Source organism: Convolutriloba macropyga, chromosome 6 (genome assembly GCF_964194025.1).
Source record: "Convolutriloba macropyga chromosome 6, txConMacr16.3, whole genome shotgun sequence".
NCBI lineage: Eukaryota > Metazoa > Xenacoelomorpha > Acoela > Convolutidae > Convolutriloba > Convolutriloba macropyga.
In genome coordinates this window covers 1,592,548-1,664,636 of record NC_134473.1, presented here as the reverse complement: position 1 = coordinate 1,664,636, position 72,089 = coordinate 1,592,548, and positions in this window count along the sequence as shown.

Here is a 72,089-nt window from a genome sequence, read left to right as displayed (position 1 = left end):
CTTTATCTTTATCTTTATCTTTATATTTATCTTTATCTTTATCTTTATCTTTATCTTTATCTTTATCTTTATCTTTATCTTTATCTTTATCTTTATCTTTATCTCTATCTTTATCTTTATCTTTATCTTTATATTTATCTTTATCTTTATCTTTATCTTTATCTTTATATTTATCTTTATCTTTGTATTTATTTTTCTCTTTATCTTTATTTTTATCGTTATCTTTATCTTTATCTTTATCTTTATCTATTTATATATCTTTATCTTTACCTTTATATTCAAATTATCTTTAGCTTTATCTTTATCTTTATCTTTATCTTTATCTTCATCTTTATCTTTATCTCTATCTTTATCTTTATCTTTATCTTTATCTTTATCTTTCTCTTTATCTTTATCTTTATCTTTATCTTTATCTTTATCTTTATCTTTATCTTTATCTTTATCTTTATTCTTATCTCTATCTTTATCTTTATCTTTATCTTTATGTTTATCTTTATCTTTATTTGTACCTTTGTCTTTATCTTTATCTTTATCATTTTCCTTAACTTTATCTTTATCTTTATCTTTATCTTTATCTTTATCTTTATCTTTATCTTTATCTTTATCTTTATCTTTATCTTTATCTTTATCTTTATCTTTATCTTTATCATTATCTTTATCTTTATCTTTATCTTTATCTTTATCTTTATCTTTATCTTTATCTTTATCTTTATCTTTATCTTTATCTTTATCTTTATCTTCATCTTTATCTTTATCTTTATCTTTATCTTTATCTTTTTCTTTATCTTTCTCTTTATATATATCTTTATCTTTATCTTTATCTTTATCTTTATCTTTATCTTTATCTTTATCTTTATCTTTTTCTTTATCTTTATCTTTATCTTTATCTTTATCTTTATCTTTATCTTTATCTTTATCTTCATCTTTATCGTTATCTTTATCTTTATCTTTATCTTTATCTTTGTCTTTATCTTTCTCTTTATCTTTATCTTTATCTTTATCTATTTATTTATCTTTATCTTTATCTTTATCTTTATCTTCATCTTTATCTTTATCTTTATCTTTATCTTTATCTTTATCTTTATCTTTATCTTTATCTTTATCTTTATCTTTATCTTTATCTTTTTCTTTATCTTTCTCTTTATATATATCTTTATCTTTATCTTTATCTTTATCTTTATCTTTATCTTTATCTTTATCTTTATCTTTATCTTTATCTTTATCTTTATCTTTATCTTTATCTTTATCTTTATCTTTATTTTTATCTTTATCTTTATCTTTATCTTTATCTTTATCTTTATCTTCACCTTTATCGTTATCTTTATCTTTATCTTTATCTTTATCTTTATCTTTTTCTTTATCTTTCTCTTTATATATATCTTTATCTTTATCTTTATCTTTATCTTTATTTTTATCTTTATCTTTATCTTTATCTTTATCTTTATCTTTATCTTTATCTTTATCTTCATCTTTATCTTTATCTTTATCTTTATCTTCATCTTTATCGTTATCGTTATCTTTATCTTTATCTTTATCTTCATCTTTATCGTTATCTTTATCTTTATCTTTATCTTTATCTTTTTCTTTATCTTTCTCTTTATATATATATATCTTTATCTTTATCTTTATCTTTATCTTTATCTTTATCTTTATCTTTATCTTTATCTTTATCTTTATCTTTATCTTTATCTTTATCTTTATCTTTATCTTTATCTTCATCTTTATCTTTATCTTTATCTTTATCTTTATCTTTATCTTTATCTTTATCTTTATCTTTCTCTTTATCTTTATCTTTACCTTTATCTTTATCTTTATCTTTATCTTTATCTTTATCTTTATCTTTATCTTTATCTTTATCTTTTTCTTTATCTTTCTCTTTATATATATCTTTATCTTTATCTTTATCTTTATCTTTATCTTTATCTTTATCTTTATCTTTATCTTTATCTTTATCTTTATCTTTATCTTTATCTTTATCTTTATCTTTATCTTTATCTTTATCTTTATCTTTATCTTTATCTTTATCTTTATCTTTATCTTTATCTTTATCTTTATCTTTATCTTTATCTTTATCTTTATCTTTATCTTTATCTTTATCTTTATCTTTATCTTCATCTTTATCGTTATCTTTATCTTTATCTTTATCTTCATCTTTATCGTTATCTTTATCTTTATCTTTATCTTTATCTTTATCTTTATCTTTTTCTTTATCTTTCTCTTTATATATATCTTTATCTTTATCTTTATCTTTATCTTTATCTTTATCTTTATCTTTATCTTTATCTTTATCTTTATCTTTATCTTTATCTTTATCTTTATCTTTATCTTTATCTTCATCTTTATCTTTATCTTTATCTTTATCTTTATCTTTATCTTTATCTTTATCTTCATCTTTATCTTTTTCTTTATCTTTCTCTTTAAATATATCTTTATCTTTATCTTTATCTTTATCTTTATCTTTATCTTTATCTTTATCTTTATCTTTATCTTTATCTTTATCTTTATCTTTATCTTTATCTTTATCGTTATCTTTATCTTTATCTTTATCTTTTTCTTTATCTTTCTCTTTATCTTTATCTTTATCTTTATCTATTTATTTATCTTTATCTTTATCTTTATCATTATCTTTAACTTTATCTTTATCTTTATCTTTATCTTTATCTTTATCTTTATCTTTATCTTTATCTTCATCTTTATCGTTATCTTTATCTTTATCTTTATCTTCATCTTTATCGTTATCTTTATCTTTATCTTTATCTTTATCTTTATCTTTATCTTTATCTTTTTCTTTATCTTTCTCTTTATATATATCTTTATCTTTATCTTTATCTTTATCTTTATCTTTATCTTTATCTTTATCTTTATCTTTATCTTTATCTTTATCTTCATCTTTATCTTTATCTTTATCTTTATCTTTATCTTTATCTTTATCTTTATCTTTATCTTCATCTTTATCTTTTTCTTTATCTTTCTCTTTATATATATCTTTATCTTTATCTTTATCTTTATCTTTATCTTTATCTTTATCTTTATCTTTATCTTTATCTTTATCTTTATCTTTATCGTTATCTTTATCTTTATCTTTATCTTTTTCTTTATCTTTCTCTTTATCTTTATCTTTATCTTTATCTATTTATTTATCTTTATCTTTATCTTTATCATTATCTTTAACTTTATCTTTATCTTTATCTTTATCTTTATCTTTATCTTTATCTTTATCTTTATCTTTTTCTTTATCTTTCTCTTTATATATATCTTTATCTTTATCTTTATCTTTATCTTTATCTTTATCTTTATCTTTATCTTTATCTTTATCTTTATCTTTATCTTTATCTTTATCTTTATCTTTATCTTTATCTTTATCTTTATCTTTATCTTTATCTTTTTCTTTATCTTTCTCTTTATATATATATCTTTATCTTTATCTTTATCTTTATCTTTATCTTTATCTTTATCTTTATCTTTATCTTTATCTTTATCTTTATCTTTATCTTTATCTTTATCTTTATCTTTATCTTTATCTTTATCTTTATCTTTATCTTTATCTTTATCTTTATCTTTCTCTTTATATATATATATATCTTTATCTTTATCTTTATCTTTATCTTTATCTTTATCTTTATCTTTATCTTTATCTTTATCTTTATCTTTATCTTTATCTTTATCTTTATCTTTATCTTTATCTTCATCTTTATCTTTATCTTTATCTTTATCTTTATCTTTATCTTTATCTTTATCTTTATCTTTTTCTTTATCTTTCTCTATATATATATCTTTATCTTTATCTTTATCTTTATCTTTATCTTTATCTTTATCTTTATCTTTATCTTTATCTTTATCTTTATCTTTATCTTTATCTTTATCTTTATCTTTATCTTTATCTTTATCTTTATCTTTATCTTTATCTTTATCTTTCTCTTTATATATATCTTTATCTTTATCTTTATCTTTATCTTTATCTTTATCTTTATCTTTATCTTTATCTTTATCTTTATCTTTATCTTTATCTTTATCTTTATCTTCATCTGTATCGTTATCTTTATCTTTATCTTTATCTTTTTCTTTATCTTTCTCTTTATCTTTATCTTTATCTTTATCTATTTATTTATCTTTATCTTTATCATTATCTTTAACTTTATCTTTATCTTTATCTTTATCTTTATCTTTATCTTTATCTTTTTCTTTATCTTTCTCTTTATATATATCTTTATCTTTATCTTTATCTTTATCTTTATCTTTATCTTTATCTTTATCTTTATCTTTATCTTTATCTTTATCTTTATCTTTATCTTTTTCTTTATCTTTATCTTTATCTTTATCTTTATCTTTATCTTTATCTTTATCTTTATCTTTATCTTTATCTTTATCTTTATCTTTATCTTTCTCTTTATATATATCTTTATCTTTATCTTTATCTTTATCTTTATCTTTATCTTTATCTTTATCTTTATCTTTATCTTTATCTTTATCTTTATCTTTATCTTTATCTTTATCTTTATCTTTATCTTCATCTTTATCTTTATCTTTATCTTTATCTTTATCTTTATCTTTATCTTTATCTTTATCTTTATCTTTATCTTTTTCTTTATCTTTCTCTTTATATATATCTTTATCTTTATCTTTATCTTTATCTTTATCTTTATCTTTATCTTTATCTTTATCTTTATCTTTATCTTTATCTTTATCTTTATCTTTATCTTTATCTTTATCTTTATCTTTATCTTTATCTTTATCTTTATCTTTATATTTATCTTTATCTTTATCTTTATCTTTATCTTTATCTTCATCTTTATCGTTATCTTTATCTTTATCTTTATCTTTTTCTTTATCTTTCTCTTTATCTCTATCTTTATCTTTATCTATTTATTTATCTTTATCTTTATCTTTATCTTTATCATTATCTTTAACTTTATCTTTATCTTTATCTTTATCTTTATCTTTATCTTTATCTTTATCTTTTTCTTTATCTTTCTCTTTATATATATCTTTATCATTATCTTTAACTTTATCTTTATCTTTATCTTTATCTTTATCTTTATCTTTATCTTTTTCTTTATCTTTCTCTTTATATATATCTTTATCTTTATCTTTATCTTTATCTTTATCTTTATCTTTATCTTTATCTTTATCTTTATCTTTATCTTTATCTTTATCTTTATCTTTTTCTTTATCTTTATCTTTATCTTTATCTTTATCTTTATCTTTATCTTTATCTTTATCTTTATCTTTATCTTTATCTTTATCTTTATCTTTATCTTTATCTTTATCTTTCTCTTTATATATATCTTTATCTTTATCTTTATCTTTATCTTTATCTTTATCTTTATCTTTATCTTTATCTTTATCTTTATCTTTATCTTTATCTTTATCTTTATCTTTATCTTTATCTTTATCTTCATCTTTATCTTTATCTTTATCTTTATCTTTATCTTTATCTTTATCTTTATCTTTATCTTTATCTTTATCTTTTTCTTTATCTTTCTCTTTATATATATCTTTATCTTTATCTTTATCTTTATCTTTATCTTTATCTTTATCTTTATCTTTATCTTTATCTTTATCTTTATTTTTATCTTTATCTTTATCTTTATCTTTATCTTTATCTTTATCTTTATCTTTATCTTTATATTTATCTTTATCTTTATCTTTATCTTTATCTTTATCTTCATCTTTATCGTTATCTTTATCTTTATCTTTATCTTTTTCTATATCTTTCTCTTTATCTCTATCTTTATCTTTATCTATTTATTTATCTTTATCTTTATCTTTATCATTATCTTTAACTTTATCTTTATCTTTATCTTTATCTTTATCTTTATCTTTATCTTTTTCTTTATCTTTCTCTTTATATATATCTTTATCTTTATCTTTATCTTTATCTTTATCTTTATCTTTATCTTTATCTTTATCTTTATCTTTATCTTTATCTTTATCTTTATCTTTATCTTTATCTTTATCTTTATCTTTATCTTTATCTTTATCTTTTTCTTTATCTTTCTCTTTATATATATCTTTATCTTTATCTTTATCTTTATCTTTATCTTTATCTTTATCTTTATCTTTATCTTTATCTTTATCTTTATCTTTATCTTTATCTTTATCTTTATCTTTATCTTTATCTTTATCTTTATCTTTATCTTTATCTTTATCTTTATCTTTATCTTTATCTTTATCTTTATCTTTATCTTTATCTTTATCTTTATCTTCATTTTTATCGTTATCTTTATCTTTATCTTTATCTTCATCTTTATCGTTATCTTTATCTTTATCTTTATCTTTATCTTTATCTTTATCTTTTTCTTTATCTTTCTCTTTATATATATCTTTATCTTTATCTTTATCTTTATCTTTATCTTTATCTTTATCTTTATCTTTATCTTTATCTTTATCTTTATCTTTATCTTTATCTTTATCTTCATCTTTATCTTTATCTTTATCTTTATCTTTATCTTTATCTTTATCTTTATCTTTATCTTTATCTTTTTCTTTATCTTTATCTTTATCTTTATCTTTATCTTCATCTTTATCGTTATCTTTATCTTTATCTTTATATTTTTCTTTATCTTTCTCTTTATCTTTATCTTTATCTTTATCTATTTATTTATCTTTATCTTTATCTTTATCATTATCTTTAACTTTATCTTTATCTTTATCTTTATCTTTATCTTTATCTTTATCTTTTTCTTTAACTTTATCCCGATCTTTGTCTTAATGCTTATCTTTATCTTTATCTTCATCTTTATCTGCAACTTTATCTTTATCTTTATCTTTATCTTTATCTTTATCTTTATTTGTACCTTTATCTTTATCTTTATCTTTATCGTTATCTTTATCTTTATCTTTTTCTTTATCTTTATTTGTACCTTTGTCTTTATCTTTATCTTTATCGTTATCTTTTTCTTTATCTTTATCTTTTTCTTTATCTTTCTCTTTATCTTTATCGTTATCTCTATCTTTATCTTTATCCTTATCTTTATTTGTACCTTTAACTTTATCTTTATCTTTATCTTTATCATTATCTTTAACTTTATGTTTATCTTTACCTTTATCTTTATCCTTATCTTTATTTGTACCTTTATCTTTATCTTTATCTTTATCTTTATCTTTATCTTTGTCTTTATCTTTATCTTTATCTTTATCTTTATCTTTATCTTTATCTTTATCTTTATCTTTATCTTTATCTTTATCTTTATCTTTATCTTTATCTTTATCTTTATTTTTATCTTTATCTTTATCTTTATCTTTATCTTTATCTTTATCTTTATCTTTATCTTTATCTTTATCTTTATCTTTATCTTTATCTTTATCTTTATCTTTATCTTTATCTTTATCTTCATCTTTATCGTTATCTTTATCTTTATCTTTATCTTCATCTTTATCGTTATCTTTATCTTTATCTTTATCTTTATCTTTATCTTTATCTTTTTCTTTATCTTTCTCTTTATATATATCTTTATCTTTATCTTTATCTTTATCTTTATCTTTATCTTTATCTTTATCTTTATCTTTATCGTTATCTTTATCTTTATCTTTATCTTTATCTTTATCTTCATCTTTATCTTTATCTTTATCTTTATCTTTATCTTTATCTTTATCTTTTTCTTTATCTTTATCTTTATCTTTATCTTTATCTTCATCTTTATCGTTATCTTTATCTTTATCTTTATCTTTTTCTTTATCTTTCTCTTTATCTTTATCTTTATCTTTATCTATTTATTTATCTTTATCTTTATCTTTATCATTATCTTTAACTTTATCTTTATCTTTATCTTTATCTTTATCTTTATCTTTATCTTTTTCTTTAACTTTATCCCGATCTTTGTCATAATGCTTATCTTTATCTTTATCTTCATCTTTATCTGCAACTTTATCTTTATCTTTATCTTTATCTTTATCTTTATCTTTATTTGTACCTTTATCTTTATCTTTATCTTTATCGTTATCTTTATCTTTATCTTTTTCTTTATCTTTATTTGTACCTTTGTCTTTATCTTTATCTTTATCGTTATCTTTTTCTTTATCTTTATCTTTTTCTTTATCTTTCTCTTTATCTTTATCGTTATCTCTATCTTTATCTTTATCCTTATCTTTATTTGTACCTTTAACTTTATCTTTATCTTTATCTTTATCATTATCTTTAACTTTATGTTTATCTTTACCTTTATCTTTATCCTTATCTTTATTTGTACCTTTATCTTTATCTTTATCTTTATCTTTATCTTTATCTTTATCTTTGTCTTTATCTTTATCTTTATCTTTATCTTTATCTTTATCTTTATCTTTATCTTTATCTTTATCTTTATCTTTATCTTTATCTTTATCTTTATTTTTATCTTTATCTTTATCTTTATCTTTATCTTTATCTTTATCTTTATCTTTATCTTTATCTTTATCTCTATCTTTATATTTATCTTTATCTTTATCTTTTTCTTTATCTTTATCTTTATCGTTATCTTTATCTTTATCTTTCTCTTTTTCTTTATCTTTCTGTTTATCTTTATCTTTATCTTTATCTTTATCTATTGATTTATCTTTATTTTCAAATTATCTTGAGCTTTATCTTTATCTTTATCTTTATCTTTATCTTTATCCTAATCTTTATCTTTATCTCTATCTTTATCTTTATCTTTTTCTTTATCTGTTTCTTTAACTTTATCCCGATCTTTGTCTTTATGTTTATCTTTATCTTTATCTTCATCTTTATCTGCAACTTTATCTTTATCTTTATCTTTATCTTTGTCTTTATCTTTATCTTGATCTTTATCTTTCTCTTTATCTTTATCTTTATCTTTATCTTTATTCTTATCTCTATCTTTATCTTTATCTTTATCTTTATCGTTATCTCTATCTTTTTCTTTATCTTTATCTTTATTTGTACCTTTATCTTTATCTTTATCTTTATCATTATCTTTAACTTTATCTTTATCTTTATCTTTATCTTTATCTTTATCTTTATCTTTATCTTTATCTTTATCTTTATCTTTATCTTTATCTTTATCTTTATCTTTATCTTTATCTTTATCTTTACCTTTATCTTTATCTTTATCTTTGTCTTTATCTTTATCTTTATCTTTGTCTTTATCTTTACCTTTATCATTATCTTTAACTTTATCTTTATCTTTATCTTTATCTTTATCTTTATCTTTATCTTTATCTTTATCTTTATCTTTATCTTTATCTTTATCTTTATCCTTATCTTTATCTTTATCTTTATCTTTATCTTTATCTTTATCTTTATCTTTATCTTTATCTTTATCTTTGTCTTTATCTTTATCTTTATCTTTGTCTTTATCTTTATCTTTATCTTTAGCTTTATCTTCTTCTCTATCTTTATCTTTATCTTTATCTTTATCTTTATCTTTATCTTTATCTTTATCTTTATCTTTATCTTTATCTTTATCTTTATCTTTATCTTTATCTTTATCTTTATCTTTATCTTTATCTTTATCTTTATCTTTATCTTTACCTTTATCTTTATCTTTATCTTTATCTTTATCTTTATCTTTATCTTTATCTTTATCTTTATCTTTATATTTATCTTTATCTTTATCTTTATCTTTATCTTTATCTTTATCTTTATCTTTATCTTTATCTTTGTCTTTATCGTTAGCTTTATCTTTATCTTTATCGTTTTCTTTATCTTTCTCTTTATCTTTATCTTTATCTTTATCTATATATTTATCTTTATCTTTATCTTTACCTTTATCTTTATCTTTATCTTTATCTTTATCTTTATCTTTATCTTTATCTTTATCTTTATCTTAAGCTTTATCTTTATCTTTATCTTTATCTTTATCTTTATCTTTGTCTTTATCGTTATCTTTATCTTTATCTTTATCGTTTTCTTTATCTTTCTCTTTATCTTTATCTTTATCTTTATCCATATATTTATCTTTATCTTTATCTTTATTTTCAAATTTTCTTTAGCTTTATCTTTATCTTGATCTTTATCTTTATATTTTTCTTTAACTTTATCCCGATCTTTGTCTGTATGTTTATCTTTATCTTTATCGTCATCTTTATCTGCAACTTTATTTTTAGCTTTATCTTTACCGTTATCTTTATCTTCATCTTTATCTTTCTTTTTATCTTTATCTTTATTTTTATCTTTATCTTTATCTTTATTTTATCTTTATCTTTATCTTTATCTTTATCTTTATCTTTATCTTTATCTTTATCTCTATCTTTTTCTTTATCTTTATCTTTATTTGTACCTTTATCTTTATCTTTATCTTTATCATTATCTTTCACTTTATCTTTATCTTTATCTTTATCTTTATCTTTATCTTTATCTTTATCTTTATCTTTATCTTTATCTTTATCTTTATCTTTATCTTTATCTTTATCTTTATCTTTATCTTTATCTTTATCTTTATCTTTATCTTTATCTTTATCTTTATCTTTATCTTTATCTTTATCTTTGTCTTTATCTTTATCTTTATCTTTAGCTTTATCTTCTTCTCTATCTTTATCTTTATCTTTATCTTCATCTTTATCTGCAACTTTATCTTTATCTTTATCTTTATCTTTATCTTTGTCTTTATCTTTATCTTGATCTTTATCTTTCTCTTTATCTTTATCTTTATCTTTATCTTTATCTTTATCTTTATTCTTATCTCTATCTTTATCTTTATCTTTATCTTTATCGTTGACTCTATCTTTTTCTTTATCTTTATCTTTATTTGTACCTTTATCTTTATCTTTATCTTTATCATTATCTTTAACTTTATCTTTATCTTTATCTTTATCTTTATCTTTATCTTTATCTTTATCTTTATCTTTATCTTTATCTTTATCTTTATCTTTATCTTTATCTTTATCTTTATCTTTATCTTTATTATAGCTTTATCTTCTTCTCTATCTTTATCTTTATCTTTACCTTTATCTTTATCTTTATCTTTATCTTTATCTTTATCTTTATCTTTATCTTTATCTTTACCTTTATCTTTATCTTTATCTTTATCTTTATCTTTATCTTTATCTTTATCTTTATCTTTATCTTTATCTTTATCTTTATCTTTATCTTTATCTTTATCTTTATCTTTATCTTTATCTTTGTCTTTATCGTTATCTTTATCTTTACCTTTATCGTTTTCTTTATCTTTCTCTTTATCTTTATCTTTATCTTTATCTATATATTTATCTTTATCTTTATCTTTATTTTCAAATTTTCTTTAGCTTTATCTTTATCTTGATCTTTATCTTTATCTTCATCCTTATCGTTATCTCTATCTTTATCTTTATCTTTTTCTTTATATTTTTCTTTAACTTTATCCCGATCTTTGTCTGTATGTTTATCTTTATCTTTATCGTCATCTTTATCTGCAACTTTATTTTTAGCTTTATCTTTACCGTTATCTTTATCTTCATCTTTATCTTTCTTTTTATCTTTATCTTTATTTTTATCTTTATCTTTATCTTTATCTTTATCTTTATCTTTATCTTTATCTTTATCTTTATCTTTATCTTTATCTTTATCTTTATCTTTATCTTTATCTTTATCTTTATCTTTATCTTTATCTTTATCTTTATCTTTATCTTTATCTTTATCTTTATCTTTATCTTTATCTTTATCTTTATCTTTATCTTTATCTTTATCTTTATCTTTATCTTTATCTTTATCTTTATCTTTATCTTTATCTTTATCTTTATCTTTATCTTTATCTTTATCTTTATTCTTATCTCTATCTTTATCTTTATCTTTATGTTTATCTTTATCGTTATCTCTATCTTTATCTTTATCTTTATCTTTATCTTTATCTTTATCTTTATCTTTATCTTTATCTTTATCTTTATCTTTATCTTTATTTGTACCTTTATCTTTATCTTTATCTTTATCCTTATCTTTATCTTTATCTTTAACTTTATCTTTATCTTTATCTTTATCTTTATCTTTATCTTTATCTTTATCTTTATCTTTATCTTTATCTTTATCTTTATCTTTATCTTTATCTTTATCTTTGTCTCTATCTTTATCTTTATCTTTATCTTTATCTTTATCTTTATCTTTATCTTTATCTTTATCTTTATCTTTATCTTTATCTTTATCTTTATCTTTATCTTTATCTTTATCTTTATCTTTATCTTTATCTTTATCTTTATCTTTATCTTTATCTTTATCTTTATCTTCATCTTTATCTTTATCTTTATCTTTATCTTTATCTTTATCTTTATCTTTATCTTTATCTTTATCTTTATCTTTATCTTTATCTTTATCTTTATCTTTATCTTTATCTTTATATTTATCTTTATCTTTATCTTTGTCTTTATCTTTATCTTTATCTTTATCTTTATCTTTATCTTTATCTTTATCTTTATCTTTATCTTTATCTTTATATTTATCTTTATCTTTATCTTTATCTTTATCTTTATCTTTATCTTTATCTTTATCTTTATCTTTATCTTTATCTTTATGTTTATCTTTATCGTTATCTCTATCTTTATCTTTATCTTTATCTTTATCTTTATCTTTATCTTTATCTTTATCTTTATTTGTACCTTTATCTTTATCTTTATCTTTATCCTTATCTTTATCTTTATCTTTATCTTTAACTTTATCTTTATCTTTATCTTTATCTTTATCTTTATCTTTATCTCTATCTTTATCTTTATCTTTATCTTTATCTTTATCTTTATCTTTATCTTTATCTTTATCTTTATCTTTATCTTTATCTTTATTTTTATCTTTATCTTTATCTTTATCTTTATCTTTATCTTTATCTTTATCTTTATCTTTATCTTTATCTTTATCTTTATCTTTATCTTTATCTTTATCTTTATCTTTATCTTTATCTTTATCTTTATCTTTATCTTTATCTTTATCTTTATCTTTATCTTTATCTTTATCTTTATCTTTATCTTTATCTTTATCTTTATCTTTATCTTTATCTTTATCTTTATCTTTATCTTTATCTTTATCTTTATCTTTATCTTTATCTTTATCTTTATCTTTATATTTATCTTTATCTTTATATTTATCTTTATCTTTATCTTTATCTTCATCTTTATCTTTATCTTTATCTTTATCTTTATCTTTATCTTTATCTTTATCTTTATCTTTATCTTTATCTTTATCTTTATCTTTATCTTTATCTTTATCTTTATCTTTATCTTTATCTTTATATTTATCTTTATCTTTATCTTTATCTTTATCTTTATCTTTATCTTTATCTTTATCTTTATCTTTATCTTTATCTTTATCTTTATCTTTATCTTTATCTTTATCTTTATCTTTATCTTTATCTTTATCTTTATCTTTATCTTTATCTTTATCTTTATCTTTATCTTTATCTTTATCTTTATCTTTATCTTTATCTTTATCTTTATCTTTATCTTTATCTTTATCTTTATCTTTATCTTTATATTTATCTTTATCTTTATCTTTATCTTTATCTTTATCTTTATCTTCATCTTTATCTTTATCTTTATCTTTATCTTTATCTTTATCTTTATCTTTATCTTTATCTTTATCTTTATCTTTATCTTTATCTTTATCTTTATCTTTATCTTTATCTTTATCTTTATCTTTATCTTTATCTTTATCTTTATCTTTATCTTTATCTTTATCTTTATCTTTATCTTTATCTTTGTCTTTATCTTTATCTTTATCTTTATCTTTATCTTTATCTTTATCTTTATCTTTGTCTTTATCTTTATCTTTATCTTTATCTTTATCTTTATCTTTATCTTTATCTTTATCTTTATCTTTATCTTTATCCTTATCTTTACCTTTATCTTTATCTTTATCTTTATCTTTATCTTTATCTTTATCTTTATCTTTATCTTTATCTTTATCTTTATCTTTATCTTTATCTTTATCTTTATCTTTATCTTTATCTTTATCTTTATCTTTATCTTTATCTTTATCTTTTTCATTATCTTAAATCTTTATCTTTATCTTTATCTTTATCTGTATCTTTATCTTTGTCTTTATCTTTATCTTTATCTTTATATTTATCTTTATCTTTATCTTTATCTTTATCTTTATCTTTATTTTTATCTTTATCTTTATCTTTATCTTTATCTTTATCTTTATCTTTATCTTTATCTTCATCTTTATCTTTATCTTTATCTTTATCTTCATCTTTATCTTTATCTTTCTCTTTATCTTTATCTTTATCTTTATCTATATATTTATCTTTATCTTTATCTTTATATTCAAATTATCTTTAGCTTTATCTTTATCTTGATCTTTATCTTTATCTTAATCCTTATCGTTATCTCTATCTTTATCTTTTTCTTTTTCTTTATATTTTTCTTTAACTTTATCCCGATCTTTGTCTTTATCTTTATCTTTATCTTTATCTTTATCTTTATCTTTATCTTTATCTTTATCTTTATCTTTATCTTTATCTTTATCTTTATCTTTATCTTTATCTTTATCTTTATCTTTATCTTTATCTTTATCTTTATCTTTTTCATTATCTTAAATCTTTATCTTTATCTTTATCTTTATCTGTATCTTTATCTTTGTCTTTATCTTTATCTTTATCTTTATATTTATCTTTATCTTTATCTTTATCTTTATCTTTATCTTTATTTTTATCTTTATCTTTATCTTTATCTTTATCTTTATCTTTATCTTTATCTTTATCTTCATCTTTATCTTTATCTTTATCTTTATCTTCATCTTTATCTTTATCTTTCTCTTTATCTTTATCTTTATCTTTATCTATATATTTATCTTTATCTTTATCTTTATATTCAAATTATCTTTAGCTTTATCTTTATCTTGATCTTTATCTTTATCTTAATCCTTATCGTTATCTCTATCTTTATCTTTTTCTTTTTCTTTATATTTTTCTTTAACTTTATCCCGATCTTTGTCTTTATCTTTATCTTTATCTTTATCTTTATCTTTATCTTTATCTTTATCTTTATCTTTATCTTTATCTTTATCTTTATCTTTATCTTTATCTTTATCTTTATCTTTATCTTTATCTTTATCTTTATCATAATCTTTATCTTTATCTTTATCTTTATCTTTATCTTTATCTTTATCTTTATCTTTATCTTTATCTTTATCTTTATCTTTATCTTTATCTTTATCTTTATCTTTATCTTTATCTTTATCTTTATCTTTATCTGTATCTTTATCTTTGTCTTTATCTTTATCTTTATCTTTATATTTATCTTTATCTTTATCTTTATCTTTATCTTTATCTTTATTTTTATCTTTATCTTTATCTTTATCTTTATCTTTATCTTTATCTTTATCTTTATCTTTATCTTTATCTTTATCTTTATCTTTATCTTTATCTTTATCTTTATCTTTATCTTTATCTTTATCTTTATCTTTATCTTTATCTTTATCTTTATCTTTATCTTTATCTTTATCTTTATCTTTATCTTTATCTTTATCTTTATCTTTATCTTTATCTTTATCTTTATCTTTATCTTTATCTTTATCTTTATCTGTATCTTTATCTTTGTCTTTATCTTTATCTTTATCTTTATATTTATCTTTATCTTTATCTTTATCTTTATCTTTATCTTTATTTTTATCTTTATCTTTATCTTTATCTTTATCTTTATCTTTATCTTTATCTTTATCTTTATCTTTATCTTTATCTTTATCTTTATCTTTATCTTCATCTTTATCTTTATCTTTCTCTTTATCTTTATCTTTATCTTTATCTATATATTTATCTTTATCTTTATCTTTATATTCAAATTATCTTTAGCTTTATCTTTATCTTGATCTTTATCTTTATCTTAATCCTTATCGTTATCTCTATCTTTATCTTTTTCTTTTTCTTTATATTTTTCTTTAACTTTATCCCGATCTTTGTCTTTATCTTTATCTTTATCTTTATCTTTATCTTTATCTTTATCTTTATCTTTATCTTTATCTTTATCTTTATCTTTATCTTTATCTTTATCTTTATCTTTATCTTTATCTTTATCTTTATCTTTATCTTTATCTTTATCTTTATCTTTATCTTTATCTTTATCTTTAACTTTATCTTTATCTTTATCTTTATATTTATTTTTATCTTTATCTTTATCTTTATCTTTATCTTTATCTTTATCTTTATCTTTATCTTTATCTTTATCTTTATCTTTATCTTTATCTTTATCTTTATCTTTATCTTTATCTTTATCTTTATCTTTATCTTTATCTTTATCTTTATCTTTATCTTTATCTTTATCTTTATCTTTATCTTTATCTTTATCTTTATCTTTATCTTTATCTTTATCTTTATCTTTATCTTTATCTTTATCTTTATCTTTATCTTTATCTTTATCTTTATCTTTGTCTTTATCTTTATCTTTATCTTTATCTTTATCTTTATCTTTATCTTTATCTTTGTCTTTATCTTTATCTTTATCGTTATCTTTATCTTTATCTTTATCTTTATCTTTATCTTTATCTTTATCTTTATCTTTATCTTTATCTTTATCTTTATCTTTATCTTTATCTTTATCTTTATCTTTATCTTTATCTTTATCTTTATCTTTATCTTTATCTTTATCTTTATCTTTATCTTTATCTTTATCTTTATCTTTATCTTTATCTTTATCTTTATCTTTATCTTTATCTTTATCTTTATCTTTATCTTTATCTTTATCTTTATCTTTATCTTTATCTTTATCTTTATCTTTATCTTTATCTTTATCTTTATCTTTATCTTTTTCTTTATCTTTATCTTTATCTTTATCTTCATCTTTATCTTTATCTTTATCTTTATCTTAATCTTTATCTTTATCTTTATCTTTATCTTTATCTTTATCTTTATCTTTATCTTTATCCTTATCTTTATCTTTATCTTTATCTTTATCTTTATCTTTATCTTTATCTTTATCTTTATCTTTATCTTTATCTTTATCTTTATCTTTATCTTTATCTTTATCTTTATCTTTTTCATTATATTAAATCTTTATCTTTATCTTTATCTTTATCTGTATCTTTATCTTTGTCTTTATCTTTATCTTTATCTTTATATTTATCTTTATCTTTATCTTTATCTTTATCTTTATCTTTATCTTTATCTTTATTTTTATCTTTATCTTTATCTTTATCTTTATCTTTATCTTTATCTTTATCTTTATCTTTATCTTTATCTTTATCTTTATCTTTATCTTTATCTTTATCTTTATCTTCATTTTATCTTTATCTTTCTCTTTATCTTTATCTTTATCTTTATCTTTATCTATATATTTATCTTTATCTATATCTTTATATTCAAATTATCTTTAGCTTTATCTTTATCTTGATCTTGATCTTTATCTTAATCCTTATCGTTATCTCTATCTTTATCTTTTTCTTTTTCTTTATATGTTTCTTTAACTTTATCCCGATCTTTGTCTTTATCTTTATCTTTATCTTTATCTTTATCTTTATCTTTATCTTTATCTTTATCTTTATCTTTATCTTTATCTTTATCTTTATCTTTATCTTTATCTTTATCTTTATCTTTATCTTTATCTTTATCTTTATCTTTATCTTTATCTTTATCTTTATCTTTATCTTTATCTTTATCTTTATCTTTATCTTTATCTTTATCTTTATCTTTATCTTTATCTTTATCTTTATCTTTATCTTTATCTTTATCTTTATCTTTATCTTTATCTTTTTCTTTATCTTTATCTTTATCTTTATCTTCATCTTTATCTTTATCTTTATCTTTATCTTAATCTTTATCTTTATCTTTATCTTTATCTTTATCTTTATCTTTATCTTTATCTTTATCTTTATCTTTATCTTTATCTTTATCTTTATCTTTATCTTTATCTTTATCTTTATCTTTGTCTTTATCTTTATCTTTATCTTTATCTTTATCTTTTTCATTATCTTAAATCTTTATCTTTATCTTTATCTTTATCTGTATCTTTATCTTTGTCTTTATCTTTATCTTTATCTTTATATTTATCTTTATCTTTATCTTTATCTTTATCTTTATCTTTATCTTTATTTTTATCTTTATCTTTATCTTTATCTTTATCTTTATCTTTATCTTTATCTTTATCTTTATCTTTATCTTTATCTTTATCTTTATCTTCATCTTTATCTTTATCTTTCTCTTTATCTTTATCTTTATCTTTATCTATATATTTATCTTTATCTATATCTTTATATTCAAATTATCTTTAGCTTTATCTTTATCTTGATCTTGATCTTTATCTTAATCCTTATCGTTATCTCTATCTTTATCTTTTTCTTTTTCTTTATATGTTTCTTTAACTTTATCCCGATCTTTGTCTTTATCTTTATCTTTATCTTTATCTTTATCTTTATCTTTATCTTTATCTTTATCTTTATCTTTATCTTTATCTTTATCTTTATCTTTATCTTTATCTTTATCTTTATCTTTATCTTTATCTTTATTTTTATCTTTATCTTTATCTTTATCTTTATCTTTATCTTTATCTTTATCTTTATCTTTATCTTTATCTTTATCTTTATCTTTATCTTTATCTTTATCTTTATCTTTATCTTTATCTTTATCTTTATCTTTATCTTTATCTTTATCTTTATCTTTATCTTTATCTTTATCTTTATCTTTATCTTTATCTTTATCTTTATCTTTATCTTTATCTTTATCTTTATCTTTATCTTTATCTTTGTCTTTATCTTTATCTTTATCTTTATCTTTATCTTTATCTTTATCTTTTTCTTTATCTTTATCTTTATCTTTATCTTTATCTTTATCTTTATCTTTATTTTTATCTTTATCTTTATCTTTATCTTTATCTTTATCTTTATCTTTATCTTTATCTTTATCTTTATCTTTATCTTTATCTTTATCTTTATCTTTATCTTTATCTTTATCTTTATCTTTATCTTTATCTTTATCTTTATCTTTATCTTTATCTTTATCTTTATCTTTATCTTTATCTTTATCTTTATCTTTATCTTCATCTTTATCTTTATCTTTATCTTTATCTTTATCTTTATCTTTATCTTTATCTTTATCTTTATCTTCATCTTTATCTTTATCTTTCTCTTTATCTTTATCTTTATCTATATCTTTATATTCAAATTATCTTTAGCTTTATCTTTATCTTGATCTTGATCTTTATCTTAATCCTTATCGTTATCTCTATCTTTATCTTTTTCTTTTTCTTTATATGTTTCTTTAACTTTATCCCGATCTTTGTCTTTATCTTTATCTTTATCTTTATCTTTATCTTTATCTTTATCTTTATCTTTATCTTTATCTTTATCTTTATCTTTATGTTTATCTTTATCTTTATCTTTTTCATTATCTTAAATCTTTATCTTTATCTTTATCTTTATCTGTATCTTTATCTTTGTCTTTATCTTTATCTTTATCTTTATATTTATCTTTATCTTTATCTTTATCTTTATCTTTATCTTTATCTTTATTTTTATCTTTATCTTTATCTTTATCTTTATCTTTATCTTTATCTTTATCTTTATCTTTATCTTTATCTTTATCTTTATCTTTATCTTTATCTTTATCTTTATCTTTATCTTTATCTTTATCTTTATCTTCATCTTTATCTTTATCTTTCTCTTTATCTTTATCTTTATCTTTATCTATATATTTATCTTTATCTATATCTTTATATTCAAATTATCTTTAGCTTTATCTTTATCTTGATCTTGATCTTTATCTTAATCCTTATCGTTATCTCTATCTTTATCTTTTTCTTTTTCTTTATATGTTTCTTTAACTTTATCCCGATCTTTGTCTTTATCTTTATCTTTATCTTTATCTTTATCTTTATCTTTATCTTTATCTTTATCTTTATCTTTATCTTTATCTTTATCTTTATCTTTATCTTTATCTTTATCTTTATCTTTATCTTTATCTTTATCTTTATCTTTATCTTTATCTTTATCTTTATCTTTATCTTTATCTTTATCTTTATCTTTATCTTTATCTTTATCTTTATCTTTATCTTTATCTTTATCTTTATCTTTATCTTTATCTTTATCTTTATCTTTATCTTTATCTTTATCTTTATCTTTATCTTTATCTTTATCTTTATCTTTATCTTTATCTTTATCTTTATCTTTATCTTTATCTTTATCTTTATCTTTATCTTTATCTTTATCTTTATCTTTATCTTTATCTTTATCTTTGTCTTTATCTTTATCTTTATCTTTATCTTTATCTTTATCTTTATCTTCGTCTTTATCTTTATCTTTATCTTTATCTTTATCTTTATCTTTATCTTTATCTTTATCTTTATCTTTATCTTTATCTTTATCTTTATCTTTTTCTTTATCTTTATCTTTATCTTTATCTTTATCTTTATCTTTATCTTTATCTTTATCTTCATCTTTATCTTTATCTTTATCTTTATCTTTATCTTTATCTTTATCTTTATCTTTATCTTTATCTTTATCTTTATCGTTGTCTTTATCTTTATCTTTATCTTTATCTTTATCTTTATCTTTATCTTTATCTTTATCTTCATCTTTATCTTTATCTTTATCTTTATCTTTATCTTTATCTTTATCTTTATCTTTATCTTTATCTTTATCTTTATCTTATTCTTTATCTTTATCTTTATCTTTATCTTTATCTTTATCTTTATCTTTATCTTTATCTGTATCTTTATCTTTATCTTTGTCTTTATCTTTATCTTTATCTTTATATTTATCTTTATCTTTATCTTTATCTTTATCTTTATCTTTATCTTTATCTTTATTTTTATCTTTATCTTTATCTTTATCTTTATCTTTATCTTTATCTTTATCTTTATCTTTATCTTTATCTTCATCTTTATCTTTATCTTTCTCTTTATCTTTATCTTTATCTTTATCTTTATCTATATATTTATCTTTATCTTTATCTTTATATTCAAATTATCTTTAGCTTTATCTTTATCTTGATCTTTATCTTTATCTTAATCCTTATCGTTATCTCTATCTTTATCTTTTTCTTTTTCTTTATATTTTTCTATAACTTTATCCCGATCTTTGTCTTTATGTTTATCTTTATCTTTATCTTCATCTTTATCTGCAACTTTATCTTTAGCTTTATCTTTACCGTTATCTTTATCTTCATCTTTATCTTTATTTTTATCTTTATCTTTATTTTTATCTTTATCTTTATCTTTATCTTTATCTTTATCTTTATCTTTATCTTTATCTTTATCTTTATCTTTATCTTTATCTTTATCTTTATCTTTATCTTTATCTTTATCTTTATCTTTATCTTTATCTTTATCTTTATCTTTATCTTTATCTTTATCTTTATCTTTATCTTTATCTTTATCTTTATCTTTATCTTTATCTTTATCTTTATCTTTATCTTTATCTTTATCTTTATCTTTATCTTTATCTTTATCTTTATCTTTATCTTTATCTTTATCTTTATCTTTATCTTTATCTTTATCTTTATCTTTATCTTTATCTTTATCTTTATCTTTATCTTTATCTTTATCTTTATCTTTATCTTTATCTTTATTCTTATCTCTATCTTTATCTTCATCTTTATGTTTATCTTCATCGTTATCTCTATCTTTATCTTTATCTTTATCTTTATCCTTATCTTTATCTTTATCTTTAACTTTATCTTTAACTTTATCTTTATCTTTATCTTTATCTTTATCTTTATCTTTATCTTTATCTTTATCTTTATCTTTATCTTTATCTTTATCTTAATCTTTATCTTTATCTTTATCTTTATCTTTATCTTTATCTTTATCTTTATCTTTATCTTTATCTTTATCTTTATCTTTATCGTTATCTTTATCTTTATCTTTATCTTTATCTTTATCTTTATCTTTATCTTTATCTTTTTCTTTATCTTAAATCTTAATCTTAATCTTTATCTTTATCTGTATCTTTATCTTTATCTTTAACTTATTTTGTACCTTTATCTTTATCTTTATCTTTATCCTTATCTTTATCTTTATCTTTAACTTTATCTTTAACTTTATCTTTATCTTTAACTTTATCTTTAACTTTATCTTTATCTTTATCTTTATCTTTATCTTTATCTTTATCTTTATCTTTATCTTTATCTTTATCTTTATCTTTATCTTTATCTTTATCTTTATCTTTATCTTTATCTTTATCTTTATCTTTATCTTTATCTTTATCTTTATCTTTATCTTTATCTTTATCTTTATCTTTATCTTTATCTTTATCTTTATCTTTATCTTTATCTTTATCTTTATCTTTATCTTTATCTTTATCTTTATCTTTATCTTTATCTTTATCTTTATCTTTATCTTTATCTTTATCTTTATCTTTATCTTTATCTTTGTCTTTATCTTTATCTTTATCTTTGTCTTTATCTTTATCTTTATCTTTATCTTTATCTTTATCTTTATCTTTATCTTTATCTTTATCTTTATCTTTATCTTTATCTTTATCTTTATCTTTATCGTTATCTTTATCTTTATCTTTTTCTTTATCTTAAATCTTAATCTTAATCTTTATCTTTATCTGTATCTTTATCTCTATCTTTATTTTTATCTTTATATTTATCTTTATCATATCTTTATCTTTATCTTTATCTTTATCTTTATCTTTATGTTTATCTTTATCTTCATCTTTTTCTTTATCTTTAGCTTTATCTTTATCTTTATCTTCATCTTCATCTTTATCTTTATCTTCATCTTTATCTTTTTCTCTATCTTAAATATTTATCTTCATCTTTATCTTTATCATTATCTTCAACTTTATCTTTAGCTTTATCTTTATCTTTATCTTTATCTTCATCTGTATCTTTATCTCTTTCATTATCTTTATCTTTATCTTTATCTTTATCTTTATCTTTATCTTTATCTTTATCTTTATCTTTATCTTTATCTTTATCTTTATCTTTATCTTTATCTTTATCTTTATCTTTATCTTTATCTTTATCTTTATCTTTATCTTTATCTTCGTCTTTATCTTTATCTTTATCTTTGTCTTTATCTTTATCTTTATCTTTATCTTTATCTTTATCTTTATCTTTATCTTTATCTTTATCTTTATCTTTATCTTTATCTTTATCTTTATCTTTATCTTTATCGTTATCTTTATCTTTATCTTTTTCTTTATCTTAAATCTTAATCTTAATCTTTATCTTTATCTGTATCTTTATCTCTATCTTTATTTTATCTTTATATTTATCTTTATCATATCTTTATCTTTATCTTTATCTTTATCTTTATCTTTATGTTTATCTTTATCTTCATCTTTTTCTTTATCTTTAGCTTTATCTTTATCTTTATCTTCATCTTCATCTTTATCTTTATCTTCATCTTTATCTTTTTCTCTATCTTAAATATTTATCTTCATCTTTATCTTTATCATTATCTTCAACTTTATCTTTAGCTTTATCTTTATCTTTATCTTTATCTTCATCTGTATCTTTATCTCTTTCATTATCTTTATCTTTATCTTTATCTTTAACATTATCCCGATATTTGTCTTTATATTTATCTTCATCTTTAGCTTTATATGTATGCTTATCTTTCTCTTTATCATTATCTGCAACTTTATCTTAAGCTTTATCTTTTCCTTTATCTTTAACTTCATCTTTATCTTTATCTCTATCTTTATCTTTATCTTTATCTTTATCTTTATCTTTATCTTTATCTTTATCTTTATCTTTATCTTTATCTTTATCTTTTTTCTATCTTTATCTGCATCTTTATGTTTATCTTTTATCTGTATCTTTATTTTTATCTTTATCTTTATCTTTTATCTTTATCTTTATCGTTATCTTCATCTTTATCTTTATCTTTATCTTTATCTTTTTCTTTATCTTAAATCTTTATCTTTAACTTTATTTTTATCTTTATCTTTATCTGTATCTTTATCTTTATCTTTATCTTTATTTTCATCTTTATATTTATCTTTATCTTTATCTTTATCTTAATCTTTATCTTTATCTTTATCTTTATCTTTATCTTTATCTTTATCTTTATCTTTATCTTTATCTTTATCTTAATCTTTATCTTTATCTTTATCTTTATCTTTATCTTTATCTTTATCTTTATCTTTATCTTTATCTTTATCTTTATCTTTATCTTTATCTTTATCTTTATCTTTATCTTTATCTTTATCTTTTATCTTTATCTTTATCTTTATCTTTATCTTTATCTTTATCTTTATCTTTATCTTTATCTTTATCTTTATCTTTATCTTTATCTTTATCTTTATCTTTATCTTTATCTTCGTTTTTATCTTTATCTTTATCTTTATCTTTATCTTTATATTTATCTTTCTCTTTATCTTTATCTTTATCTTTATCTTGATCTTTATCTTTATATTTATCTTTATCTTTTTTCTATCTTTATCTGCATCTTTATGTTTATCTTTTATCTGTATCTTTGTTTTTATCTTTATCTTTATCTTTTATCTTTATCTTTATCGTTATCTTCATCTTTATCTTTATCTTTATCTTTATCTTTATCTTTATCTTTATCTTTATATTTTTCTATCTTTATCTGCATCTTTATGTTTATCTTTTATCTGTATCTTTATTTTTATCTTTATCTTTATCTATTATCTTTATCTTTATCGTTATCTTCATCTTTATCTTTATCTTTATCTTTATCTTTTTCTTTATCTTAAATCTTTATCTTTAACTTTATCTTTATCTTTATCTTTATCTGTATCTTTATCTTTATCTTTATCTTTATTTTTATCTTTATATTTATCTTTATCTTTATCTTTATCTTAATCCTTATCTTTATCTTTATCTTTATCTTTATCTTTATCTTTATCTTTATCTTTATCTTTATCTTTATCTTTATCTTTATCTTTATCTTTATCTTTATCTTTATCTTTATCTTTATCTTTATCTTTATCTTTATCTTTATCTTTATCTTTATCTTTATCTTTATCTTTATCTTTATCTTTATCTTTTTCTTTATCTTTATCTTTATCTTTATCTTTATCTTTATCTTTATCTTTATCTTTATCTTTATCTTTATTTTTATCTTTATCTTTATCTTTATCTTTATCTTCGTTTTTATCTTTATCTTTATCTTTATCTTTATATTTATCTTTCTCTTTATCTTTATCTTTAGCTTTATCTTTATCTTGATCTTTATCTTTATATTTATCTTCATCTTTATCTTTATCTTTATCTTTATCTTTATCTTTATCTTAATCTTTATCTTTATCTTTATCTTTATCTTTATCTTTATCTTTATCTTTATCTTTATCTTCATCTTTATCTTTATCTTTATCTTTTTTCTGTCTTTATCTGCATCTTTATGTTTATCTTTTATCTGTATCTTTATTTTTATCTTTATCTTTATCTTTTATCTTTATCTTTATCGTTATCTTCATCTTTATCTTTATCTTTATCTTTATCTTTTTCTTTATCTTAAATCTTTATCTTTAACTTTATCTTTATCTTTATCTTTATCTGTATCTTTATCTTTATCTTTATCTTTATTTTTATCTTTATATTTATCTTTATCTTTATCTTTATCTTTATCTTTATCTTTATCTTTATCTTTTTTCTATCTTTATCTGCATCTTTATGTTTATCTTTTATCTGTATCTTTATTTTTATCTTTATCTTTATCTTTTATCTTTATCTTTATCGTTATCTTCATCTCTATCTTTATCTTTATCTTTATCTTTTTCTTTATCTTAAATCTTTATCTTTAACTTTATCTTTATCTTTATCTTTATCTGTATCTTTATCTTTATCTTTATCTTTATTTTTATCTTTATATTTATCTTTATCTTTATCTTTATTTTTATCTTTATCTTTATCTTTATCTTTTTTCTATCTTTATCTGCATCTTTATGTTTATCTTTTATCTGTATCTTTATTTTTATCTTTATCTTTATCTTTATCTTTATCTTTATCTTTATCTTTATCTTTATCTTTATCTTTATCTTTATCTTTATCTTTTTTCTGTCTTTATCTGCATCTTTATGTTTATCTTTTATCTGTATCTTTATTTTTATCTTTATCTTTATCTTTTATCTTTATCTTTATCGTTATCTTCATCTTTATCTTTATCTTTATCTTTATCTTTTTCTTTATCTTAAATCTTTATCTTTATCTTTATCTTAATCTTTATCTTTATCTTTATCTTTATCTTTATCTTTATCTTTATCTTTATCTTTATCTTTATCTTTATCTTTATCTTTATCTTTATCTTTATCTTTATCTTTATCTTTATCTTTATCTTTATCTTTATCTTTATCTTTATCTTTATCTTTATCTTTATCTTTTTCTTTATCTTTATCTTTATCTTTATCTTTATCTTTATCTTTATCTTTATTTTTATCTTTATCTTTATCTTTATCTTTATCTTCGTTTTTATCTTTATCTTTATCTTTATCTTTATCTTTATATTTATCTTTCTCTTTATCTTTATCTTTATCTTTATCTTTATCTTGATCTTTATCTTTATATTTATCTTCATCTTTATCTTTATCTTTATCTTTATCTTTATCTTTATCTTAATCTTTATCTTTATCTTTATCTTTATCTTTATCTTTATCTTTATCTTTATCTTTATCTTTTTTCTGTCTTTATCTGCATCTTTATGTTTATCTTTTATCTGTATCTTTATTTTTATCTTTATCTTTATCTTTTATCTTTATCTTTATCGTTATCTTCATCTTTATCTTTATCTTTATCTTTATCTTTTTCTTTATCTTAAATCTTTATCTTTAACTTTATCTTTATCTTTATCTTTATCTGTATCTTTATCTTTATCTTTATCTTTATTTTTATCTTTATATTTATCTTTATCTTTATCTTTATCTTTATCTTTATCTTTTTTCTATCTTTATCTGCATCTTTATGTTTATCTTTTATCTGTATCTTTATTTTTATCTTTATCTTTATCTTTTATCTTTATCTTTATCGTTATCTTCATCTCTATCTTTATCTTTATCTTTTTCTTTATCTTAAATCTTTATCTTTAACTTTATCTTTATCTTTATCTTTATCTGTATCTTTATCTTTATCTTTATCTTTATTTTTATCTTTATATTTATCTTTATCTTTATCTTTATCTTAATCTTTATCTTTATCTTTATCTTTATCTTTATCTTTATCTTTATCTTTATCTTTATCTTTATCTTTATCTTTATCTTTATCTTTATCTTTATCTTTATCTTTATCTTTATCTTTATCTTTATCTTTATCTTTATCTTTATCTTTATCTTTATCTTTATCTTTATCTTTATCTTTATCTTTATCTTTATCTTTATCTTTATCTTTATCTTTATCTTTATCTTTATCTTTTTTCTGTCTTTATCTGCATCTTTATGTTTATCTTTTATCTGTATCTTTATTTTTATCTTTATCTTTATCTTTTATCTTTATCTTTATCGTTATCTTCATCTTTATCTTTATCTTTATCTTTATCTTTTTCTTTATCTTAAATCTTTATCTTTAACTTTATCTTTATCTTTATCTTTATCTGTATCTTTATCTTTATCTTTATCTTTATTTTTATCTTTATATTTATCTTTATCTTTATCTTTATCTTTATCTTTATCTTTATCTTTTTTCTATCTTTATCTGCATCTTTATGTTTATCTTTTATCTGTATCTTTATTTTTATCTTTATCTTTATCTTTTATCTTTATCTTTATCGTTATCTTCATCTCTATCTTTATCTTTATCTTTTTCTTTATCTTAAATCTTTATCTTTAACTTTATCTTTATCTTTATCTTTATCTGTATCTTTATCTTTATCTTTATCTTTATTTTTATCTTTATATTTATCTTTATCTTTATCTTTATCTTAATCTTTATCTTTATCTTTATCTTTATCTTTATCTTTATCTTTATCTTTATCTTTATCTTTATCTTTATCTTTATCTTTATCTTTATCTTTATCTTTATCTTTATCTTTATCTTTATCTTTATCTTTATCTTTATCTTTATCTTTATCTTTATCTTTATCTTTATCTTTATCTTTATCTTCGTTTTTATCTTTATCTTTATCTTTATCTTTATCTTTATCTTTATCTTTATCTTTATCTTTATCTTTATATTTATCTTTCTCTTTATCTTTATCTTTATCTTTATCTTTATCTTCTTCTTTATCTTTATATTTATCTTTATCTTTATCTTAATCTTTATCTTTATCTTAATCTTTATCTTTATCTTTATCTTTATCTTTATCTTTATCTTTATCTTTATCTTTATCTTTATCTTTATCTTTATCTTTATCTTTATCTTTATCTTTATCTTTATCTTTATCTTTATCTTTATCTTTATCTTTATCTTTATCTTTATCTTTATCTTTATCTTTATCTTTATCTTTATCTTTATCTTTATCTTTATCTTTATCTTTATCTTTATCTTTATCTTTATCTTTATCTTTATATTTATCTTCGTTTTTATCTTTATCTTTATCTTTATCTTTATCTTTATCTTTATCTTTATCTTTATCTTTATCTTTATATTTATCTTTCTCTTTATCCTTATCTTTATCTTTATCTTTATCTTGATCTTTATCTTTATATTTATCTTTATCTTTATCTTTCTCTTTATCTTTATCTTTATCTTTATCTTTATCTTTATCTTTATCTTTATCTTTATCTTTATCTTTATCTTTATCTTTATCTTTATCTTTATATTTATCTTTATCTTTATCTTTATCTTTATCTTTATCTTTATCTTTATCTTTATCTTTATCTTTATCTTTATCTTTATCTTTATCTTTATCTTTATCTTTATCTTCATCTTTATCTTTATCTTTATCTTTATCTATATCTTTATCTTTATCTTTATCTTTATCTTTATCTTCGTTTTTATCTTCATCTTTATCTTTATCTCTATCTTTATCTTTATCTTTATCTGTATCTTTATCTTTATCTTTATCTTTATCTTTATCTTTATCTTTATCTTTATCTTTATCTTTATATTTATCTTTATCTTCGTTTTTATCTTTATCTTTATCTTTTTCTTTATCTTTATCTTTATCTTTATCTTTATCTGTATCTTTATCTTTATCTTTATCTTTATCTTCATTTTTATCTTTATCTTTATCTTTATCTTTATCTTTATCTTTATCTTTATCTTCATTTTTATCTTTAAATTTATCTTCATCTTTATCTTTATCTTTATCTCTATCTTTATCTTTATATTTTTCTTTATCTTCGTTTTTATCTTTATCTTTATCTTTATCTTTATCTTTATCTTTATCTGTATCTTTATCTTTATCTTTATCTTTATCTTCATTTATATCTTTATCTTTATCTTTATCTTTATCTTTATCTTTATCTTTATCTTTATCTTTATCTTTATCTTTATCTTCATTTTTATCTTTATCTTAATCTTTATCTTTTTCTTTATCTTTATCTTTATCTTTATCTCTATATTTATCTTCATCTTTATCTTTATCTTTATTTCTATCTTTATCTTTATCTTTTTCTTTATCTTTTTGTTTAACTTTATCCCGATCTTTGTCTTTATGTTTATCTTTACCTTTATCTTTATCTTTATCTTTATCTTTATCTTTATCTTTATCTTCATCTTTATCTTTATCTTTATCTTTATTTTTATCTTTATCTTTATCTTTATCTTTATCTTCGTTTTTATCTTCATCTTTATCTTTATCTCTATCTTTATCTTTATCTTTATCTGTATCTTTATCTTTATCTTTATCTTTATCTTTATCTTTATCTTTATCTTTATCTTTATCTTTATCTTTATCTTTATCTTTATCTTTATCTTCATCTTTATCTTTATCTTTATCTTTATCTTTATCTTCGTTTTTATCTTCATCTTTATCTTTATCTCTATCTTTATCTTTATCTTTATATTTTTCTTTATCTTCGTTTTTATCTTTATCTTTATCTTTATCTTTATCTTTATCTTTATCTTTATCTTTATCTTTATCTTTATATTTATCTTTCTCTTTATCCTTATCTTTATCTTTATCTTTATCTTGATCTTTATCTTTATATTTATCTTTATCTTTCTCTTTATCTTTATCTTTATCTTTATCTTTATCTTTATCTTTATCTTTATCTTTATCTTTATCTTTATCTTTATCTTTATCTTTATCTTTATCTTTATCTTTATCTTTATCTTTATCTTTATCTTTATATTTATCTTTATCTTTATCTTTATCTTTATCTTTATCTTTATCTTTATCTTTATCTTTATCTTTATCTTTATCTTTATCTTTATCTTTATCTTTATCTTTATCTTCATCTTTATCTTTATCTTTATCTTTATCTATATCTTTATCTTTATCTTTATCTTTATCTTTATCTTTATCTTTATCTGTATCTTTATCTTTATCTTTATCTTTATCTTCATTTATATCTTTATCTTTATCTTTATCTTTATCTTTATCTTTATCTTTATCTTTATCTTTATCTTTATCTTTATCTTCATTTTTATCTTTATCTTAATCTTTATCTTTTTCTTTATCTTTATCTTTATCTTTATCTCTATATTTATCTTCATCTTTATCTTTATCTTTATTTCTATCTTTATCTTTATCTTTTTCTTTATCTTTTTGTTTAACTTTATCCCGATCTTTGTCTTTATGTTTATCTTTACCTTTATCTTTATCTTTATCTTTATCTTTATCTTTATCTTTATCTTCATCTTTATCTTTATCTTTATCTTTATTTTTATCTTTATCTTTATCTTTATCTTTATCTTCGTTTTTATCTTCATCTTTATCTTTATCTCTATCTTTATCTTTATCTTTATCTGTATCTTTATCTTTATCTTTATCTTTATCTTTATCTTTATCTTTATCTTTATCTTTATCTTTATCTTTATCTTTATCTTTATCTTCATCTTTATCTTTATCTTTATCTTTATCTTTATCTTCGTTTTTATCTTCATCTTTATCTTTATCTCTATCTTTATCTTTATCTTTATATTTTTCTTTATCTTCGTTTTTATCTTTATCTTTATCTTTATCTTTATCTTTATCTTTATCTTTATCTTTATCTTTATCTTTATCTTTATATTTATCTTTCTCTTTATCCTTATCTTTATCTTTATCTTTATCTTGATCTTTATCTTTATATTTATCTTTATCTTTCTCTTTATCTTTATCTTTATCTTTATCTTTATCTTTATCTTTATCTTTATCTTTATCTTTATCTTTATCTTTATCTTTATCTTTATCTTTATCTTTATCTTTATATTTATCTTTATCTTTATCTTTATCTTTATCTTTATCTTTATCTTTATCTTTATCTTTATCTTTATCTTTATCTTTATCTTTATCTTTATCTTTATCTTTATCTTTATCTTCATCTTTATCTTTATCTTTATCTTTATCTATATCTTTATCTTTATCTTTATCTTTATCTTTATCTTCGTTTTTATCTTCATCTTTATCTTTATCTCTATCTTTATCTTTATCTTTATCTGTATCTTTATCTTTATCTTTATCTTTATCTTTATCTTTATCTTTATCTTTATCTTTATCTTTATATTTATCTTTATCTTCGTTTTTATCTTTATCTTTATCTTTTTCTTTATCTTTATCTTTATCTTTATCTTTATCTGTATCTTTATCTTTATCTTTATCTTTATCTTCATTTTTATCTTTATCTTTATCTTTATCTTTATCTTTATCTTTATCTTTATCTTCATTTTTATCTTTAAATTTATCTTCATCTTTATCCTTATCTTTATCTCTATCTTTATCTTTATATTTTTCTTTATCTTCGTTTTTATCTTTATCTTTATCTTTATCTTTATCTTTATCTTTATCTGTATCTTTATCTTTATCTTTATCTTCATTTATATCTTTATCTTTATCTTTATCTTTATCTTTATCTTTATCTTTATCTTTATCTTTATCTTTATCTTTATCTTCATTTTTATCTTTATCTTAATCTTTATCTTTTTCTTTATCTTTATCTTTATCTTTATCTCTATATTTATCTTCATCTTTATCTTTATCTTTATTTCTATCTTTATCTTTATCTTTATCTTTATTTTTATCTTTATCTTTATCTTCGTTTTTATCTTCATCTTTATCTTTATCTCTATCTTTATCTTTATCTTTATCTGTATCTGTATCTTTATCTTTATCTTTATCTTTATCTTTATCTTTATCTTTATCTTCGTTTTTATCTTTATCTTTATCTTTTTCTTTATCTTTATCTTTATCTTTATCTGTATCTTTATCTTTATCTTTATCTTTATCTTCATTTTTATCTGTATCTTTATCTTTATCTTTATCTTTATCTTTATCTTTATCTTTATCTTTATCTTTATCTTTATCTTTATCTTTATCTTCGTTTTTATCTTTATCTTTATCTTTATCTTTTTCTTTATCTTTATTTTTATCTTTATCTTTATCTTTATCTTTATCTTCGTTTTTATCTTCATCTTTATCTTTATCTCTATCTTTATCTTTATCTTTATCTGTATCTTTATCTTTATCTTTATCTTTATCTTTATCTTTATCTTTATTTTTATCTTTATCTTTATCTTTATCTTTATCTTCGTTTTTATCTTCATCTTTATCTTTATCTCTATCTTTATCTTTATCTTTATCTGTATCTTTATCTTTATCTTTATCTTTATCTTTATCTTTATCTTTATCTTTATCTTTATCTTTATCTTTATCTTTATCTTTATCTTTATCTTCATCTTTATCTTTATCTTTATCTTTATCTTCGTTTTTATCTTCATCTTTATCTTTATCTCTATCTTTATCTTTATCTTTATCTGTATCTGTATCTTTATCTTTATCTTTATCTTTATCTTTATCTTTATCTTTATCTTCGTTTTTATCTTTATCTTTATCTTTTTCTTTATCTTTATCTTTATCTTTATCTGTATCTTTATCTTTATCTTTATCTTTATCTTCATTTTTATCTGTATCTTTATCTTTATCTTTATCTTTATCTTTATCTTTATCTTTATCTTTATCTTTATCTTTATCTTTATCTTTATCTTTATCTTTATCTTTATCTTCGTTTTTATCTTTATCTTTATCTTTATCTTTTTCTTTATCTTTATCTTTATCTTTATCTGTATCTTTATCTTTATCTTTATCTTTATCTTCATTTTTATCTTTATCTTTATCTTTATCTTTATCTTTATCTTTATCTTTATCTTTATCTTTATCTTCATTTTTATCTTTAAATTTATCTTCATCTTTATCTTTATCTTTATCTCTATCTTTATCTTTATATTTTTCTTTATCTTCGTTTTTATCTTTATCTTTATCTTTATCTTTATCTTTATCTGTATCTTTATCTTTATCTTTATCTTTATCTTTATCTTTATCTTTATCTTTATCTTTATCTTTATCTTTATCTTTATCTTTATCTTTATCTTTATCTTTATCTTTATCTTTATCTTTATCTTTATCTTCATCTTTATCTTTATCTTTATCTTTATCTTTATCTTTATCTTTATCTTTATCTTTATCTTTATCTTTATCTTTATCTTTATCTTTATCTTTATCTTTATCTTTATCTTTATCTTTATCTTTATCTTTATCTTTATCTTTATCTTTATCTTTATCTTTATCTTTATCTTTATCTTTATCTTTATCTTTATCTTTATCTTTATCTTTATCTTCATCTTTATCTTTATCTTTATCTTTATCTTTATCTTTATCTTCGTTTTTATCTTCATCTTTATCTTTATCTCTATCTTTATCTTTATCTTTATCTGTATCTGTATCTTTATCTTTATCTTTATCTTTATCTTTATCTTTATCTTTATCTTTATCTTTATCTTTATCTTCGTTTTTATCTTTATCTTTATCTTTTTCTTTATCTTTATCTTTATCTTTATCTGTATCTTTATCTTTATCTTTATCTTTATCTTCATTTTTATCTGTATCTTCATCTTTATCTTTATCTTTATCTTTATCTTTATCTTTATCTTTATCTTTATCTTTATCTTTATCTTCGTTTTTATCTTTATCTTTATCTTTATCTTTTTCTTTATCTTTATCTTTATCTTTATCTGTATCTTTATCTTTATCTTTATCTTTATCTTCATTTTTATCTTTATCTTTATCTTTATCTTTATCTTTATCTTTATCTTTATCTTTATCTTTATCTTCATTTTTATCTTTAAATTTATCTTCATCTTTATCTTTATCTTTATCTCTATCTTTATCTTTATATTTTTCTTTATCTTCGTTTTTATCTTTATCTTTATCTTTATCTTTATCTTTATCTGTATCTTTATCTTTATCTTTATCTTTATCTTTATCTTTATCTTTATCTTTATCTTTATCTTTATCTTTATCTTTATCTTTATCTTTATCTTTACCTTTATCTTTATCTTTATCTTTATCTTTATCTTTATCTTTACCTTTATCTTCATCTTTATCTTTATCTTTATCTTTATCTTTATCTTTATCTTTATCTTCGTTTTTATCTTCATCTTTATCTTTATCTCTATCTTTATCTTTATCTTTATCTGTATCTTTATCTTTATCTTTATCTTTATCTTTATCTTTATCTTTATCTTTATCTTTATCTTTATCTTTATCTTTATCTTCGTTTTTATCTTTATCTTTATCTTTTTCTTTATCTTTATCTTTATCTTTATCTGTATCTTTATCTTTATCTTTATCTTTATCTTCATTTTTATCTTTATCTTTATCTTTATCTTTATCTTTATCTTTATCTTTATCTTCATTTTTATCTTTAAATTTATCTCCATCTTTATCTTTATCTTTATCTCTATCTTTATCTTTATATTTTTCTTTATCTTCGTTTTTATCTTTATCTTTATCTTTATCTTTATCTTTATCTTTATCTGTATCTTTATCTTTATCTTTATCTTTATCTTCATTTTTATCTTTATCTTTATCTTTATCTTTATCTTTATCTTTATCTTTATCTTTATCTTTATCTTTGTCTTTATCTTTATCTTTATCTTCATTTTTATCTTTATCTTTATCTTTATCTTTTTCTTTATCTTTATCTTTATCTTTATCTCTATATTTATCTTCATCTTTATCTTTATCTTTATTTCTATCTTTATCTTTATCTTTTTCTTTATCTTTTTGTTTAACTTTATCCCGATCTTTGTCTTTATGTTTATCTTTAACTTTATCTTTATCTGTATCTTTATATTTATCTTTATCTTTATCTGAACTTTATTTTTAACTTTATCTTTACCTTTATCTTTATCTTCATTTTTATCTTTATCTTCATCTTTATCTTTATCTTTATCTTTATCTTTATCTTTATCTTTTATCTTTATCGTTATCTTTATCTTTATCTTTATCTTTATCTTTAACTTTATCTTTATCTTTATCTTTATCTTTATCTTTATCTTTATCTATATCTTTATCTTTATCTTTATCTTTATCTTTATCTTTATCTTCATCTTTATCTTTATCTTTATCTTTATCTTTATCTTTATCTTTATCTTTATCTTTATCTTTATCTTTGTCTTTATCTTTATCTTTATCTTTATCTTTATCTTTATCTTTATCTTTATCTTTATCTTTATCTTTATCTTTATCTTTATCTTTATCTTTATCTTTATCTTTATCTTTATCTTTATCTTTATCTTTATCTTTATCTTTATCTTTATCTTTATCTTTATCTTTATCTTTATCTTTATCTTTATCTTTATCTTTATCTTTATCTTTATCTTCATCTTTATCTTTATCTTCATTTTTATCTTTATCTTTATCTTTATCTTTATCTTTATCTTTATCTTTATCTTTATCTTTATCTTTATCTTTATCTTCATTTTTATCTTTAAAATTATCTTCATCTTTATCTTTATCTTTATCTCTATCTTTATCTTTATCTTTTTCTTTATCTTCGTTTTTATCTTTATCTTTATCTTTATCTTTATCTTTATCTTTATCTTTATCTTTATCTTTATCTGTATCTTTATCTTTATCTTTATCTTTATCTTCATTTTTATCTTTATCTTTATCTTTATCTTTATCTTTATCTTCATTTTTATCTTTATCTTTATCTTTTTCTTTATCTTTATCTTTATCTTTATCTTTATATTTATCTTCATCTTTATCCTTATCTTTATCTCGATCTTTATCTTTATCTTTTTCTTTATCTTTTTGTTTAACTTTATCCCGATCTTCGTCTTTATGTTTATCTTTACCTTTATCTTTATCTGTATCTTTATATTTATCTTTATCTTTATCTGCAACTTTATTTTTAGCTTTATCTTTACCTTTATCTTCATTTTTACCTTTATCTTCATCTTTATCTTTATCTTTATCTTTATCTTTATCTTTTATCTTTATCGTTATCTTTATCTTTATCTTTATCTTTATCTTTATCTTTATCTTTATCTTTATCTTTATCTTTATCTTTATCTTCATCTTTATCTTTATCTTTATCTTTATCTTTATCTTTATCTTTATCTTTGTCTTTATCTTTATCTTTATCTTTATCTTTATCTTTATCTTTATCTTTATCTTTATCTTTATCTTTATCTTTATCTTTATCTTTATCTTTATCTTTATCTTTATCTTTATCTTTATCTTTATCTTTATCTTTATCTTTATCTTTATCTTTATCTTTATCTTTATCTTTATCTTTATCTTTATCTTTATCTTTATCTTTATCTTTATCTTTATCTTTATCTTTATCTTTATCTTTATCTTTATCTTTATCTTTATCTTTATCTTTATCTTTATCTTTATCTTTATCTTTATCTTTATCCTTATCTTTGTCTTTATCTTCATCTTTATCTTTATCTTTAACTTTATCTTTATCTTTATCTTTATCTTTATCTTTATCTTTATCTTTATCTTTATCTTTATCTTTATCTTTATCCTTATCTTTGTCTTTATCTTCATCTTTATCTTTATCTTTATCTTTATCTTTATCTTTATCTTTATCTTTATCTTTATCTTTATCTTTATCTTTATCTTTATCTTTATCTTTATCTTTATCTTTATCTTTATCTTTATCTCTATCTTTATCTTTATCTTTATCTTTATCTTTATCTTTATCTTTATCTTTATCTTTATCTTTATCTTTATCTTTATCTTTATCTTTATCTTTATCTTTATCTTTATCTTTATCTTTATCTTTATCTTTATCTTTATCTTTATCTTTATCTTTATCTTTATCTTTATCTTTATCTTTATCTTCATCTTTATCTTTATCTTCATTTTTATCTTTATCTTTATCTTTATCTTTATCTTTATCTTTATCTTTATCTTTATCTTTATCTTTATCTTTATCTTCATTTTTATCTTTAAAATTATCTTCATCTTTATCTTTATCTTTATCTCTATCTTTATCTTTATCTTTTTCTTTATCTTCGTTTTTATCTTTATCTTTATCTTTATCTTTATCTTTATCTTTATCTTTATCTTTATCTTTATCTTTATCTGTATCTTTATCTTTATCTTTATCTTTATCTTCATTTTTATCTTTATCTTTATCTTTTTCTTTATCTTTATCTTTATCTTTATATTTATCTTCATCTTTATCTTTATCTTTATCTCGATCTTTATCTTTATCTTTTTCTTTATCTTTTTGTTTAACTTTATCCCGATCTTTGTCTTTATGTTTATCTTTACCTTTATCTTTATCTGTATCTTTATATTTATCTTTATCTTTATCTGCAACTTTATTTTTAGCTTTATCTTTACCTTTATCTTTATCTTCATTTTTATCTTTATCTTCATCTTTATCTTTATCTTTATCTTTATCTTTATCTTTTATCTTTATCGTTATCTTTATCTTTATCTTTATCTTTATCTTTATCTTTATCTTTATCTTTATCTTTATCTTCATCTTTATCTTTATCTTTATCTTTATCTTTATCTTTATCTTTGTCTTTATCTTTATCTTTATCTTTATCTTTATCTTTATGTTTATCTTTATCTTTATCTTTATCTTTATCTTTATCTTTATCTTTATCTTTATCTTTATCTTTATCTTTATCTTTATCTTTATCTTTATCTTTATCTTTATCTTTATCTTTATCTTTATCTTTATCTTTATCTTTATCTTTATCTTTATCTTTATCTTTATCTTTATCTTTATCTTTATCTTTATCTTTATCTTTATCTTTATCTTTGTCTTTATCTTCATCTTTATCTTTATCTTTATCTTTATCTTTATCTTTATCTTTATCTTTATCTTTATCTTTATCTTTATCTTTATCTTTATCTTTATCTTTATCTTTATCTTTATCTTTATCTTTATCTTTGTCTTTATCTTTATCTTTATCTTTATCTTTATCTTTATCTTTATCTTTATCTTTTTCTTTATCTTTATCTTTATCTTTATCTTTACCTTTATCTTTATCTTTATCTTTATCTTTATCTGTATCTGGATCTGTATCTTTATCTTTCTCTTTATTTTAATCTTTATCTTTATATTTATCTTTATCTTTATCTTTATCTTTTTCTTTACCTTTATTTGTACCTTTATATTTATCTTTATCTTTATCTTTTTTTAAATCTTTATCTTTATCTTTATCTGTATCTTTATATTTATCTTTATCTTTAACTGCAACTTTATCTTTGGCTTTATCTTTACCTTTATCTTTATCTTCATCTTTATCTTTATCTTTATTTTATTGTTTATCTTTATCTTTATCTTTATCTTTATCTTTATCTCTATCTTAATCTTTATCTTTATCTTTATCTTTATCTTTATCTTTATCTTTATCTTTATCTTTGTCTTTATCTTTTATCTTTATCTTTATCTTTCCATTTATCTTTATCTTTATCTTTATCTTTATCTTTATCTTTATTTTTATCTTTATCTGCATCTTTATCTTTATCTTTATCTTTTATCTTTATCTTTATCTTTATCTTTATCTTTATCTTTATCTTTATCTTTATCTTTATCTTTATCTTTATCTTTATCTTTATCTTTATCTTTATCTTTATCTTTATCTTTATCTTTATCTTTATCTTTATCTTTATCTTTATCTTTATCTTTATCTTTATCTTTATCTTTATCTTTATCTTTATCTTTATCTTTATCTTTATCTTTATCTTTATCTTTATCTTTATCTTTATCTTTATCTTTATCTTTATCTTTATCTTTATCTTTATCTTTATCTTTATCTTTATCTTTATCTTTATCTTTATCTTTATCTTTATCTTTATCTTTATCTTTATCTTTATCTTTATCTTTATCTTTATCTTTATCTTTATCATTTTCTTTACCTTTATTGGTACCTTTATCTTTATCTTTATCTTTATCTTTTTTTTAATCTTTATCTTTATCTTTATCTTTATCTTTATCTTTATCTTTATCTTCATCTTTATCTTTAGCTTTATCTTTATCTTTATCTTTATATTTATCTTTATCTTTATCTTTATCTTTATCTTTATCTTTATCTTTATCTTTATCTTTATCTTTATCTTTATCTTTATCTTTATCTTTATCTGTATATTTTTCTTTATTTTTATCTTTATCTTTATCATCAACTTTATCTTTAGCTTTATCTTTATCTTCATCTTCATCTTTATCTTTATCTCTTCCTTTATCTTTATCTTTAACTTTGTCTTCATCTTTAACTTTATCCCGATATTTCTCTTTATATTTATCTTTATCTTAATCTTTATATGTATCCTTATTTTTATCTTTATCATTATCTGCAACTTTAATTTTAGCTTTGTCTTTTCCTTTATCTTTATATTCATCTTTAACTTTATCTTTATCTTTATCTTTATCTTTATCTTTATCTTTATCTTTATCTTTATCTTTATCTTTATCTTTATCTTTATCTTTATCTTTATCTTTATCTTTATCTTTATCTTTATCTTTATCTTTATCTTTATCTTTATCTTTATCTTTATCTTTATCTTTATCTTTATCTTTATCTTTATCTTTATATTTATCTTTATCTTTATCTTTATCTTTATCTTTATCTTTATCTTTATCTTTATCTTTATCTTTATCTTTATCTTTATCTTTATCTTTATCTTTATCTTTATCTTTATCTTTATCTTCATCTTTATCTTTATCTTTGTCTTTATCTTTATCTTTATCTTTTATCTTTATCTTTGTCTTTACATTTATCTTTATCTTTATCTTAATCTTTATCTTTATCTTTATCTTTATTTTTATCTTTATCTGTATCTTTATCTTTATCTTTATCTTTATCTTTTATCTTTATCTTTATCTTTATCTTTATCTTTATCTTTATCTTTATCTTTATTTTTATCTTTATCTTTATCTTTATCTTTATCTTTATCTTTATCTTTATCTTTATCTTTATCTTTATCTTTATCTTTATCTTTATCTTTATCTTTATCTTTATCGTTATCTTTATCTTTATCTTTATCTTTATCTTTATCTTTATCTTTATATTTATCTTTATCTTTATCTTTATCTTTATCTTTATCTTTATCTTTATCTTTATCTTTATCTTTATCTTTATCTTTATCTTTATCTTTATCTTTATCTTTATCTTTATCTTTATCTTTATCTTTATCTGTATCTGTATCTGTATCTGTATCTTTATCTTTATCTTTATCTTTTATCTTTATCTTTATCTTTATCTTTATCTTTATCTTTATCTTTATCTTTATCTTTATCTTTATCTTTATCTTCATCTTTATCTTTATCTTTATCTTTATCTTTATCTTTATCTTTATCTTTATCTTTATCTTTATCTTTATCTTTATCTTTATCTTTATCTTTATCTTTATCTTTATCTTTATCTTTATCTGTATCTGTATATGTATCTTTATCTTTATCTTTATTTTTATCTTTCTCTTTATCTTAATCTTTATCTTTATCTTTATATTTATTTTTATCTTTATCTGTATCTTTATCTTTATCTTTATCTTTATCTTTATTTTTATTTTCATCTTTATCTGTATCTTTTATCTTTATCTTTATCTTTATCTTTATCTTTATCTTTATCTTTATCTTTATCTATATCTTTATCTTTATCTTTATCTTTATCTTTATCTTTATCTTTATCTTTATCTCTATCTTTATCTTTATCTTTATTTTTATTTTCATCTTTATCTGTATCTTTATCTTTATCTTTTATCTTTGTCTTTATCTTTATCTTTATCTTTATCTTTATCTTTATCTTTATCTTTATCTTTATTTTTATCTTTATCTTTATCTTTATCTTTATCTTTATCTTTATCTTTATCTTTATCTTTATCTTTATCTTTATCTTTATCTTTATCTTTATCTTTATCTTTATCTTTATCTTTATCTTTATCTTTATCTTTATCTTTATCTGTATCTGTATCTGTATCTTTATCTTTATCTTTATCTTTTATCTTTATCTTTATCTTTATCTTTATCTTTATCTTTATCTTTATCTTTATCTTTATCTTTATCTTCATCTTTATCTTTATCTTTATCTTTATCTTTATCTTTATCTTTATCTTTATCTTTATCTTTATCTTTATCTTTATCTTTATCTTTATCTTTATCTTTATCTTTATCTTTATCTTTATCTTTATCTTTATCTTTATCTTTATCTTTATCTTTATCTTTATCTTTATCTTTATCTGTATCTGTATATGTATCTTTATCTTTATCTTTATTTTTATCTTTCTCTTTATCTTAATCTTTATCTTTATCTTTATATTTATTTTTATCTTTATCTGTATCTTTATCTTTATCTTTATCTTTATTTTTATTTTTATTTTTATCTTTATCTGTATCTTTTATCTTTATCTTTATCTTTATCTTTATCTTTATCTTTATCTTTATCTTTATCTTTATCTTTATCTATATCTTTATCTTTATCTTTATCTTTATCTTTATCTTTATCTTTATCTTTATCTCTATCTTTATCTTTATCTTTATTTTTATTTTTATCTTTATCTGTATCTTTATCTTTATCTTTATCTTTTATCTTTATCTTTATCTTTATCTTTATCTTTATCTTTATCTTTATCTTTATCTTTATCTTTATCTTTATCTTTATCTTTATCTTTATCTTTATTTTTATCTTTATCTGTATCTTTTATCTTTATCTTTATCTTTAGCTTTATCTTTATCTTTATCTTTATCTTTATCTTTATCTTTATCTTTATCTATATCTTTATCTTTATCTTTATCTTTATCTTTATCTTTATCTTTATCTTTTTCTTTATCTTTATCTTTATTTTTATTTTTATCTTTATCTGTATCTTTATCTTTATCTTTATCTTTATCTTTTATCTTTATCTTTATCTTTATCTTTATCTTTATCTTTATCTTTATCTTTATCTTTATCTTTATCTTTATCTTTATCTTTATCTTTATCTTTATCTTTATCTTTATCTTTATCTTTATCTTTATCTTTATCTTTATCTTTATCTTTATCTTTATATTTATCTTTATCTTTATCTTTATCTTCATCTTTATCTTTATCTTTATCTTTATCTTTATCTTTATCTTTATCTTTATCTTTATCTTTATCTTTATCTTTATCTTTATCTGTATCTGTATCTGTATCTTTATCTTTATCTTTTATCTTTATCTTTATCTTTATCTTTATCTTTATCTTTATCTTTATCTTTATCTTTATCTTTATCTTTATCTTTATCTTTATCTTTATCTTTATCTTTATCTTTATCTCTATCTTTATCTTTATCTTTATCTTTATCTTTATCTTTATCTTTATCTTTATCTTTATCTTTATCTTTATCTTTATCTGTATCTGTATATGTATCTTTATCTTTATCTTTATTTTTATCTTTCTCTTTATCTTAATCTTTATCTTTATCTTTATATTTATTTTTATCTTTATCTGTATCTTTATCTTTATCTTTATCTTTATCTTTTATCTTTATCTTTATCTTTATCTTTATCTTTATCTTTATTTTTATTTTTATCTTTATCTGTATCTTTATCTTTATCTTTATCTTTATCTTTTATCTTTATCTTTATCTTTATCTTTACCTTTATCTTTATCTTTATCTTTATCTTAATCTTTATCTTTATCTTTCTATTTATCTTTATCTTTATCTTTATCTTTATCTTTATCTTTATCTTTATCTTTATCTTTATCTTTATCTTTATCTTTATCTTTATCTTTATCTTTATCTTTATCTTTATCTTTATCTTTATCTTTATCTTTATCTTTATCTTTATCTTTATCTTTATCTTTATCTTTATCTTTATCTTTATCTTTATCTTTATCTTTATCTTTATCTTTATCTTTATCTTTATCTTTATCTTTATCTTTATCTTTATCTTTATCTTTATCTTTATCTTTATCTTTATCTGTATCTGTATCTGTATCTTTATCTTTATCTTTATTTTTATCTTTATTTTTATTTTTATCTTTATCTGTATCTTTATCTTTATCTTTATCTATAATCTTTCATCTTTATCTTTATTTTTATCTTTACCTTTATCTTTATCTTTATCTTTATCTTTATCTTAATCTTTATATTTATCTTTATCTTTATCTTTATCTTTATCTTTATCTTTATCTTTATCTTTATCTTTATCTTTATCTTTATCTTTATCTTTAGCTTTATATTTATCTTTATCTTTATCTTTTTCTTTACCTTTATTGGTACCTTTATCTTTATCTTTATCTTTATCTTTATCTTTTTTTAATCTTTATCTTTATCTTTATCTTTATCTTTATCTTTATCTTTATCTTTATCTTTATCTTTATCTTTATCTTTATCTTTATTTTTATCTTTATCTTTATCTTTATCTTTATCTTTATCTTTATCTTTATCTATTTCTTTACCTTTATTGGTACCTTTATCTTTATCTTTATCTTTATCTTTATCTTTTTTTTTTAATCTTTATCTTTACCTTTATCTTTATCTTTATCTTTATCTTTATCTTAATCTTTATATTTATCTTTATCTTTATCTTTATCTTTATCTTTATCTTTATCTTTATATTTATCTTTATCTTTATCTTTATCTTTATCTTTATATTTATCTTTATCTTTATCTTTATCTTTTTCTTTACCTTTTTTGGTACCTTTATCTTTATCTTTATCTTTCTCTATATCTTTTTTTTAATCTTTATCTCTATCTTTATCTTTATCTTTATCTTTATCTTTATATTTATCTTTATCTTTATCTTTATCTTTATCTTTATCTTTATCTTTATCTTTATCTTTATTTTATCTTTATCTTTATCTGTATCTGTATCTGTATCTTTATCTTTATCTTTATCTTTATCTTTATTTTTATTTTTATCTTTATCTGTATCTTTAACTTTATCTTTATCTTTATCTTTTATCTTTATCTTTATCTTTATCTTTACCTTTATCTTTATCTTTATCTTTATCTTTATCTTTATCTTTATCTTTATCTTTATCTTTATCTTTATCTTTATCTTTATCTTTATCTTTATCTTTATCTTTATCTTTATCTTTATCTTTATATTTATCTTTATCTTTATCTTTATCTTTTTCTTTACCTTTATTGGTACCTTTATCTTTATCTTTATCTTTATCTTTATCTTTTTTTTAATCTTTATCTTTATCTTTATCTTTATCTTTATCTTTATCTTTATCTTTATCTTTATCTTTATCTTTATCTTTATCTTTATCTTTATCTTTATCTTTATCTTTATCTTTATCTTTATCTTTATCTTTATCTTTATCTTTATCTTTATCTTTATCTTTATCTTTATCTTTATCTTTATCTTTATCTGCATCTGTATCTTTATCTTTATCTTTATTTTTATCTTTCTCTTTATCTTAATCTTTATCTTTATCTTTATATTTATCTTTATCTTTATCTCTATCTTTTTCTTTACCTTTATTGGTACCTTTATCTTTATCTTTATCTTTATCTTTTTTTAATCTTTATCTTTATCTTTATCTTTATCTTTATCTTTATCTTTATCTTTATCTTTTTCTTAATCTTTATCTTTATCTTTATCTTTATCTTTATCTTTATCTTTATCTTTATCTTTATTTTTATCTTTATCTGTATCTTTATCTTTATCTTTATCTTTATCTTTATCTTTATCTTTATCTTTATCTTTATCTTTATCTTTATCTTTATCTTTATCTTTATCTTTATCTTTATCTTTATCTTTATCTTTATCTTTATCTTTATCTTTATCTTTATCTTTATCTTTATCTTTATCTTTATCTTTATCTTTATCTTTATCTTTATCTTTATCTTTATCTTTATCTTTATCTTTATCTTTATCTTTATCTTTATCTTTATCTTTATCTTTATCTTTATCTTTATCTTTATCTTTATCTTTATCTTTATCTTTATCTTCATCTTTATCTTTATCTTTATCTTTATATTTATCTTTATCTTTATCTTTATCTTTATCTTTATCTTTATCTTTATCTTTATCTTTATCTTTATCTTTATCTTTATCTTTATCTTTATCTGTATCTTTATCTTTATCTTTATTTTTATCTTTCTCTTTATCTTAATCTTTATCTTTATCTTTATCTTTATCTTTATCTTTATCTTTATCTTTATCTTTATCTTTATCTTTATCTGCATCTGTATCTTTATCTTTATCTTTATCTTTTTCTTTACCTTTATTGGTACCTTTATCTTTATCTTTATCTTTATCTTTATCTTTTTTTAATCTTTATCTTTATCTTTACCTTTATCTTTATCTTTATCTTTATCTTTATCTTAATCTTTATATTTATCTTTATCTTTATCTTTATCTTTATCTTTATCTTTATCTTTATATTTATCTTTATCTTTATCTTTATCTTTATCTTTATATTTATCTTTATCTTTATCTTTATCTTTTTCTTTACCTTTTTTGGTACCTTTATCTTTATCTTTATCTTTCTCTATATCTTTTTTTTAATCTTTATCTTTATCTTTATCTTTATCTTTATCTTTATCTTTATATTTATCTTTATCTTTATCTTTATCTTTATCTTTATCTTTATCTTTATCTTTATCTTTATTTTATCTTTATCTTTATCTGTATCTGTATCTGTATCTTTATCTTTATCTTTATCTTTATCTTTATTTTTATTTTTATCTTTATCTGTATCTTTAACTTTATCTTTATCTTTATCTTTTATCTTTATCTTTATCTTTATCTTTACCTTTATCTTTATCTTTATCTTTATCTTTATCTTTATCTTTATCTTTATCTTTATCTTTATCTTTATCTTTATCTTTATCTTTATCTTTATCTTTATCTTTATCTTTATCTTTATCTTTATATTTATCTTTATCTTTATCTTTATCTTTTTCTTTACCTTTATTGGTACCTTTATCTTTATCTTTATCTTTATCTTTATCTTTTTTTTAATCTTTATCTTTATCTTTATCTTTATCTTTATCTTTATCTTTATCTTTATCTTTATCTTTATCTTTATCTTTATCTTTATCTTTATCTTTATCTTTATCTTTATCTTTATCTTTATCTTTATCTTTATCTTTATCTTTATCTTTATCTTTATCTTTATCTTTATCTTTATCTTTATCTTTATCTTTATCTGCATCTGTATCTTTATCTTTATCTTTATTTTTATCTTTCTCTTTATCTTAATCTTTATCTTTATCTTTATATTTATCTTTATCTTTATCTCTATCTTTTTCTTTACCTTTATTGGTACCTTTATCTTTATCTTTATCTTTATCTTTTTTTAATCTTTATCTTTATCTTTATCTTTATCTTTATCTTTATCTTTATCTTTATCTTTTTCTTAATCTTTATCTTTATCTTTATCTTTATCTTTATCTTTATCTTTATCTTTATCTTTATTTTTATCTTTATCTGTATCTTTATCTTTATCTTTATCTTTATCTTTATCTTTATCTTTATCTTTATCTTTATCTTTATCTTTATCTTTATCTTTATCTTTATCTTTATCTTTATCTTTATCTTTATCTTTATCTTTATCTTTATCTTTATCTTTATCTTTATCTTTATCTTTATCTTTATCTTTATCTTTATCTTTATCTTTATCTTTATCTTTATCTTTATCTTTATCTTTATCTTTATCTTTATCTTTATCTTTATCTTTATCTTTATCTTTATCTTTATCTTTATCTTTATCTTTATCTTTATCTTTATCTTTATCTTTATCTTTATCTTCATCTTTATCTTTATCTTTATCTTTATCTTTATATTTATCTTTATCTTTATCTTTATCTTTATCTTTATCTTTATCTTTATCTTTATCTTTATCTTTATCTTTATCTTTATCTTTATCTTTATCTTTATCTTTATCTGTATCTTTATCTTTATCTTTATTTTTATCTTTCTCTTTATCTTAATCTTTATCTTTATCTTTATCTTTATCTTTATCTTTATCTTTATCTTTATCTTTATCTTTATCTTTATCTGCATCTGTATCTTTATCTTTATCTTTATCTTTTTCTTTACCTTTATTGGTACCTTTATCTTTATCTTTATCTTTATCTTTATCTTTTTTTAATCTTTATCTTTATCTTTATCTTTATCTTTATCTTTATCTTTATCTTTATCTTTATCTTTATCTTTATCTTTATCTTTATCTTTATCTTTATCTTTATCTTTATCTTTATCTTTATCTTTATCTTTATCTTTATCTTTATCTTTATCTTTATCTTTATCTTTATCTTTATCTTTATCTTTATCTTTATCTGCATCTGTATCTTTATCTTTATCTTTATTTTTATCTTTCTCTTTATCTTAATCTTTATCTTTATCTTTATATTTATCTTTATCTTTATCTCTATCTTTTTCTTTACCTTTATTGGTACCTTTATCTTTATCTTTATCTTTATCTTTTTTTTAATCTTTTTCTTTATCTTTATCTTTATCTTTATCTTTATCTTTATCTTTTTCTTAATCTTTATCTTTATCTTTATCTTTATCTTTATCTTTATCTTTATCTTTATCTTTATCTTTATCTTTATCTTTATCTTTATCTTTATCTTTATCTTTATCTTTATCTTTATCTTTATCTTTATCTTTATCTTTATCTTTATCTTTATCTTTATCTTTATCTTTATCTTTATCTTTATCTTTATCTTTATCTTTATCTTTATCTTTATCTTTATCTTTATCTTTATCTTTATCTTTATCTTCATCTTTATCTTTATCTTTATCTTTATCTTTATATTTATCTTTATCTTTATCTTTATCTTTATCTTTATCTTTATCTTTATCTTTATCTTTATCTTTATCTTTATCTTTATCTTTATCTTTATCTTTATCTGTATCTTTATCTTTATCTTTATTTTTATCTTTCTCTTTATCTTAATCTTTATCTTTATCTTTATCTTTATCTTTATCTTTATCTTTATCTTTATCTTTATCTTTATCTTTATCTGCATCTGTATCTTTATCTTTATCTTTATCTTTTTCTTTACCTTTATTGGTACCTTTATCTTTATCTTTATCTTTATCTTTATCTTTTTTTAATCTTTATCTTTATCTTTATCTTTATCTTTATCTTTATCTTTATCTTTATCTTTATCTTTATCTTTATCTTTATCTTTATCTTTATCTTTATCTTTATCTTTATCTTTATCTTTATCTTTATCTTTATCTTTATCTTTATCTTTATCTTTATCTTTATCTTTATCTTTATCTTTATCTTTATCTTTATCTGCATCTGTATCTTTATCTTTATCTTTATTTTTATCTTTCTCTTTATCTTAATCTTTATCTTTATCTTTATATTTATCTTTATCTTTATCTCTATCTTTTTCTTTACCTTTATTGGTACCTTTATCTTTATCTTTATCTTTATCTTTTTTTTAATCTTTTTCTTTATCTTTATCTTTATCTTTATCTTTATCTTTATCTTTTTCTTAATCTTTATCTTTATCTTTATCTTTATCTTTATCTTTATCTTTATCTTTATCTTTATTTTTATCTTTATCTGTATCTTTATCTTTATCTTTATCTTTATCTTTATCTTTATCTTTATCTTTATCTTTATCTTTATCTTTATCTTTATCTTTATCTTTATCTTTATCTTTATCTTTATCTTTATCTTTATCTTTATCTTTATCTTTATCTTTATCTTTATCTTTATCTTTATCTTTATCTTTATCTTTATCTTTATCTTTATCTTTATCTTTATCTTTATCTTTATCTTTATCTTTATCTTTATCTTTATCTTTATCTTTATCTTTATCTTTATCTTTATCTTTATCTTTATCTTTATCTTTATCTTTATCTTTATCTTTATCTTTATCTTTATCTTTATCTTTATCTTTATCTTTATCTTCATCTTTATCTTTATCTTTATCTTTATCTTTATATTTATCTTTATCTTTATCTTTATCTTTATCTTTATCTTTATCTTTATCTTTATCTTTATCTTTATCTTTATCTTTATCTTTATCTTTATCTTTATCTGTATCTTTATCTTTATCTTTATTTTTATCTTTCTCTTTATCTTAATCTTTATCTTTATCTTTATATTTATCTTTATCTTTATCTTTATCTTTTTCTTTACCTTTATTGGTACCTTTATCTTTATCTTTATCTTTATCTTTTTTTAATCTTTATCTTTATCTTTATCTTTATCTTTATCTTTATCTTTATCTTTATCTTTATCTTTATCTTTATCTTTATCTTTATCTTTATCTTTATCTTTATCTTTATCTTTATCTTTATCTTTATTTTTATCTTTATCTGTATCTTTATCTTTATCTTTATCTTTATCTTTTATCTTTATCTTTATCTTTATCTTTATCTTTATCTTTATCTTTATCTTTATCTTTATCTTTATCTTTATCTTTATCTTTATCTTTATCTTTATCTTTATCTTTATCTTTATCTTTATCTTTATCTTTATCTTTATCTTTATCTTTATCTTTATCTTTATCTTTATCTTTATCTTTATCTTTATATTTATCTTTATCTTTATCTTTATCTTTATCTGTATCTGTATCTGTATCTTTATCTTTATCTTTAATTTTATCTTTCTCTTTATCTTAATCTTTATCTTTATATTTATCTTTATCTTTATCTTTATCTTTTTCTTTACCTTTATTGGTACCTTTATCTTTATCTTTATTTTTATCTTTATCTGTATCTTTATCTTTATCTTTATCTTTATCTTTTATCTTTATCTTTATCTTTATCTTTATCTTTATCTTTATCTTTATCTTTATCTTTATCTTTATCTTTATCTTTATCTTTATCTTTATCTTTATCTTTATCTTTATCTTTATCTTTATCTTTATCTTTATCTTTATCTTTATCTTTATCTTTATCTTTATCTTTATCTTTATCTTTATCTTTATCTTTATCTTTATCTTTATCTTTATCTTTATCTTTATCTTTATCTTTATCTTTATCTTTATCTTTATCTTTATCTTTATCTTTATCTTTATCTTTATCTTTATCTTTATCTTTATCTTTATCTTTATCTTTATCTTTATCTTTATCTTTATCTTTATCTTCATCTTTATCTTTATCTTTATCTTTATTTTTATCTTTATCTGTATCTTTATCTTTATCTTTATCTGTATCTTTATCTTTATCTGCAACTTTATCTTTGGCTTTATCTTTACTTTTATCTTTATCTTCATCTTTATCTTTATCTTTATTTTATTTTTTATCTTTATCTTTATCTTTATCTTTATCTTTATCTTTATCTTTATCTTTATCTTTCTCTTTATCTTTATCTTTATCTTTATCTTTATCTTTATCTTTATCTTTATCTTTATCTTTATCTTTATCTTTATCTTTATCTTTATCTTTATCTTTAACTTTATCTTTATATTTATCTTTATCTTTATCTTTATCTTTATCTTTTATCTTTATCTTTATCTTTATCTTTACCTTTACCTTTATCTTTATCTTTATCTTTATCTTTATCTTTATCCTTATCTTTATCTTTATCTTTATCTTTATCTTTATCTTTATCTTTATCTTTATCTTTATCTTTATCTTTATTTTTATCTTTATCTGTATCTTTATCTTTATCCATATCTTTTATCTTTATCTTTATCTTTATCTTTATCTTTATCTTTATCTTTATCTTTATCTTTATCTTTATCTTTATCTTTATCTCTATCTTTATCTTTATCTTTATCTTTATCTTTATCTTTATCTTTATCTTTATCTTTATCTTTATCTTTATCTTTATCTTTATCTTTATTTTTATCTTTATCTTTATCTTTATCTTTATCTTCATCTTTATCTTTATCTTTATCTTTATCTTTATCTTTATATTTATCTTCATCTTTATCTTTATCTTTATCTTTACCTTTATCTTTATCTTTATCTTTATCTTTATCTTTATCTTTATCTTTATCTTTATCTTTATCTTTATCTTTATCTTTATCTTTATCTTTATCTTTATCTTTATCTTTATCTTTATCTTTATCTTTATCTTTATCTTTATCTTTATCTTTATCTTTATCTTTATCTTTATCTTTATCTTTATCTTTATCTTTATCTTTATCTTCATCTTTATCTTTATCTTTATCTTTATTTTTATCTTTATCTGTATCTTTATCTTTATCTTTATCTGTATGTTTATCTTTATCTGCAACTTTATCTTTGGCTTTATCTTTACCTTTATCTTTATCTTCATCTTTATCTTTATCTTTATTTTAGTTTTTATCTTTATCTTTATCTTTATCTTTATCTTTATCTTTATCTTTATCTTTATCTTTATCTTTATCTTTATCTTTATCTTTATCTTTATCTTTATCTTTATCTTTATCTTTATCTTTATCTTTATCTTTATCTTTATCTTTATCTTTATCTTTATCTTTATCTTTATCTTTATCTTTAACTTTATCTTTATATTTATCTTTATCTTTATCTTTATCTTTATCTTTTATCTTTATCTTTATCTTTACCTTTACCTTTATCTTTATCTTTATCTTTATCTTTATCTTTATCCTTATCTTTATCTTTATCTTTATCTTTATCTTTATCTTTATCTTTATATTTATCTTTATCTTTATCTTTATCTTTATCTTTATTTTTATCTTTATCTGTATCTTTATCTTTATCCATATCTTTTATCTTTATCTTTATCTTTATCTTTATCTTTATCTTTATCTTTATCTTTATCTTTATCTTTATCTTTATCTTTATCTTTATCTTTATCTTTATCTCTATCTTTATCTTTATCTTTATCTTTATCTTTATCTTTATCTTTATCTTTATCTTTATCTTTATCTTTATCTTTATCTTTATCTTTATCTTTATCTTTATCTTTATCTTTATCTTTATCTTTATCTTTATCTTTATCTTTATCTTTATCTTTATCTTTATCTTTATCTTTATCTTTATCTTTATCTTTATCTTTATCTTTATCTTTATCTTTATCTTTATCTTTATCTTTATCTTTATCTGTATCTGTATCTGTATCTTTATCTTTATTTTTATCTTTCTCTTTATTTTAATCTTTATCTTTATCTTTATATTTATCTTTATCTTTATCTTTATCTTTTTCTTTACCTTTATTGGTACCTTTATCTTTATCTTTATCTTTATCTTTATCTTTTTTTTAATCTTTATCTTTATCTTTATCTTTATCTTTATCTTTATCTTTATCTTTATCTTTATCTTTATCTTTATCTTTATCTTTATCTTTATCTTTATCTTTATCTTTATCTTTATCTTTATCTTTATCTTTATCTTTATCTTTATCTTTATCTTTATCTTTATCTTTATCTTTATCTTTATCTTTATCTTTATCTTTATCTTTATCTTTATCTTCATCTTTATCTTTATCTTTATCTTTATCTTTATCTTTATCTTTATCTTTATCTTTATCTTTATCTTTATCTTTATCTTTATCTTTATCTTTATCTTTATCTTTATCTTTATCTTTATCTTTATCTTTATCTTTATCTTTATCTTTATCTTTATCTTTATCTTTATCTTTATCTTTATCTTTATCTTTATCTTTATCTTTATCTTTATCTTTATCTGTATCTGTATCTGTATCTTTATCTTTATTTTTATCTTTCTCTTTATTTTAATCTTTATCTTTATCTTTATATTTATCTTTATCTTTATCTTTATCTTTTTCTTTACCTTTATTGGTACCTTTATCTTTATCTTTATCTTTATCTTTATCTTTTTTTTAATCTTTATCTTTATCTTTATCTTTATCTTTATCTTTATCTTTATCTTTATCTTTATCTTTATCTTTATCTTTATCTTTATCTTTATCTTTATCTTTATCTTTATCTTTATCTTTATCTTTATCTTTATCTTTATCTTTATCTTTATCTTTATCTTTATCTTTATCTTTATCTTTATCTTTATCTTTATCTTTATCTTTATCTTTATCTTTATCTTTATCTTTATCTTTATCTTTATCTTTATCTTTATCTTTATCTTTATCTTTATCTTCATCTTTATCTTTATCTTTATCTTTATCTTTATCTTTATCTTTATCTTTATCTTTATCTTTATCTTTATCTTTATCTTTATCTTTATCTTTATCTTTATCTTTATCTTTATCTTTATCTTTATCTTTATCTGTATCTTTATCTTTATCTTTATTTTTATCTTTCTCTTTATCTTAATCTTTATCTTTATCTTTATATTTATCTTTATCTTTATCTTTATCTTTTTCTTTACCTTTATTGGTACCTTTATCTTTATCTTTATCTTTATCTTTTTTTAATCTTTATCTTTATCTTTATCTTTATCTTTATCTTTATCTTTATCTTTATCTTTATCTTTATCTTTATCTTTATCTTTATCTTTATCTTTATCTTTATCTTTATCTTTATCTTTATCTTTATCTTTATCTTTATCTTTATCTTTATTTTTATCTTTATCTGTATCTTTATCTTTATCTTTATCTTTATCTTTTATCTTTATCTTTATCTTTATCTTTATCTTTATCTTTATCTTTATCTTTATCTTTATCTTTATCTTTATCTTTATCTTTATCTTTATCTTTATCTTTATCTTTATCTTTATCTTTATCTTTATCTTTATCTTTATCTTTATCTTTATCTTTATCTTTATCTTTATCTTTATCTTTATCTTTATCTTTATCTTTATCTTTATCTTTATCTTTATCTTTATCTTTATCTTTATATTTATCTTTATCTTTATCTTTATCTTTATCTGTATCTGTATCTGTATCTTTATCTTTATCTTTAATTTTATCTTTCTCTTTATCTTAATCTTTATCTTTATCTTTATATTTATCTTTATCTTTATCTTTATCTTTTTCTGTACCTTTATCTTTATCTTTATCTTTATCTTTATCTTTTTTTTAATCTTTATCTTTATCTTTATCTTTATCTTTATCTTTATCTTTATCTTTATCTTTATCTTTATCTTTATCTTTATCTTTATCTTTATCTTTATCTCTTTCTTTATCTTTATCTTTAACTTTGTCTTCATCTTTATCTTTATCTTTATCTTTATCTTTATCTTTACTTTATCTTTATCTTTATCTTTATCTTTATCTTTATCTTTATCTTTATCTTTATCTTTATCTGTATCTTTATCTTTATTTTATCTTTATCTGTATCTTTATCTTTATCTTTTATCTTTATCTTTATCTTTATTTTTATCTTTATCTTTATCTTTATCTTTATCTTCATCTTTATCTTTATCTTTATCTTATCTTTATCTTTATCTTTATCTTCATCTTTATCTTTATCTTTATCTTTACCTTTATCTTTATCTTTATCTTTATCTTTATCTTTATCTTTATCTTTATCTTTATCTTTATCTTTATCTTTATCTTTATCTTTATCTTTATCTTTATCTTTATCTTTATCTTTATCTTTATCTTTATCTTTATCTTTATCTTTATCTTTATCTTTATCTTTATCTTTATCTTTATCTTTATCTTTATCTTCATCTTTATCTTTATCTTTATCTTTATTTTTATCTTTATCTGTATCTTTATCTTTATCTTTATCTGTATCTTTATCTTTATCTGCAACTTTATCTTTGGCTTTATCTTTACCTTTATCTTTATCTTCATCTTTATCTTTATCTTTATTTTATTTTTTATCTTTATCTTTATCTTTATCTTTATCTTTATCTTTATCTTTATCTTTATCTTTATCTTTATCTTTATCTTTATCTTTATCTTTATCTTTATCTTTATCTTTATCTTTATCTTTATCTTTATCTTTATCTTTATCTTTATCTTTAACTTTATCTTTATCTTTATCTTTATCTTTATCTTTATCTTTTATCGTTATCTTTATCTTTACCTTTACCTTTGTCTTTATCTTTATCTTTATCTTTATCTTTATCCTTATCTTTATCTTTATCTTTATCTTTATCTTTATCTTTATCTTTATCTTTATCTTTATCTTTATCTTTATCTTTATCTTTATCTTTATCTTTATCTTTATCTTTATCTTTATCTTTATCTTTATCTTTATCTTCATCTTTATCTTTATCTTTATCTTTATTTTTATCTTTATCTGTATCTTTATCTTTATCTTTATCTGTATCTTTATCTTTATCTGCAACTTTATCTTTGGCTTTATCTTTACCTTTATCTTTATCTTCATCTTTATCTTTATCTTTATTTTATTTTTTATCTTTATCTTTATCTTTATCTTTATCTTTATCTTTATCTTTATCTTTATCTTTATCTTTATCTTTATCTTTATCTTTATCTTTATCTTTATCTTTATCTTTATCTTTATCTTTATCTTTATCTTTATCTTTATCTTTATCTTTAACTTTATCTTTATCTTTATCTTTATCTTTATCTTTATCTTTTATCGTTATCTTTATCTTTACCTTTACCATTGTCTTTATCTTTATCTTTATCTTTATCTTTATCCTTATCTTTATCTTTATCTTTATCTTTATCTTTATCTTTATCTTTATCTTTATCTTTATCTTTATCTTTATCTTTATCTTTATTTTTATCTTTATCTGTATCTTTATCTTTATCCATATCTTTTATCTTTATCTTTATCTTTATCTTTATCTTTATCTTTATCTTTATCTTTATCTTTATCTTTATCTTTATCTTTATCTTTATCTCTATCTTTATCTTTATCTTTATCTTTATCTTTATCTTTATCTTTATCTTTATCTTTATCTTTATCTTTATCTTTATCTTTATCTTTATCTTTATCTTTATCTTTATCTTTATCTTTAACTTTATCTTTATATTTATCTTTATCTTTATCTTTATCTTTATCTTTTATCTTTATCTTTATCTTTATCTTTATCTTTATCTTTATCTTTATCTTTATCTTTATCTTTATCTTTATCTTTATCTTTATCTTTATCTTTATCTTTATCTTTATCTTTATCTTTATCTTTATCTTTATCTTTATCTGTATCTGTATCTGTATCTTTATCTTTATTTTTATCTTTCTCTTTATTTTAATCTTTATCTTTATCTTTATATTTATCTTTATCTTTATCTTTATCTTTTTCTTTACCTTTATTGGTACCTTTATCTTTATCTTTATGTTTATCTTTATCTTTTTTTTAATCTTTATCTTTATCTTTATCTTTATCTTCATCTTTATCTTTATCTTTATCTTTACCTTTATCTTTATCTTTATCTTTATCGTTATATTTATCTTTATCTTTATCTTTATCTTTATCATTATCTTTATCTTTATCTTTATCTTTATCTTTATCTTTATCTTTATCTTTATCTTTATCTTTATCTTTATCTTTATCTTTATCTTTATCTTTATCTTTATCTTTATCTTTATCTTTATCTTTTTTTTAATCTTTATCTTTATCTTTATCTTCATCTTTATCTTTATCTTTATCTTTATCTTTATCTTTATCTTTATCTTTTTCTTTATCTTTATCTTTATCTTTATCTTTATCTTTATCTTTATCTTTATCTTTATCTTTATCTTTATCTTTATCTTTATCTTTATCTTTATCTTTATCTTTATCTTTATCTTTATCTTTATCTTTATCTTTATCTTTATCTTTTTTTTAATCTTTATCTTTATCTTTATCTTCATCTTTATCTTTATCTTTATCTTTATCTTTATCTTTATCTTTTTCTTTATCTTTATCTTTATCTTTATCTTTATCTTTATCTTTATCTTTATCTTTATCTTTATCTTTATCTTTATCTTTATCTTTATCTTTATCTTTATCTTTATCTTTATCTTTATCTTTATCTTTATCTTTATCTGTATCTTTATCTTTATTTTTATCTTTCTCTTTATTCTAATCTTTATCTTTATCTTTATATTTATCTTTATCTTTATCTTTATCTTTTTCTTTACCTTTATTGGTACCTTTATCTTTATCTTTATCTTTATCTTGATCTTTATCTTTTTTTTAATCTTTATCTTTATCTTTATCTTTATCTTTATCTTTATCTTTATCTTTATCTTTATCTTTATCTTTATCTTTATCTTTTTCTTTATCTTTATCTTTATCTTTATCTTTATCTTTATCTTTATCTTTATCTTTATCTTTATCTTTATCTTTATCTTTATCTTTATCTTTATCTTTATCTTTATCTTTATCTTTATCTGTATCTGTATCTTTATCTTTATTTTTATCTTTCTCTTTATTCTAATCTTTATCTTTATCTTTATATTTATCTTTATCTTTATCTTTATCTTTTTCTTGACCTTTATTGGTACCTTTATCTTTATCTTTATCTTTATCTTTATCTTTTTTTTAATCTTTATCTTTTTCTTTATCTTTATCTTCATCTTTATCTTTATCTTTATCTTTATCTTTTTTTTAATCTTTATCTTTTTCTTTATCTTTATCTTCATCTTTATCTTTATCTTTATCTTTATCTTTATCTTTATCTTTATCTTTATCTTTATCTTTATCTTTATCTTTATCTTTATCTTTATCTTTATCTTTATCTTTATCTTTATCTCTATCTTTATCTTTATCTTTATCTTTATCTTTATCTTTATCTTTATCTTTATCTTTATCTTTATCTGTATCTGTATCTTTATCTTTATTTTTATCTTTCTCTTTATTCTAATCTTTATCTTTATCTTTATATTTATCTTTATCTTTATCTTTATCTTTTTCTTTACCTTTATTGGTACCTTTATCTTTATCTTTATCTTTTTTTCAATCTTTATCTTTATCTTTATCTTTATCTTTATCTTTATCTTTATCTTTATCTTTATCTTTATCTTTATCTTTATCTTTATCTTTATCTTTATCTTTATCTTTATCTTTATCTTTATCTTTATCTTTATCTTTATCTTTATCTTTATCTTTATCTTTATCTTTATCTTTATCTGTATCTGTATCTTTATCTTTATTTTTATCTTTCTCTTTATTCTAATCTTTATCTTTATCTTTATATTTATCTTTATCTTTATCTTTATCTTTTTCTTTACCTTTATTGGTACGTTTATCTTTATCTTTATCTTTATCTTTATCTTTTTTTTAATCTTTATCTTTTTCTTTATCTTTATCTTCATCTTTATCTTTATCTTTATCTTTATCTTTATCTTTATCTTTATCTTTATCTTTATCTTTATCTTTATCTTTATCTTTATCTTTATCTTTATCTTTATCTTTATCTTTATCAATATCTTTATCTTTATCTTTATCTTTATCTTTATCTTTATCTTTATCTTTATCTTTATCTTTATCTTTATCTTTATTTTTATCTTTATCTTTATCTTTATCTTTATCTTTATCTTTATCTTTATCTTTATCTTTATCTTTATCTTTATCTTTATCTTTATCTTTATCTTTATCATTATCTTTATCTTTATCTTTATCTTTATCTTTATCTTTATCTTTATCTTTATCTTCATCTTTATCTTTATCCTTATCTTTACCTTTATCTTTATCTTTATCTTTATCTTTATCTTTATCTTTATCTTTATCTTTATCTTTATCTTTATCTTTACCATTATCTTTATCTTTATCTTTATCTTTATCTTTATCTTTATCTTTATCTTTATCTTTATCTTTATCTTTATCTTTATCTTTATCTTTATCTTTATCTTTATCTTTATCTTTATCTTTATCTTTATCTTTATTTTTATCTTTATCTGTATCTTTATCTTTATCTTTATCTGCAACTTTATCTTTGGCTTTATCTTTACCTGTATCTTTATCTTCATCTTTATCTTTATCTTTATTTTATTTTTTATCTTTATCTTTATCTTTATCGTTATCTTTATCTTTATCTTTATCTTTATCTTTATCTTTATCTTTATCTTTATCTTTATCTTTAACTTTATCTTTATCTTTATCTTTATCTTTATCTTTATCTTTATCTTTTATCTTTATTTTTATCTTTGCCTTTATCTTTTTCTTTATCTTTATCTTTATCTTTATCTTTATCTTTATTTTTATCTTTATCTGTATCTTTATCTTTATCTTTATCTTTTATCTTTATCTTTATCTTTATCTTTTTCTTTACCTTTATCTTTATCTTTATCTTTATCTTTATCTTTATCTTTATCTTTATCTTTATCTTTATCTTTATCTTTATCTTTATCTTTATCTTTATCTTTATCTTTATCTTTATCTTCATCTTTTTCTTTATCTTTATCTTTATCTTTATCTTTATCTTTATCTTTATCTTTATCTTTATCTTTATCTTTATCTTTATCTTTATCTTTATCTTTATCTTTATCTTTATCTTTATCTTTATCTTTATCTTTATCTTTATCTTTATCTTTATCTTTATCTTTGTCTTTATCTTTATCTGTATCTGTATCTGTATCTTTATCTTTATCTTTATTTTTATCTTTCTCTTTATCTTAATCTTTATCTTTATCTTTATATTTATCTTTATCTTTATCTTTATCTTTTTCTTTACCTTTATTGTTACCTTTATCTTTATCTTTATCTTTATCTTTATCTTTATCTTTTTTTTAATCTTTATCTTTATCTTTATCTTTATCTTTATCTTTTTATCTTTATCTTTATCTTTATCTTTATCTTTATCTTTATCTTTATCCCGATATTTGAATTTATATTTATCTTTATCTTAATCTTTATATGTATCCTCATCTTTATCTTTATCATTATCTGCAACTTTAATTTTAGCTTTGTCTTTTCCTTTATCTTTATATTCATCAATAACTTTATCTTTATCTTTATCTTTATCTTTATCTTTATCTTTATCTTTATCTTTATCTTTATCTTTATCTTTATCTTTATCTTTATCTTTATCTTTATCTTTATCTTTATCTTTATCTTTATCTTTATCTTTATCTTTATCTTTATCTTTATCTATATCTGTATCTTTATCTTTATTTTATCTTTATCTGTATCTTTATCTTTATCTTTTATATTTATCTTTATCTTTATTTTCATCTTTTATCTTTATCTTTATCTTTATCTTCATCTTTATCTTTATCTTTATCTTTTTCTTTATCTTTATTTATATCTTTATCTTTATCTTTATCTTTATCTTTATCTTTATCTTTATCTTTATCTTTATCTTTATCTTTATCTTTATTTTCATCTTTTATCTTTATCTTTATCTTTATCTTCATCTTTATCTTTATCTTTATCTTTTTCTTTATCTTTATTTATATCTTTATCTTTATCTTTATCTTTATCTTTATCTTTATCTTTATCTTTATCTTTATCTTTATCTTTATCTTTATCTTCATCTTTATCTTTATCTTTATCTTTATCTTTATCTTTATCTTTATCTTTATCTTTATCTTTATCTTTATCTTTATCTTTATCTTTATCTTTATCTTTATCTTTATCTTTATCTTTATCTTTATCTTTATCTTTATGTTTATCTTTATCTTTGTCTTTATCTTTATCTTTATCTTTATCTTTATCTTTATCTTTATCTTTATCTTTATCTTTATCTTTATCTTTATCTTTATCTTTATCTTTATCTTTATCTTTATCTTTATCTTTGTCTTTATCTTTATCTTTATCTTTATCTTTATCTTTATCTTTATCTTTATCTTTATCTTAATCTTAATCTTAATCTTTATCTTTATCTTTATTTTTATCTTTATCTTTATCTTGATCTTTATCTTTATTTTATCTTTATCTTTATCTTTATCTTTATTTTAATCTTTATCTTTATCTTTATCTTTATCTTTATCTTAATTCTTTTATCTTTATCTTTATCTTTGTCTTTATCTTTATCTTTATCCTTATCTTTATCTTTATCTTTATCTTTATCTTTATCTTTATCTTTATCTTTATCTTTATCTTTATCTTTATCTTTATCTTTATCTTTATCTTTATCTTTATCTTTATCTTTATCTTTATCTTTATCTTTATCTTTATCTTTATCTTTATCTTTATCTCTATCTTTATCTTTATCTTTATCTTTATCTTTATCTTTATCTTTATCTTTATCTTTATCTTTATCTTTATCTTTAACTTTATCTTTATCTTAATCTTAAGCTTTATCTTTATCTTTATTTTTATCTTTACCTTTATCGTTATCTTCATCTTTATCTATATCTTTATTTTATTTTTTATCTTTATCTTTATCTTTATCTTTATCGTTATCTTTATCTTTATCTTTATCTTTATCTTTATCTTTATCTTTATCTTTATCTTTATCTTTATCTTTATCTTTATCTTTATCTTTATCTTTATCTTTATCTTTATCTTTTATCTTTATCTTTATCTTTACCTTTATCTTTTTCTTTATCTTTATCTTTATCTTTATCTTTATTTTTATCTTTCTCTTTATCTTAATCTTTATCTTTATCTTTATATTTATCTTTATCATCTTTTTCTTTACCTTTATTGTTACCTTTATCTTTATCTTTATCTTTATCTTTTTTTTAATCTTTATCTTTATCTTTATCTTTATCTTTATCTTTATCTTTATCTTTATCTTTATCTTTATCTTTATCTTTATCTTTTTATCTTTATCTTTATCTTTATCTTTATCTTTATCTTTATCTTTATCTTTATCTTTATCTTTATCTTTATCTTTATCTTTATCTTTATCTTTATCTTTATCTTTATCTTTATCTTTATCTTTATCTTTATCTTTATCTTTATCTTTATCTTTATGTTTATCTTTATCTTTATCTTTATCTTTATCTTTATCTTTATCTTTATCTGTATATTTATCTTTATTTTTATCTTTATCTTTATCTTTATCTTTATCTTTATCTTTATCTTTATCTTTATCTTTATCTTTTTATCTTTATCTTTATCTTTATCTTTATCTTTATCTTTATCTTTATCTTTATCTTTATCTTTATCTTTATCTTTATCTTTATCTTTATCTTTATCTTTATCTTTATCTTTATCTTTAGCTTTATCTTTATCTTTATCTTCATCTTTATCTTTATCTCTTTCTTTATCTTTATCTTTAACTTTGTCTTTATCTTTAACTTTATCCCGATATTTGTCTTTATATTTATCTTTATCTTAATCTTTATATGTATCCTCATCTTTATCTTTATCATTATATGCAACTTTAATTTTAGCTTTGTCTTTTCCTTTATCTTTGTATTCATCTATAACTTTATCTTTATCTTTATCTTTATCTTTATCTTTATCTTTATCTTTATCTTTATCTTTATCTTTATCTTTATCTTTATCTTTATCTGTATCTGTATCTTTATCTTTATTTTATCTTTGTCTGTATCTTTATATTTATCTTTTATCTTTATCTTTATCTTTATCTTTATTTTCATCTTTTATCTTTATCTTTATCTTTATCTTCATCTTTATCTTTATCTTTATCTTTATTTATATCTTTATCTTTATCTTTATCTTTATCTTTATCTTTATCTTCATCTTTATCTTTATCTTTATCTTTATCTTTATCTTCATCTTTATCTTTATCTTTATCTTTACCTTTATCTTTATCCTTATCTTTATCTTTATCTTTATCTTTATCTTTATCTTTATCTTTATCTTTATCTTTATCTTTATCTTTATCTTTATCTTTATCTTTATCTTTATCTTTATCTTTATCATTATCTTTGTCTTTATCTTTATCTTTATCGTTATCTTTATCTTTATCTTTATCTTTATCTTTATCTTAATCTTAATCTGTATCTTTATCTTTATTTTTATCTTTATCTTTATCTTTATTTTATCTTTATTTTTATCTTTATCTTTATTTTAATCTTTATCTTTATCTTTATCTTTATCTTAATTCTTTTATCTTTATCTTTATCTTTGTCTTTATCTTTATCTTTATCCTTATCTTTATCTTTATCTTTATCTTTATCTTTATCTTTATCTTTATCTTTATCTTTATCTTTATCTTTATCTTTATCTTTATCTTTATCTTTATCTTTATCTTTATCTTTATCTTTATCTTTATCTTTATCTTTATCTTTATCTTTATCTTTATCTTTATCCTTATCTTTATCTTTATCTTTATCTTTATCTTTATCTTTATCTTTATCTTTATCTTTATCTTTATCTTTATCTTTATCTTTATCTTTATCTTTATCTTTATCTTTATCTTTATCTTTATCTTTTATCTTTATCTTTATCTTTACCTTTATCTTTTTCTTTATCTTTATCTTTATCTTTATCTTTATTTTTATCTTTCTCTTTATCTTAATCTTTATCTTTATCTTTATATTTATCTTTATCTCTATCTTTATCTTTTTCTTTACCTTTATTGTTACCTTTATCTTTATCTTTATCTTTATCTTTTTTTAAATCTTTATCTTTATCTTTATCTTTATCTTTATCCTTATCTTTATCTTTATCTTTATCTTTTTATCTTTATCTTTATCTTTATCTTTATCTTTATCTTTATCTTTATCTTTATCTTTATCTTTATCTTTATCTTTATCTTTATCTTTATCTTTATCTTTATCTTTATCTTTATCTTTATCTTTATCTTTATCTTTATCTTTATCTTTATCTTTATCTTTATCTGTATATTTATCTTTATTTTTATCTTTATCTTTATCATCAACTTTATCTTTAGCTTTATCTTTATCTTTATCTTCATCTTTATCTTTATCTCTTTCTTTATCTTTATCTTTAACTTTGTCTTTATCTTTAACTTTATCCCGATATTTGTCTTTATATTTATCTTTATCTTAATCTTTATATGTATCCTCATCTTTATCTTTATCATTATATGCAACTTTAATTTTAGCTTTGTCTTTTCCTTTATCTTTATATTCATCTATAACTTTATCGTTATCTTTATCTTTATCTTTATCTTTATCTTTATCTTAATCTGTATCTTTATCTTTATTTTTATCTTTATCTTTATCTTTATTTTATCTTTATTTTTATCTTTATCTTTATTTTAATCTTTATCTTTATCTTTATCTTTATCTTAATTCTTTTATCTTTATCTTTATCTTTGTCTTTATCTTTATCTTTATCCTTATCTTTATCTTTATCTTTATCTTTATCTTTATCTTTATCTTTATCTTTATCTTTATCTTTATCTTTATCTTTATCTTTATCTTTATCTTTATCTTTATCTTTATCTTTATCTTTATCTTTATCTTTATCTTTATCTTTATCTTTATCTTTATCTTTATCCTTATCTTTATCTTTATCTTTATCTTTATCTTTATCTTTATCTTTATCTTTATCTTTATCTTTATCTTTATCTTTATCTTTATCTTTATCTTTATCTTTATCTTTATCTTTATCTTTATCTTTATCTTTTATCTTTATCTTTATCTTTACCTTTATCTTTTTCTTTATCTTTATCTTTATCTTTATCGTTATTTTTATCTTTCTCTTTATCTTAATCTTTATCTTTATCTTTATATTTATCTTTATCTCTATCTTTATCTTTTTCTTTACCTTTATTGTTACCTTTATCTTTATCTTTATCTTTATCTTTTTTTAAATCTTTATCTTTATCTTTATCTTTATCTTTATCCTTATCTTTATCTTTATCTTTATCTTTTTATCTTTATCTTTATCTTTATCTTTATCTTTATCTTTATCTTTATCTTTATCTTTATCTTTATCTTTATCTTTATCTTTATCTTTATCTTTATCTTTATCTTTATCTTTATCTTTATCTTTATCTTTATCTTTATCTTTATCTTTATCTTTATCTTTATCTTTATCTTTATCTTTATCTTTATCTTTATCTTTATCTTTATCTTTATCTGTATATTTATCTTTATTTTTATCTTTATCTTTATCAACAACTTTATCTTTAGCTTTATCTTTATCTTTATCTTCATCTTTATCTTTATCTCTTTCTTTATCTTTATCTTTAACTTTGTCTTTATCTTTAACTTTATCCCGATATTTGTCTTTATATTTATCTTTATCTTAATCTTTATATGTATCCTCATCTTTATCTTTATCATTATATGCAACTTTAATTTTAGCTTTGTCTTTTCCTTTATCTTTATATTCATCTATAACTTTATCGTTATCTTTATCTTTATCTTTATCTTTATCTTTATCTTTATCTTTATCTTTATCTTTATCTTTATCTTTATCTTTATCTTTATCTGTATCTTTATCTTTATTTTATCTTTATCTGTATCTTTATATTTATCTTTTATCTTTATCTTTATCTTTATTTTCATCTTTTATCTTTATCTTTATCTTTATCTTCATCTTTATCTTTATCTTTATCTTTATTTATATCTTTATCTTTATCTTTATCTTTATCTTTATCTTTATCTTTATCTTTATCTTTATCTTTATCTTTATCTTTATCTTTATCTTTATCTTTATCTTCATCTTTATCTTCATCTTTATCTTCATCTTTATCTTTATCTTTATCTTTACCTTTATCTTTATCTTTATCTTTATCTTTATCTTTATCTTTATCTTTATCTTTATCTTTATCTTTATCTTTATCTTTATCTTTATCTTTATCTTTATCTTTATCTTTATCTTTATCTTTATCTTTATCTTTATCTTTATCTTTATCTTTATCTTTATCTTTATCATTATCTTTGTCTTTATCTTTATCTTTATCGTTATCTTTATCTTTATCTTTATCTTTATCTTAATCTTAATCTTTATCTTTATCTTTATTTTTATCTTTATCTTTATCTTTATTTTATCTTTATTTTTATCTTTATCTTTATTTTAAACTTTATCTTTATCTTTATCTTTATCTTAATTCTTTTATCTTTATCTTTATCTTTGTCTTTATCTTTATCTTTATCCTTATCTTTATCTTTATCTTTATCTTTATCTTTATCTTTATCTTTATCTTTATCTTTATCTTTATCTTTATCTTCATCTTTATCTTTATCTTTATCTTTATCTTTATCTTTATCTTTATCTTTATCTTTATCTTTATCTTTATCTTTATCTTTATCTTTATCTTTATCTTTATCTTTATCTTTATCGTTATCTTTATCTTTATCTTTATCTTTATCTTTATCTTTATCTTTATCTTTATCTTTATCTTTATCTTTATCTTTATCTTTATCTTTATCTTTATCTTTATCTTTATCTTTATCTTTATCTTTATCTGTATCTTTATCTTTATCTTTATCTTTATCTTTATCTTTATCTTTATCTTTATCTTTATCTTTATCTTTATCTTTATCTTTATCTTTATCTTTATCTGTATCTGTATCTTTATCTTTATTTTATCTTTATCTGTATCTTTATCTTTATCTTTTATCTTTATCTTTATCTTTATCTTTATTTTCATCTTTTATCTTTATCTTTATCTTTATCTTCATCTTTATCTTTATCTTTATCTTTATTTATATCTTTATCTTTATCTTTATCTTTATCTTTATCTTTATCTTTATCTTTATCTTTATCTTTATCTTTATCTTTATCTTCATCTTTATCTTTATCTTTATCTTTACCTTTATCTTTATCTTTATCTTTCTCTTTATCTTTATATTTATCTTTATCTTTATCTTTATCTTTATCTTTATCTTTATCTTTATCTTTATCATTATCTTTGTCTTTATCTTTATCTTTATCTTTATCTTTATCTTTATCTTTATCTTTATCTTTATCTTTATCTTTATCTTTATCTTTATCTTTATCTTAATCTTTATCTTTATCTTTATTTTTATCTTTATCTTTATCTTTATTTTATCTTTATTTTTATCTTTATCTTTATTTTAATCTTTATCTTTATCTTTAACTTTATCTTTATCTTTATCTTAATTCTTTTATCTCTATCTTTATCTTTGTCTTTATCTTTATCTTTATCCTTATCTTTATCTTTATCTTTATCTTTATCTTTATCTTTATCTTTATCTTTATCTTTATCGTTATCTTTATCTTTATCTTTATCTTTATCTTTATCTTTATCTTTATCTTTATCTTTATCTTTATCTTTATCTTTATCTTTATCTTTATCTTTATCTTTATCTGTATCTTTATCTTTATCTTTATCTTTATCTTTATCTTTATCTGTATCTTTATATTTATTTTTGTCTTTTTCTTTATCTTTGTCCTTATCTTTATTTTTATCTTTATCTTTATCTTTATCGTTATCTTTATCTTTATCTTTATCTTTATCTTCATTTTTGTTTTTATCTTTATCTTTATCTTTATCTTTATCTTTATCTTCATCTTTATCTTTATCTTTATCTTTATCTTTATCTTTATCTTTATCTTTATCTTTATCTTTATCTTTATCTTTATCTTTATCTTTATCTTTATCTTTATCTTTATCTTTATCTTTATCTTTATCTTTATCTTTATCTTTATCTTTATCTTTATCTTTATCTTTATCTTTATCTTTATCTTTATCTTTATCTTTATCTTAAATTTTTATCTTTATCTTTATCTTCATCTTTATCTGTATCTTTATAATTATTTTTATCTTTATCTTTATCTTTATCTTTGTCTTTATCTTTATCTTTATCTTTATCTTTATCTTTATCTTTATCTTTATCTTTAACTTTATCTTCATTTTTGTTTTTATCTTTATCTTTATCTTTATCTTAATCTTTATCTTTATCTTTATCTTTATCTTCATCTTTATCTTTATCTTTATCTTTATCTTTATCATTATCTTTATCTTTATCTTTATCTTTATCTTTATCTTAAATCTTTATCTTTATCTTTATCTTCATGTTTATCTTTATCTTTATCTTTATCTTTATCTTTATCTTTATCTTTATCTTTATCTGTATCTTTATCTTTATCTTTATCTTTATCTTTATCTTTATCTTTATCTTTATCTTTATCTTTATCTTTATCTTTATCTTTATCTTTATCTTTATCTTTATCTTTATCTTTATCTTTATCTTTATCTTTATCTTTATCTTTATCTTTATCTTTATCTTTATCTTTATCTTTATCTTTATCTTTATCTTTATATTTATCTTTATCTTTGTCTTTATCTTTATCTTTATCTTTATCTTCATTTTTATCTTTATCTTTAACTTTATCTTTATCTTTATCTTTATCTTTATCTTTATCTTTATCTTTATCTTTATCTTTATCTTTATCTTTATCTTTATCTTTATCTTTATCTTTATCTTTATCTTAAATCTTTATCTTTAACTTTATCTTCATTTTTGTTTTTATCTTTATCTTTATCTTCATCTTAATCTTTATCTTTATCTTTATCTTTATGTTTATCTTTATCTTTATCTTCATCTTTATCTTTTTCTTTATCTTTATCTTTATCTTTATCTTTATCTTTATCTTTATCTTTATCTTTATCTTTATCTTTATCTTTATCTTTATCATTATCTTTATCTTTATCTTTATCTTAAATCTTTATCTTTATCTTTATCTTCATGTTTATCCTTATCTTTATCTTTATCTTTATCTTTATCTTTATCTTTATATTTATCTTTATCTTTATCTTTATCTTTGTCTTTATCTTTATCTTTATCTTTTTCTTCATTTTTATCTTTATCTTTAACTTTATCTTTATCTTTATCTTTATCTTTATCTTTATCTTTATCTTTATCTTTATCTTTATCTTTATCTTTATCTTTATCTTTATCTTTATCTTTATCTTTATCTTTATCTTTATCTTTATCTTCATCTTTATCTTTATCTTTATCTTTATCTTAAATCTTTATCTTTAACTTTATCTTCATTTTTGTTTTTATCTTTATATTTATCTTTATCTTAATCTTTATCTTTATCTTTATCTTTATGTTTATCTTTATCTTTATCTTCATCTTTATCTTTATCTTTATCTTTATCTTTATCTTTATCTTTATCTTTATTTTTATCATTATCTTTATCTTTATCTTTATCTTAAATCTTTATCTTTATCTTTATCTTCATGTTTATCCTTATCTTTATCTTTATCTTTATCTTTATCTTTATCATTATCTTTATCTTTATCTTTATCTTTATCTTTATCTTTTTCTTTATCTTTATCTTTATCTTTATCTTTATCTTTGTCTTTATCTTTATCTTTATCTTTATCTTTATCTTTATCTTTATCTTTATCTTTATCTTTATCTTCATCTTTATCTTTATCTTTATCTTTATCTTTATCTTTATCTTTATCTTTATCTTTATCTTTATCTTTATCTTTATCTTTATCTTTATCTTTATCTTTATCTTTATCTTTGTCATTATCTTTATCTTTATCTTAAATCTTTATCTTTATCTTTATCTTCATGTTTATCTTTATCTTTATCTTTATCTTTATCTTTATCTTTATCTTTATCTTTATCTTTATCTTTATCTTTATCTTTATCTTTATCTTTATCTTTATATTTATCTTTATCTTTATCTTTATCTTTATCTTTATCTTTATCTTTATCTTAAATCTTTATCTTTAACTTTATCTTCATTTTTGTTTTTATCTTTATCTTTATCTTTATCTTAATCTTTATCTTTATCTTTATCTTTATGTTTATCTTTATCTTTATCTTCATCTTTATCTTTATCTTTATCTTTATCTTTATCTTTATTTTTATCATTATCTTTATCTTTATCTTTATCTTAAATCTTTATCTTTATCTTTATCTTCATGTTTATCCTTATCTTTATCTTTATCTTTATCTTTATCTTTATCTTTATCTTTATCTTTATCTTTATCTTTATCTTTATCTTTATCTTTATCTTTATCTTTATCTTTATCTTTATCTTTATCTTTATCTTTATCTTTATCTTTATCTTTATCTTCATCTTTATCTTTATCTTTATCTTTATCTTTATCTTTATCTTTATCTTTATCTTTATCTTTATCTTTATCTTTATCATTATCTTTATCTTTATCTTAAATCTTTATCTTTATCTTTATCTTCATGTTTATCTTTATCTTTATCTTTATCTTTATCTTTATCTTTATCTTTATCTTTATCTTTATCTTTATCTTTATCTTTATCTTTATCTTTATCTTTATCTTTATCTTTATCTTTATCTTTATCTTTATCTTTATCTTTATCTTTATCTTTATCTTTATCTTTATCTTTATCTTTATCTTTATCTTTATCTTTATCTTTGTCTTTATCTTTATCTTTACCTTTATCTTTATCTTTATCTTTATCTTTGCCTTTATCTTTATCTTTATCTTTATCTTTATCTTCATTTTTATCTTTATCTTTATCTTTAGCTTTATCTTTAATTTTATCTTTATCTTTATCTTTATCTTCATCTTTATATTTATCTCTATTTATCTCTATCTTTATCTTTATCTTTATCTTTAGCTTTATCTTTATCTTTATCTTTATCTTTATAATTATCTTTATCTTCATCGTTATCTTTATCTTTATCTTTATCTTTATCTTTATCTTTATCTTTATCTTTATCTTTATCTTAATCTTTATCTTTATCTTTATCTTTACCTTTATCTTTATCTTTATCCTTATCTTTATCTTTATCCTTATCTTTATCTTTATCTTTATCTTTATCTTTATCTTTATTTTTATCTTTATCTTTATCTTTATCTTTATCTTTATCTTTATCTTCATCTTTATCTTTATCTTTATCTTTATCTTTATCTTTATCTTTATCTTTATCTTTATCTTTATCTTTATCTTTATCTTTATCTTTATCTTTATCTTTATCTTTATCTTTATCTTTATCTTTATCTTTATCTTTATCTTTATCTTTATCGTTATCTTTTTCTTTATCTTTATCTTTATCTTTATCTTTATCTTTATCTTTATCTTTATCTTTATCTTTATCTTTATCTTTATCTTTATCTTTATCTTTATCTTCATCTTTATCTTTATCTTTATCTTTATCTTTATCTTTATCTTTATCTTTATCTTTATCTTTATCATTATCTTTATCTTTATCTTAAATCTTTATCTTTATCTTTATCTTCATGTTTATCTTTATCTTTATCTTTATCTTTATCTTTATCTTTATCTTTATCTTTATCTTTATCTTTATCTTTATCTTTATCTTTATCTTTATCTTTATCTTTATCTTTATCTTTATCTTTATCTTTATCTTTATATTTATCTTTATCTTTATCTTTATCTTTATCTTTATCTTTATCTTTATCTTTATCTTTATCTTTATCTTAAATCTTTATCTTTAACTTTATCTTCATTTTTGTTTTTATCTTTATCTTTATCTTTATCTTAATCTTTATCTTTATCTTTATCTTTATGTTTATCTTTATCTTTATCTTCATCTTTATCTTTATCTTTATCTTTATCTTTATCTTTATTTTTATCATTATCTTTATCTTTATCTTTATCTTAAATCTTTATCTTTATCTTTATCTTCATGTTTATCCTTATCTTTATCTTTATCTTTATCTTTATCTTTATCTTTATCTTTATCTTTATCTTTATCTTTATCTTTATCTTTATCTTTATCTTTATCTTTATCTTTATCTTTATCTTTATCTTTATCTTTATCTTTATCTTTATCTTTATCTTTATCTTCATCTTTATCTTTATCTTTATCTTTATCTTTATCTTTATCTTTATCTTTATCTTTATCTTTATCTTTATCTTTATCTTTATCTTTATCTTTATCATTATCTTTATCTTTATCTTAAATCTTTATCTTTATCTTTATCTTCATGTTTATCTTTATCTTTATCTTTATCTTTATCTTTATCTTTATCTTTATCTTTATCTTTATCTTTATCTTTATCTTTATCTTTATCTTTATCTTTATCTTTATCTTTATCTTTATCTTTATCTTTATCTTTATCTTTATCTTTATCTTTATCTTTATCTTTATCTTTATCTTTATCTTTATCTTTGTCTTTATCTTTATCTTTATCTTTATCTTTATCTTTATCTTTATCTTTATCTTTGCCTTTATCTTTATCTTTATCTTTATCTTTATCTTCATTTTTATCTTTATCTTTATCTTTAGCTTTATCTTTAATTTTATCTTTATCTTTATCTTTATCTTCATCTTTATATTTATCTCTATTTATCTCTATCTTTATCTTTATCTTTATCTTTAGCTTTATCTTTATCTTTATCTTTATCTTTATAATTATCTTTATCTTCATCGTTATCTTTATCTTTATCTTTATCTTTATCTTTATCTTTATCTTTATCTTTATCTTTATCTTTATCTTTATCTTTATCTTTTTCTTTATCTTTATCTTTATCTTTATCTTTATCTTTATCTTTATCTTTATCTTTATCTTTATCTTTATCTTTATCTTTATCTTTATCTTTATCTTTATCTTTATCTTTATCTTTAT